The sequence below is a fragment of the Asparagus officinalis genome, chromosome 4 (assembly GCF_001876935.1).
Source record: "Asparagus officinalis chromosome 4, Aspof.V1, whole genome shotgun sequence".
NCBI classification, from domain to species: domain Eukaryota; kingdom Viridiplantae; phylum Streptophyta; class Magnoliopsida; order Asparagales; family Asparagaceae; genus Asparagus; species Asparagus officinalis.
The window spans coordinates 72,137,105-72,209,193 of NC_033797.1; the positions used below are offsets into that span (position 1 = coordinate 72,137,105).

The 72,089-nt window shown below is 36.8% G+C and overlaps 4 protein-coding genes across 11 annotated transcripts in view; 2 read left to right on the plus strand and 2 right to left on the minus strand.

The window, feature by feature from the left end:
• On the minus strand, positions 28,285–38,088 carry LOC109837707 (serpin-ZX-like). Of its 8 annotated transcripts, none has more exons than XM_020406047.1 (9): positions 37,948–38,088; positions 37,077–37,811; positions 35,421–35,628; positions 33,186–33,254; positions 33,012–33,144; positions 32,759–32,805; positions 32,368–32,412; positions 30,391–30,468; positions 28,285–30,297 (listed from the first exon to the last, which is right to left on the minus strand). In XM_020406047.1, the coding sequence occupies exons 1-2, from the start codon at positions 37,984–37,986 to the stop codon at positions 37,083–37,085; spliced, it is 768 nt and encodes a 255-aa protein (XP_020261636.1). In that variant the 5' UTR covers positions 37,987–38,088; the 3' UTR covers positions 28,285–30,297; positions 30,391–30,468; positions 32,368–32,412; positions 32,759–32,805; positions 33,012–33,144; positions 33,186–33,254; positions 35,421–35,628; positions 37,077–37,082. The 8 variants fall into 8 exon arrangements, with proteins under 8 accessions (XP_020261636.1, XP_020261637.1, XP_020261631.1 ...); XM_020406048.1 differs by having other exon boundaries at positions 28,285–30,100; positions 35,421–35,634; XM_020406042.1 differs by having other exon boundaries at positions 35,421–35,634.
• Positions 38,733–40,077, minus strand: LOC109838910. The gene is made up of 2 exons (XM_020407336.1): positions 39,591–40,077; positions 38,733–39,487 (listed from the first exon to the last, which is right to left on the minus strand). The coding sequence occupies exons 1-2, from the start codon at positions 40,075–40,077 to the stop codon at positions 38,733–38,735; spliced, it is 1,242 nt and encodes a 413-aa protein (XP_020262925.1).
• LOC109838911 lies at positions 53,163–54,150 on the plus strand. The gene is made up of 3 exons (XM_020407337.1): positions 53,163–53,255; positions 53,317–53,398; positions 53,915–54,150. Exons 1-3 carry the CDS (start codon positions 53,163–53,165, stop codon positions 54,148–54,150), a joined length of 411 nt encoding a protein of 136 aa, XP_020262926.1.
• LOC109837708 (SKP1-like protein 3) overlaps positions 69,404–72,089 on the plus strand; it is a 4,072-nt gene continuing 1,386 nt past the window's right edge. The window contains exon 1 of the mRNA XM_020406051.1: positions 69,404–69,669. Coding sequence (XP_020261640.1) covers positions 69,409–69,669 — 261 coding nt within the window. The 5' untranslated portion in view covers positions 69,404–69,408. The remainder of the gene's footprint in view (positions 69,670–72,089) is intronic.

Genomic DNA, 72,089 nt, shown 5'->3' on the forward strand with positions numbered 1-72,089 from the left:
AATTTTTTTTGATCAAATTTTTAAAACTTTATTTAAATTTTAAATTATACAAAAAAAGACAAAAACAATTAATAAAAAACAATAATTTTATTAATCACTTAAAGTGATATAAATTACAAATAAAAAATTATAAAAATAAATTATTTATTAATAATTAATAAATCATTTACAAGTTATAAGTATAAATTTATTTTGGAATTCATCGCATCACAATAGATAAGTACATCCCAACTATGTTTTTTTAAATTTCTTTTCTTTTCTTTTTTTTTTTTGATAAAAAATACTAAAAATTAGTTTAATATTATTATATTTTTATATAATTATGTATTAGTATATACTTACAAATTATTATGTAACTATATATTATATACATATATTATATGTAAATATATTGTATATATTTATAAGTTATAACTTGAGAGAGAGAGAATCGCATAAGTAGTCGTTGCTCGTTGAGCCAATGGGGAAGAAGTAGCTGTTATAATATACTATACTTATATATACTTATATACTAAGAGAGAGAGTATACACATACACACACGCACACATATTATACATATATAAGAGAGAGTATACTTATATAAGAGGGAGTATACATATATAAGAGAGTGTATACTTATATATACATATATACTAAGAGAGAGAGTATATTAGTATATATATATATATATACACACACATATATTATACATATATAAGAGAGTGTATACTTATGTAAGAGAGAGTATACATATATAAGAGAGAGTATACTTATATATACATATATACTAAGAGAGAGAGTATATATATACATACATACATACATTATACATATATAAGAGAGAGTATTCTTATATATACTTATATAAGAGAAAGTATACTTATATATACTTATACATATATATACTTATATAAGAGAGAGAGTATACTTATATATACTTATATACTAAGAGAGAGTATATATATACACACATATGACATATTATACATATATAGAAATATGTTATATATACATATATTATATATATACATATATAAAAATATATTATATATACATATATTTGAGGCCGGCCCGAGCGGGCCGACGGACTTTTTGGACACCCCTAAAGAAAACTATTGAGAGGTTGGCTCACTTAGATGTGGGGTAAGAATTTAGTATGTGATTGTGGACACTTATACATAGAGTTAATTATCTTAGTAGTTTTGTGAAAGTACCGTGCCACTGCACAAGAACTCTATAGTTATAGTGAGAATTGATGGTTATAATTTTATATTTTAACGTGCTCTTGCTGGTTGAACATCCTTTTTATCGGTGAAGTTGGATTCACATAGCGCTTTTGCCTTTCTTTTTCTCAAAACTGCTTTTTCTTTTACACATGGTAATCGAACTTGGACTGGCACCAGAGTAACCTTTTTCTTAATTAAATATGTTTTAAATGCATAGGGGTATTTAATCTTGGCTATGATATCATGTCGATGGGCCACGCAATTGTAGCTGCACCAGAATGCTGAAGTTGTAGTGACGGTTGAGAATTATAGTTTTATACTATATTGGTCTTGTAATACACTTCTCTATACATAGGTTTGTTCATGTTCCCCTTTGTTGTTTTATCAATGTGAAGATATTTTAGTGTATTGAAAAAAAATCTCGTAGAGATGTTATTCTTGAGTTTTATGCTGTGAAAAGGAGTAGTAAAACTATTCTGCTCAAACTGTGAAAATAATATGTTGCCATGGAGAAGAATCTACAAAATCATACTTGGTTATGAACTTTAGTGATGAAGAACACACGGCGGACATGCGGACATAACTATGGAGGAGCGGGACAGATACAAGCCCAAACGCAGATCCGGACGAGGAAAATAACTTGCTACAAAGAACTGGTCATATCTTTCAAACCGTAAGTTGGAATTGGACAGATACAAGCCCCTACGTTCTGTTTGTCGTCGTTCGTTTTGCCAATTCCCTCCGGATTGAGAGATATCAGCGTTTTTGTCAATTTTTTACTATTTTTGGTAAAATTTTAAGAGCCTGTTTTGATTAGGAAGCAAATCCGGTTTGATCCTAAATTTGACCAATTTACTTCCCTAATCTTAGGGAGTCTTTTAGGAAGAGTTTTGTTATTTTATTTTTGGTAAAGTTTGAGTCATAGTAGGAGCCTATTTCTATTTTTGGTAAAGTTTGAGTCCTAGTAGAAGTCTTATTTCTTTTCTATTTAAGCAGGGTCTTGTAAAGTCCTAGAAGCATAACTTTTCATCAATAAAATATCGTTTTGTTTCAATATCTTTTTCGTGGATTCAGAGATCGTTCTTTGTGAATTCAGAGGACACCCTTGGTGGATTTCAAGGTTTTGATTTCGCGCTGCGTCATTTAGGAGGAAGCTAAATAATGTACCGTTGCACAGGTTTCTTCTGCTCTCTTGTCTAAAGTTGCACTAATATAGTACGCAATATGGCGCAGTATGATAGGATAAATTTCAAAAGTTTTGAATACTAATACATTTGTTACATGATTACAATAACCTTATACGTGTGTGCATCAATATAACATGATACATCCACAACATGGATTTATAAGATTATATTGATGAAAGAAATACAAAAATTCAGGTTAAAAAAAAGATTTCAGAGTTATATTAAACAATGTTTACAAGAGCAATCAAAATTCTTCTTAGGACCTACTCACCTAAACCATGATATTGTTGTCTGCCTTTCTCGGCAGTATTGACAAGCTAATGCTTGATTCTTTGCAAATAAATCTCTATTTGTTCGAGCTATAGATTAAAATGGTTAATGAACACTTGATATCTTATTCAAACATTTTGTTGCTTACTTTTCATGAGTAGTAGGTTCTGCATTTCTTTTTTAGTTTTATTTTTTATTTAGAAAAAATGTGTCGAGACCCTAAAAACAGAAACTTCATGTGACGAGGCCCCTTATATTTTCCCCCATGTGGATAAGCCCTAAAAAGCAGCGTTTAATATTTCCAGGCCCCTCCACGTCAGCGGTATACAAAAGAGCAATTGTATTTTGTAAAAAACCCGAGTTTGCCCTTCTCTTTCGTCCCCAGACGCTTCGTCACATCCCATTAAATACAAACTGTTGTAAGAAATGGAGGAAAATTTCCCCCCTTTTTCCCTCTATCATGAGCAATAACTATTTAGTTCTCTATTACTCTTTCCTTAGACGGAAATTCTCTCCTTTACTCTCTCTATATTACTCCTTTTTGTCCTATGTTTGATCCATTACTCATACCTCTACTTCATATTGGCTGAAAAGGACATCATCTGCATTATCGCTTCGGAGGATAGAGCAGTATTCATGAAAATTAACTCTTCAACCACCATTCTAGATCTAAAATTTGATGTGTCAAAGAGGTTAGGTCTTCCATATGATTCATTAAGTTTGTCATACAAGGATGAAACAAATGGAAGCTTCAAATTCCCCATTAAGAACGAAGATGATCTGTCGTCTATGGTGGAGCATTGTCATAACAGAGGATTAAAGGAGGTTCACATGCAAGCTTTGAAAGAAACAGAGGATTCTTCAAAAGTCTACAACAACGAGCAAGTTCAACAAGACATGTAGGGGCAAGGATTTTTTTTTTTTGATGCTAGGACCAATATTCACTACGTTAATTGTAAAATCAGTTAATGTTAGTTTATGCTAGTTCCATGTTTGGTGTAATTGGATTTTAGCTCTGATTTGAGCGTATGTTAGCTCTAATTGATTTCATGTCAGTTCTAACCGCTGTGAATTCTACTTACAGCTCTATGCGTATGAAGGAGGTTCATGCTAGTTCTTGTTCTACGTGAATGTATTAAACATGTTAGTTCTAGTAGATTTATTGTTAGCTATAATCTATTAATTGTTAGTTCCAATCGACTTTTTATTGTTAGTTCTAATCGATTTACTATTAGTTCTAGTTTAATTTTTATGTTAGATCCAATATGTTAGTTCTAAATGATTTCATGTTAGTTCTAATTGAAATCTTGTTAGTTCAATTGCATTACATGACAATTCTAACACAAGTAGTTTTTGTTTTTACATTTTCCTTATTTGTGTTATTTGTTGATGTTTTTATTGTTTACTTTATGATTATTTGTTTATGTTCTTTATATTTGCAACGCTTCCAGCAGTATGAACTCAAAAAGTATAGAGTGGCCCGCCATTGTCGACGCCCACATGTGTTTCGTGTTGGCCTTCTTGTTTTGATGATGATTTACAAACAATTTACATCTAATATTGTTTGTCTAGTGTTTGTGTTTTATATTTATTCTAGGCAAACAATATGTTGGAGGTTGGATGGATTGCGCCATAATGATCATATCAAATAGAGGTTGGTGGAATAGTGGTTGAAGCCTTGCAATTCAAGTTAAAGATTCAAGTTCAAGCTTCATCCGCGAGTGTACCAAGATAGAGCTTCGTTGAAGATCACAAGCTTGGGTATATTTAGTTTAGGTTTATATTATGTGTGTTAGTACTTTAAGCTCAATCATATACACACATACACGTTTTGGTTTTGTATATATATAGTTATATATATACATATATGTTTTGGTTTGATAGGCTTCAAGTTTTAATATGAAACAATTGAATACAATTAAAAATACATTTCTTGTTTCATACTTACATGCATATATATGATTTTATCAATATCAATTTTATTCAGTTCAATGAAATCATGTTTTAGTGCATTATATGTGTATTTTGATAAAATACTATATTCATTGTTTATAGACTTCATAACAATAGTTTACATCTTTCTTCAAGTCTATAAAATCATTTTGTAAAGTTTCAAAATATGGTTTAGCCAAAATATCAAAATTCATATGTTTACATTTTCATATTTTGAACTATTTTGTAAAATGATGATTTTTCACAAATGGGAAATGTAATTAATTTGGAAAATTATTTTTGTAATATGTTTATTTACATGTTTATATACATTTCCCATAGTTTCATTATTTTTGGACTTTATTTGTTATTTTTAACATATTTTTAAAAGTCTCAAAAACTATTTACAAAAACCTGTAAAAACCCCATGTATCAGTTCGCGGTCGACCGCCTGTAGTCCAGAAACCCAGCTTGCCTTTTTATGGCTCACGGTCGACCGTGACGATCGACCGTGGCTCGTCCAGAGACTTTCGTGGTCGACCGCCAGCTTTTCAAAACTGTTCTTTTGGATTTTGTGCTTCGCGGTCGACCCCCAGTTTCTCACGGTCGCCCGCCGAACTGATGATTACTTTCCAACGGCTAGTTTCTGAGCTGTTTTCTCTTGAGCTTTTTGGTCTTTTGTTTTGGTCTTTTGGCTGAGTTTTTTGGAGGCTATAAATACTCCATTGATCTCGGTTCTCATGAAAACCTAAGAAATGTTTTAACAAAGTTTTAACAAGGGTTTAAGTATTGTTTAAGTTTGTTTAAGAAGCTTTTAAGCATTTGAGAGTTTGAGTTTGTGAAATCAATTTCACAAGAGCTTAAGGAGATCATCTATTGGTGTTTGAGCATCTAACTCTTCTCCTTCCACTCTTGATCTATTAAAAAGTTTTCTAAACTCAACCTAGCTTTATATTTTATATTGTTTGATTATCATTTTATTAAGCTAGTGTTCATATTGAGTTTAGTTGATTTTATTTTCTCTTTGTTTACACACACACAACCATTGAGCTTATTGTATTTACATTCATAGTATAATTGGGTTGTGGGATTGTGTAACTTAGAAAGTGAGCTTATAATTCGTTCTCATCCTTTGTAGAGAACAAACACTTTGTATTATGCTTAATTGTGAGATTACGTTGTAATACACTTGTACACCGAGAGAAGTGTGTGGCGAGAGTCGGGGATCGTCCCAAGAGGAGTAGCGTCGGTTGACGAACCTAGGGAGATGTTGTATCCGAACACTTAAGGGAGACACGTCTAGTTCAACACTTGAGAGTGTGTAGAGTGGGATTACAAGAGTGTGTTAATTGTAGAGTTTTCGGTAAACTAGAAAACCGTATTGTGTGGTGTAAACGTTATTCGGGTAAACGTAGAAAACCCGATTGTGATAGTGGAGATCTCCTCGAGGTGAGGAGCAGAGACGTAGGTCAAGTGGTTAGACCGAACTCCGTGATCATATCGTTTTGTTCGTAATTGCATTGGCGTTTTTATTCTTGTATTCATATCTTATATCGTCTTTGTGTATTGCTCTTCATATTGCCCTATCTCTCTTGCAGATTGTTTATTTTACCCTTGTGTTAGTTTATATATCATTGCTCATATATTTGTAATATCTCATTGATAGGATATATTCATTTGTTCATATTGCTTATTCTTGCTTGTAACATATTGTATATCTCTCTTGTAAGAATAATTTGTTAATTAGTTTTATTTGGCATAAAATCGGATTAGATTAGCATAAAACCCTAATCACCCCCCTAGGATCTAACATTTCGGATAGGATTCCCAATGACAATCCTTTCGGAGATAATATTCTGATGATTGATGAGATGATTAGCAGATCAAAGAGGATTCCTGCTTGGTGGCACACTGCTTTAACCGGTGAGGGACAACGATTTGAGAGTGCGAAGAAATTAAGATTAGCTTTGCTATAATATTCCATGGCTAAAAAATTCGAGTACTTGTTTGCCAAGAATGAAGCGAAACGTATTCGAGTCGTTTGTTGGTTCAAGGAAGCCCAAAATTGCCAGTGGATGTTGTTTGCCTCTTCAACACAAAATGAGAATAGACTTGAAATCAAAATCTTCGTGGACAACCACACTTGTGGGAATCATGGCAATAATGCAGGTCAATCTAGGGCCTCTCGATAATTCATTGCAACCCAAGTACTACCCACGTTAAAGGTCCAACCGGATTTACAACCTATCGACGTACAAAAGGAGTTTCTAAGTTCGTATGGGCTTAGGATCGATTATAGTAAGATATTGTGGGGTAAAAAAGAGCACAAGAACAACTATATGGTGATGCCTATAAGTCCTACGATCAATTACGATGGTAAAAGAAGATAATGTCTATAATATACACACTAATTTTATTTATGTTACGTTGTATAAATTAATTTGAAAAATGTTGATCCTAACACCTAATCTCCAATGGTCTAGGTATGTAGAAGAGGTTAAGAAGACAAACCCAGGTAGCTACATTCATGTTGAACAACATGATGGGAGGTTTTCAAAGCTATTCATCTGCTATGCTGCCTGCATAAATGGTTTTTTGAACGGTTGTAGACCATTTATATTTTTGGATGGTACATTTCTGAAAGATTGATTCAAATGTATACTCCTCAGCGCCGGGGCATATGTTGGAAATCAGGGGATATTTCCATTAGCCTAGTACATTTGCAATCAGGAAAATACCGTCAACTGGAATTGGTTCTTATAAGGTTAGTTCTAATATGGGTCATGTTAGTTCTATTACAGTTCATACTAGTTCTAACTCATTCATTGTTAACTCTAACTTCAAATATGTTAACTACAAATATTTATAGGTTTATAGTCTATTCTCTATGAAAGTCTAGATCTATGCAACCCTTCACACAAGCTAGTTATAATATTTGATGTGGATAAGGGGATCAGAGAATCAGTTAGAGAATATTTTCCAGATGCTATACACTCTATATGTGTTCTGCATCTAGTTGAGAATTTCAGGACAAAGTTGAGCGATTTGGGTTTCAAGACAACGGATACTCGAATTTTGGGGAATATTTTACAATCTGCTTGTTACTAAAGCAGAATAGAATGACTATGTAGATGACATTAGACTGGCGGACGAACGAACCTACAATATTGTCATGAACTACGCTGCAGAGAACTGGGCTAATGCGTTTTTTCTTGGAATTAGGTAAGTTACAAGCTATTTTATTTCTTATTTCAGTTAAGCTATTTGCCTAACCAAATTAGACATGAATGCCTACACTGGAACTAACTATAACCCAGTTAGAACTAATATAGGCACTATACCCAACACTTGTAATAGAACATCCGTAATGGATGTAGGTAGAGCTAACACGATAACAGTTAGAGCTGATCTCACAACAGCTAGAACTAACAATAACTCTGTAGATCTAACATGGCAATAGAACCAACACTTGCACTATAACTTGTGTTAGCTGGAGTTAGAACTAACACGCTAATATCTAGAACTATCACGGGAATAGCTAGAACTAATAATTACTCAGCTAGAACTAATATGACAATAGAACCAATACTTATACTAGAGTTTCATCTAGCTAGAGGTAGAACTAACATGAGTACACATAGAACTAGCACAACAGCAGCTGGAACTAACAATAACCCATTAAGAACTGACATAACCACTAAAACCAATACTTGCACTATAGCTAACGCTAGCTGGAGCTACAACTAACACGATATCAGCTAGAACTAACTCGGGAGCTGCTAGAACTATAATAACTCATCTAGAACTAACATAGCCATTAAAATCAACACTTACACTAGAACTAACAATAACTTAGTAGTTTTGATGAATTCCCTGTTATTTTTCAGATATGGTCATGTTACATCAAATGTTATAGAGTCATTCAATAAATGGATACATGAGGCTAGGCTTCTACAGATACTTCAACTGGTAGAGCACATACGTAAACAGATTATGGTTTGCATGAATGAGCGACGATTAATGGCTGAAAGTTGGAATGGATTTCTTTGTCCCAAAACTAAACTTGCCCTCAAAGAGAACATGAAAAATGGGCATCCTTTGGATGTGCGTCAGTCCTATACAGGATTATTTAAGGTACAATCCCATAGAACTTGTAAAGCGGATCTTGACAATAAAACATGCACGTGTCGTGCGTGGTGTAAAACCCCAAATTTTTTTAAACTTATGAATGATGAATGGAATTAATATGTGATTAATTATCATAAGTGGATTTTTATTTTGCTAAATATTATTTATTAGTGTATGAGTACACAAACAAGTATTTTGAGTGTAAACAAGTCAGTACATAAGAGAGAAACGGGTTGAAACATGCACAATGGCCAAAGCTCTGTACAGCTGAAAAACTATGCTCCGGTCTACCGCCACTCACCCTGCGGTCGACCGTGGATCGAGAAAAATGTTTTTCCCAGTTTGAGTTGGTTTCGGGTTTTGAGGCCCATATTCGTTTTTCCTGATATATATCATATATTCACGAGTTTTTCAGTATTTTTAAGAACCTTAGCAGCCACCAAACACCCCATAAACCCTATTTTGATTTTTGGAGAGGATTTAAGGCTTTTGAGCCGAAATTCGATTGGTTTTTGGCTTTTGGATCAGGGATCTACATTGGCTTTGCATCTTGCACATTTTTAAACAAGTCTCAGGCGAGTTTTATCTCTGCTAATCTCTCTCCTTATTTTTAAAACATTTTTTAAAAGAGTTTTAATAAGATTTGTAGAGCCTAATTGAGTAATTTGTGTATAAAAATCAAATCTTGTATATTATGTGTATAAAGACTAGGTCTTTTCATGCTAAAGAGGTTAAGAACGAATTTACAGAAGTGTTTTAAGATCCGAAAACGATTTAAAATATTGTTCATCTAAATTTAGATGTTTTGTTCTTCGTTTTGAAGTTTTGTGCATAATTGAGGGTTTAAATATGATTTCTTGTACAAATAATCATGCTTTAAATGTTGATTTTTTTTCCAAGAGATATTAAATTGTTGTTGATATGATTTCGTGCAAGATTCATATTGTTTTAATCAAGTTAAATCACAAAATCATGTCACGAACACTACATGTGCGGAAAACTACACGTTTTGTAGATATCGTGTCTGGTCGACCACCGCTCACCTTGCGGTTGACCGTTCGCCAGTCCGAGGCCTGGGAGGTTTCGGGTTTCTGTTTGGTCGATCGTCGCGTGCTCTGTGGTCGACCGCCATTCTGGCAGTGGCCTGTGCATGTTCTTTTCGGCACTGTTTGGTTTTTAAGAGAATTTCTCGATCTTGTACTGTATTATTTTAATGTTTAAGAGTTGTTTAACACCTGAGATGATGGTAAACACCAGATATGGACACGCACACCGAGATATGTGCACATACACTTAGTTGATGCTATTTTGACTCATATTATTGAGATAGTAGATATAAGTTGAGTTGATGAAGGTGAATTAATGTATGATAAAGTATTTGCTCATCATTATTGAGATAGTAGATATAAGTTGAGTTGATGAAGGTGAATTAATGTATGATAAAGTATTTGCTCATCAGTTATGGATGCTCAGTGTGGGTGTTTATCGTGAATTAATGTATGATAAAGTATTTGCTCATCAGTTATGGATGCTCAGTGTGGGTGTTTATCCCGAAATAAGACTTTGGTTGTACCATACTAGGGGTATTTGATTGTGATTACCGTAACGAGACCTTGGTTGTACCAAATACTCGAAAGTGATCGGTGTATGTATATCCGGTTTGGGTTGATATGCCTATTCACTATTGTACGATCATCTGGAAGCGTATCCAGGAATAGGGAGATAAAACCTATTACCGTTGGACGAATGAGCGAATCTGATAATAGAGAGATAAAAATATATTTGTCATAATGACGATTGAGTAAGGAGGTTGTATCCGATATATGCGTAACATTATGCGAGCCTTACAAAAATATCGTTATTTTGTGTATGTGGAATAGGGACATAAAACCTATTGCCACAGAACGATTTAGTAAGTAGGATAGTATCCGTTGTCCGCATAGTATTGTGTGAGCCTTACAAAAGTATCGCTATTGTACATGAAGATGCAAACACCAAACCTTAGAACTTAATTCTTCGCTTCACAAATCTTAATTTTATTAATCTAAAATCAACTCATGTTCAATTTTTGTTTTGCAGCTAATCTTTAGGTAAAAAGGAAAAGAAAACGAAGAGAGAGGTGGCGTCATGATATTTTAATTGAAAAGAATTTTTCTTAAAGTAAAATATATTTTTCTAGATGGCATCTAGAAAGAAATCTCGAGCGGCATCCTTATTCTCTTAACTTCATTCTGAGGAAGACATTGATAGACCCACACCTCGTGACATTCACATTTATTTACATTTTTATATCCTCATTATCTATTTTATTTAAATAAAAATATCACTAATAACATATTTTATCTTAATTTGCAAGATTAATAAATTAAAAGTCGTCAAATATCTCATCTCTCAATTTATTTCCAGCCCAAAAAGCCAAGGCCACAAATAAAATCAGCAAAGTAAAAAAGCGAGCAAAGCATCGATGCAGGCATCGATGCCCCCATCAATGCCCAGTGCGATTTGTTGTAAAGTTAAATTTATGGGATTTATACAAATTTATTTGTTAGGGCTGATTGTAATGCTCTAGAGGTAGAGAATGAGAGTTTGAGGGGTGGAAAAATTTTGTAAGACTCCATTTGGAGAGGAGAGTTACTCTTTAGTGAGAAGACCTTTTAAATATGTACCTTTGTTGCAATCAATAAATGAATTTTCCATCTCTTCATATATTTTTTTCTTCTCTTTATTGTTGATGAAAATGAGAATGGAGATGAAGAGTTACCTTCAAAAGGCTAGAACCCTCCTGAAATGTAAGTTTTCCTTTTTGTATTTCTTTCTTTTATTTTTATTCTATTTTCTTTTAATAGACTAGAATTATTCTCTTGCATAGTATAGTAGGTTTACTTTTATGTCTTGTATTATTTTCTTACTGCAGATTTACTTTCTTGCATTGTTTAGATTTTTTTATTTTTATAATTAGTTTAGTTTTTATTTTCATGTTCATAATTTAGATTTTTAGTTATTTATTCTTATTTTTCTTTTTGTAGTTAGTTATTATTTTTATGTTCATAGTTAGATCTTTATTTATTTGTTCTTCTTTTATTTTTGTAATTAGTTTTTATTTTTGTTTCTTTCATACTCTCTAGTTTATATTTTATTTTTATTTTTATAATTTGGAACTAAAATCTTATATGAATTATAGAGTTGTATGAAACTAGTTTAGTTTCCTTTATAATTTGTGGATGCTTAAAATAATCATGTTAGGATAACAAACTAGAGAATCAGAAGAAGAATTTAATAGTCTATGCTTTCCTTAAGTGGTTTAGTCAGTTATACTTATGAATTCTAAAATTAATATCTAGTTGATTGCTCTTTTCATGAATATTAATTTTACTTGAATGATAATTTGATAAATTATATTTTTCTTAAGTTGTTTGATAGTTTATGCTTAATAAATCTAAAGAAATATATGAGAAAAAGAGAATAGTTCATAATTCTAAGTGAAATATACTAGTGGATTCAATTTTAGATTTTATATATTTATAAATGAATTTCTCGTCGTTTGCTTTTTTGGTTTTCCTATTTTTTTTGATTTTCCTTTATTTATTTCTTGACTTTATTTTCCTCTAGTTTCTTTATTTTTCTTTCTCCCTCTTAATCCAGCAATGATTTAAATTTTATATAATTATACTTTCTCACATCTCTCCAAGATCACATTTGTTGTCCACTCCTAATTGTCCACATACATTTTAGAAATAAATTTTGATAATCTCCTAAAAACATGTTTCTTATTGGTATCAATATTTTTTGATATTATAACTTGTTAGTTGTGTGCTTACAACTCGTTCCGACCAACACATCTTGCTAGGATTAAGAGTCTTAATGTACATTTTGAGAGAGGTTTTAAAATCAGTGCATTTCAAGCCTATAAATCAACAATTTATATGATGATCGTAGTGGGACTCAGGTGCATGATGGAGAAAACCCTAACTATATCCAACATTTCCTTAGTCCGAGAATTCTATGCTGGATGAGAAATTGATCAAGACAAGGAATTTTCGACTTAACCTTAGAATTAGAGGTGATTGATACAAGGTGATCATTTTTGGATTTGTTGTAGTTGTTATTTGTAGTTATTATTTTTTTCTTTTTCTCCTTCTCCTCGTTTTCTTTTAGGTGTTTTTCTAAAAAAATAATAAATAATTTTTTTTAATAAACTTATTCTTTTTCTCTAATTTTATGTAAAAAATATTTTTAATTATTAACTTGTTCAAAATAAATAAATAAATAAACTTTTTTCTTTCCAAAAAGAATTTGTTTTGATGTATGCAAGCTTAGATTAGAGATAAGTCCAATCATTTAATCCATGTCGAATCATTTGCTGAAAAAATGGCTAAGAACCAGCCCGCTTTTCAAGATAAGTGTTAGTCATCTATTAGTGCCATCCCATCTTGCGTTAAGCTTCCCGATTTTAATGGAACTAATTTTGTACTTACATTGCATTAACATGCTTCCAAAATTCTTAGGAGATGAAACCAAAGACGCTTACATTATTATCTCTGGATTTGAGGAGGTTTGTATCATGACTATGATTATGGAACTATCTGCGGATGCGATCAAACTCAGATTTATTCCTTTCACTCTTAAGGACAAAGCTAAGAAATGACAATATAGCTTACCCATAAATTCTATCACAATATGGGATGAATTTGTGACCGTTTTTCTGAAGAAAATTTTTCCTATCCACAAAATGATTAATTTTGGAAAAGACATTCAGATGTGTAAGATAATTCCAAGAGAGCCATTTTGTAAGTATTTTGATGGGTTCAAAAATCTTCTTATCTAATATCCTTACCACAGTTTCGAAAAATAACAATTATGCCAAATCATCTATGAGGAATTGGATTATTCTTCAAAAACTTTTCTTGAATCAATGTGTCAAGGGGATTTCATGATGAAAAATGCTGATGAAGCCTATGAATTTCTAGAGATGTATTTGAAAGACATGCAGTGGGAACACAATGATGAAAGAGTTTCATCGATTCCCCAATCCAAATCTAGTGGTTTTTTCATAGGATCAAACATCACTTCTGAAGTAAAGATGGCTACCATCCTATTAGTTAGAAGACTTAGAAATCAAAGAAAGAGCTACAATGCAAATCAATCAAGTTTCTGCTTTGAGTTGTCATAACTGTACATCTCCAGCTCGTGTTTCAGAGAAACGTCCTTTCTTAGGAAACACTCAACCACTAGAACAAATAAGCACCGCATTCCAGCATCCCAAAAATGATCTATTTTCTCTAACTTACAATCCTGGTTAGAGAAATCATCCTAATTTTTCATGGAGTGGGGAACTACTCCTGAAATTAAAACTTTACTATAAATTCAGACCAACAATTTTCTAGAAAAAAATACAGTTCTATTCAACTTCCCAAATAATTTTCCACAATCCAATATGCCCTATCCAAACTAGCACCCTCCTCATCATCAAACAGCAAATCCTCTAAGTTCTGATAAACGCCTTAGGACCTTAGAAAAGGATTTAGAGGCTATGATTAAAGCATCTACACAAACCACCAACATGTTGACTCATTCATCTAACACTCTAAATTTCTTCTGTAAAACCCCACAAATTTTAAATGAGTCTATTGAATTACTAGCGAGAAAATAATATTAATCAAATATGTATTTATGCATACATATATAGAAGGTGTATATCAGTGTTTTGAGAACTATATTGGTGTGCATATGTGAGAGGTTTTGATTGGTGTGAGCATCAGGTTCATAATCATCTCTGTTGGCGATTTCTTGTTCTGAGCGGTCGACCGCAGGAGTCATGTCGGTCGACCGCTGATCGGTCTCGCACTCATGAAATTTCTTTCCTGCTGTGCGGTCGACCGCATTGGGCGCGGCGGTCGACCGCCCAGCAGACAGAGAGTTTTCTGGGTTTCGGGTCTTAGCGGGTTTCGGGTCGGGTCTAGGGGTTAGTATATAATCTAATGAACCCGGGAGAGAGCTCTTTTGATCTGAAATCAGAACCCTAGCCCCCTCTCTCCCCTAAAACCCTAGTTTCTCACTCTTTGGTGATTTGGAGGAGCTTTGGGGGGTTTTTCAGCGGATTTTTGGTGGATTCAGCGAGAGGGATCATCTTCCTCCAGATCTAGGGCTTCGTTTTCGTCATAGGCGAGTAACATCTCGCCCAACTTCATCCCTTTTCGTTTTTATGCTTAGATTTGAGTTTTCATCCGGTTTTTATTGAGCCCAAATCGTATTTTGTGTAGATAAAGTAGATCTTATGGCTTGAGGTGCAAGAATCATATTTTTCAGTAATAAAATTTCACTAATAACCAGCAAACAAAGCCATGTCGGAGATTGGAACTTCTGCCTGATAGTGGAAACTTTCAAACGTGGTAAACGCCGGGAAGACATCCTCCTCAACCTCGCAAGTATAATGAGAAGTTGCGTCATTGATACGTTCGGTGATTTCCTCAAGGGTACTGGCCGCTAAGCGAGTCACCTCAGCTTCTTTGTCCCACAGATTGTGGAAAAGATATTCCGCCCATTGTCCTTGTTTCACGCCGCTTGCTCTTTTCCCAGTAATTTGCGCACATATCTGGAAATGGCACATCAATTCCCAGTAAGTGTCGTAGATTTCGGGAGCACCATTTTTCAGGATCTCTAATTCCCTGCTTCCGGGAACAAACTCCTCATAAGGCAATTCCCCAAAAGACAGTCCAGAAATCTCAAACATTTCGTGGAGAGCGAAGCCCAGCTCACCAACTGGAGTGAAAAAGGTGCCGGTGTGAGGGTTGTAGAATTCCAGCATAGCGAAGAGTCCGCTGTAATTCGGAGGAATACCGTATCGAGTGGCTGTTATAGGAACTCTCAAATCCGAAATTCTCAAGGGTTCTTCTAGTTCCTCCAAGACGAAATTTATCATCTGGGCCCACCAGTCCGCATCACTGGAGTGAACCCAAGTAGGGGCCCTAAAATCCCGAGCGGGGAACTCTCCTTTGACAGAAATAAATGTTCTGATAAACACCTCCGCTAACTTAGCAGACTCTCCGACAGGGTGCTCTTTTTGGAATAAACCTGGCTTCAAAGCCATGAAATTATTGAAACCAGCGGGATGAGTACCCCGATGAGTGATGTGCCCCGTAGCAACACCGCCTTGGTCTTGAACAAGTTCCCAATTCATCGACCGCGGAATAGAAGCGCACTGATAATAAGAAATTGGCCACATCCGCTCCAAGTTGGGAAGGAAAAGACGACGGTTGTTAACTACCTTCAGCCATTTGTAATTCCCCTCGGACATCCGCTTGGGGTCCATTTTTACAGAATCCCCGAATAGGAAGGACGGCTTCTTTAAAATCTCACGCTCTGCGGTTTCGAATTTGGCATTTGTAACCAAAGACCTGAGAGTCTCAGGAAAGGCTTGAGTGATGAGCTTCGACCGTTCTTTGTGGGTGTTCTGAAACACTGGATATTCAAAGGCGAAGCTGAAGATTGTATTCTTCTCCGCACCTCCCGCATGACCGAAGTAGTGGTTGAAAGAAAGAGGCTCTTTGGAGTAGCATACTGCAAATAGAAAAATTAGTCATAAGAAGTCTAACTCAAGAATACAAGGTTCAAACCTGCGTTCGGGGTCTTGAACGCAGGGTCTCAACCTGCATCCGAAATTCTAAACGCAAGGTTCAGACCTGCGTTCGGGGTCTTGAACGCAGGGTCTCAACCTGCATCCAAAATTCTAAACACAAGGTTCAGACCTGCGTCCAAAATTTTTTAAACGCAGGGTCTGAACCTACGTTGAAATTTCAGGAACGATGGAGCTAGCCATACGTTTAATTGGTAAACACTGAGAATTATCTTTTGAGTTTAAAGATGGAATACGGATCGCCAATCAAGGGTCGAAAATGAGAGATCTGTCAAATCGACTTCCAATGGGTCAATCTTACCATTGGTTGAAGGAACTAGCGACGAAGGCGTGAGAACTTGATCATCCCCGGAGGCTCTAGCCAAAGGAACATCCGGAGCTTGGGCGGTCTTCGATTTGGAGGCCATTTTCTTCTTGGGTCCCATGGCAACCGTGAAGTGGAAGACGAAGATGGGCGGAATATTCAGGAACGGACCCTTTCTTCCGTTGAAGCGCTGGAGAAGATGAACAGTAGCCCTGTTTAGAAATCAAACAAGAAAGGGAAAAGTCGAATGACTTTTTGATTTGACCTCAGTGGTCCATTTATAAACAGCTGTAGCTGTCAAATCGAAACGAGATTTTAGGTAAAATCTCACCTGAAACGTGATTCTCGCGTTTTCAAATGAAGGGGAGGAGGGGTTTTTCAAACTACCAAACGCACCCTCACGGTCAAACAGTCGAACGCATGATTTAGACATGCGTTCTGATGACTGCACTCACATAAATAACACCTTCAAAGGGGTTAATATTCCAAGCAATAATCAGACTGCTGAGATCATTCTACCCTAGACAAGCTGATCGAGAAGAGTCTTTCGAAGCTGTCCTCCTGACTAAGCTGGGGATGAAAGTCTGTTCATACAAGCTGAAGTCTAAAGCCATTGTTGATGAATCAAACAAGAAGGAGGATGTCGACAAAATTTGCCTAAAACCCTGAGATGCTCTACTCAGTCTACGATGGAATACATTTAATCAGCAAAGTTTTGGGATCCAAAGTATTCCGAAAATTCGTCCCAGTCAACCGCGAACTTTCGAAAACTTTGGAGGGGGTTCTGTAGGCTGTCTAAAAATCACAATGGATAGCTGAGTCTCCATCGAACACTGATGATGGAAGTTACAATCTGACGACTTCCAGAAGGCTACAATTCGAAGATTTTCACATGTCAAAGAGTTAAAGCAAAGATTACAAAACGACAGTCTTTAGCAATACTCTGACAGAAAGGATTACAAATCGACGATCTCTTCAAACCAAGACGTGGAAGTCCTCCCCGCGTACCATCATCAAGACACTACACCGATTCAATCACCTACGCCGCTTCAACAGCTATAAACACGAATGCAGCTTCTTATGTGAGATGATTGATCTTGATGGCTGCGACAACAACATGACTGATATCATGTTAGCAACCATTAGAGGTGCTGATGAGCAGTGTAATGATATTCGACACACTCAGTGGAGATCATGACCTGCAGTTGATAGAGCGTTATTGAGATGCCTCAATTGTCACAAATGGCCTGAATAAGACCTTCTTTACTGGTCTTTGGTGTCATCCATATATAAAGACAGAGAAATCTAAATACTACAACAATCAACAGCTAGAACGCAGCTCCAATCGCTGCCAAGCACAGCTCGAACGCAGCTCCAATCGCTGCCAAGCACAGCTCGAACGCAGCTCCATCGCTGCCCAACGCAGCTTATCAATCGCTGCCCAACGCAGCTCCAATCGCTGCCAAGCACAGCCCCAACGCAGCTTATCAATCGCTGCCGACGCAACTCATCCATCATTGCCCAACGCAGCCCGTCAGTCGCTGCCAAACGCAGCTCAATCACCGCCAGAACGCAGGTCAAGGTTCTGACTCATTCAAACGTGATCGTAACAACTTCGAAGCTGTTCTTCACCCACGATTTGAGGAGTGGCTTTAGTGGGTTGTTACACCCGACTAATGGGGTAACTAAACCCCCATTTAGGCGCGGATTATGGGGGCAGTTACACCCCTAATCCCCCTATAAATAGCAACAAACTCAACAGAGTAAGGGATCTCCTTTTTGGATTGGGGGAGATCGTATTTTTGATAATCAGATCAAGAGAGATTTCTTTTCATTAATCGGAGGGGGATCTTTCGATCAAATCTTCCAGAATCAGAAAAAGGAGGATTGACTCCTTACACAGTCTGGGAAATCAACAAACGGAGGATCTCTAAACCATCGATATTTGGCTTATCAACTGAATTATTTTCGGTTCGAACAACTCTGTCATTAGAGTTTATTACTTGTTCTGAGTCACAAAACTCGACAAGAGTTATCAACCGGCCAAGACAGTTGTTCCAGTGAGTATAGATATTCGGATCGTCAACGAGAAGCAAACTCGACGCAAGCATTCGAGGGAGGCATCTCATCGCTACCAAGAAGAACCCAGAATTAAACAAAGGAGAGAATCTAGATCATTCTCTTCTCTTTTGTAAACGGAAATCCAATTGTAATTGAGAATGGAGAGAGTTGTAAACATTCTTTTTCTAAGCAGTTAGAGAGAATAAAATTCAAATACAGTTCTTTCATTTATTTTCTTATTTGCAAATTTTCCCACAAACAAAAGATGGCGACTCTGCTGGGGACAAGCTTCTGTGACGAAGAAGTGGTGGCGCAATTCGATGTTCATCTCACTGGAACAACCGTCGAAACTCTCGATATCCCGCGCACCCTATCGCATGGTACCAGCTGAGATGAGGGAGCTTCAGACCCAGTTGGATGAGTTGTTAGCTCAGGGTTTTATTCGCCGGAGTCATTCTCCGTATGGCGCGCCGGTCCTCTTCGTGAAGAAGAAGGACGGTAGTATGAGATTATGCATAGATTATAGAGAGTTGAACAAGGTCACTATCCGGAATAGGTACCCACTACCTAGGATTGATGACTTGTTTGACCAGTTGCAGGGTGCGCAGTATTTCTCGAAGATTGATCTTCGTTCTGGCTATCATCAGTTGCGGGTTCGGGAGATGGATATTCCCAAGACCGCCTTTCTTACTCGATATGGTTCTTTCGAGTTCTTGGTCATGCCATTTGGGTTGACCAATGCACCTGCGGTATTCATGGATTTGATGAACCGGGTTTTCCGTCCCTTCTTAGATCAGTTTGTGATCGTTTTCATCGATGATATTCTTATTTACTCGAGGTCGGAGGCGGATCATGAGGAGCATCTACGGATAGCATTGAGGACTCTTCAGGAGCATCAGTTGTATGCTAAGTTCAGCAAGTGCGAGTTTTGGCTTTCAGAAGTCAGATTTCTTGGCCATGTTATCAGTCGAGAGGGTATAGCAGTGGACCCGGCTAAGGTCACGGCAGTCCTTGATTGGGAGCCACCGAAGACGGTGACAGAGATTCGCCGCTTTTTGGGCTTAGATGGATATTATAGGAAGTTCATTCAGGACTTCTCGAAGATTTCGACGCCTATTACACACCTTACGAAGAAGGGTGTACAGTTCATATGGAGCATGGAGTGCCAGAAGGCCTTTGATATTTTGAAGACTAAGTGAGTGGTGGCCTATATCTCACAGCAGTTGAGGGTGCATGAGCAGAACTACCCCACTCATGACTTGGAGTTAGCAGCAGTGGTGTTTGCACTGAAGTCATGGAGGCACTACTTGTATGGAGTGCAGTTTGAACTATTCACAGACCATCAGAGTCTGAAGTACCTCTTTTCTCAGAAGGAACTCAATCAGAGGCAGAGGAGGTGGATTGAGTTTATCAAGGACTACGAGTTCGCGATTCAGTATCATCCAGGGAAGGCGAACGTCGTAGCAGATGCTTTGAGTAGGAAGCGTCGGCATCGGGTTGCGGCTTTGAGGTGTTCCTTGTACAGAGATCTTATCACTCTTAGCCAGTTTGATATTAAACCCGAGATTGGAGGAACTAGTGCATTCTTGGGAGCTATGTCAGTGCAGCCATCTTGGAGTGACAGGGTTGTCAGAGCTCAGTTGGAGGACTCTTGGATTCAAACCCGTAAGGGGGAGATTTCCAAAGAGCCTAAGGATTAGACCCGAGATTGGAGGAACCAGTGCATTCTTGGGAGCTATGTCAGTGCAGCCATCTTGGAGTGACAGGGTTGTCAGAGCTCAGTTGGAGGACTCTTGGATTCAAACCCGTAAGGGGGAGATTTCCAAAGAGCCTAAGGTGGACTGGACCATTGGAACAGATGGAGGATTGCGGATGAAGGGTAGATTGGTCATGCCAGCCAGTGCAGAGTTGAAGAGGGAGTTATTTGACGAGGCGCGCCGTACTCGGTACACAGTACATCCAGGGACTACCAAGATGTACAAGGACCTGAAGAGACATTTCTGGTGGAGTGGTATGCGGAGAGAGATTGCAGACTATGTGGCTAGATGTTTTACCTGTCAGCAGGTGAAGGCAGAGCATCAGAGACCGGCAGGGACACTGCAGCCTTTACCCATTCCAGAGTGGAAGTGGGCAGATATTTCTGGTAGTATGAGATTATGCATAGATTATAGAGAGTTGAACAAGGTCACTATCCGGAATAGGTACCCACTACCTAGGATTGATGACTTGTTTGACCAGTTGCAGGGAGCGTAGTATTTATTGAAGATTGATCTTCGTTCTGGCTATCATCAGTTGCGGGTTCGGGAGATGGATATTCCCAAGACCGCCTTTCTTACTCGATACGGATCTTTCGAGTTCTTGGTTATGCCTTTTGGGTTGACCAATGCACCCGCGGTATTCATGGACTTGATGAACCGGGTTTTTTGTTCCTTCTTAGATCAGTTTGTGATCGTTTTCATCGATGATATTCTTATTTACTCGAGATCGGAGGCGGATCATGAGGAGCATCTACGGATAGCATTGAGGACTCTTCAGGAGCATCAGCTGTACGCTAAGTTCAGCAAGTGTGAGTTTTGGCTTTCAGAAGTCAGATTTCTTGGCCACGTCATCAGTAGAGAGGGTATAGCAGTGGACCCGGCTAAGGTCACGGCAAGCTTTTTGGGTTTAGCTGGATATTGTAGGAAGTTCATTCAGGACTTCTCGAAGATTTCGACGCCTATTACACACCTTACGAAGAAGGGTGTACAGTTCATATGGAGCATGGAGTGCCAGAAGGCCTTTGATATTTTGAAGACTAAGTTGACTACAGCGCCGGTTTTGACTATTCCGAGCAGTGATAGGACATTTGTTGTGTATACAGATGCAGACAGGACATTTGTTGTGTATACAGATGCATCATTGGCAGGCTTAGGAGGCGTATTGATGCAGACTCAGAGAGTGGTGGCCTATATCTCACGGCAGTTGAGGGTGCATGAGCAGAACTACCCCACTCATGACTTGGAGTTAGCAGCAGTGGTGTTTGCACTGAAGTCATGGAGGCACTACTTGTATGGAGTGCAGTTTAAACTATTCACAGACCATCAGAGTCTGAAGTACCTCTTTTCTCAGAAGGAACTCAATCAGAGGCAGAGGAGGTGGATTGAGTTTATCAAGGACTACGAGTTCGCGATTCAGTATCATCCAGGGAAGGCGAACGTCGTAGCAGATGCTTTGAGTAGGAAGCGTCGGCATCGGGTTGCGGCTTTGAGGTGTTCCTTGTACAGAGATCTTATCACTCTTAGCCAGTTTGATATTAGACCCGAGATTGGAGGAACCAGTGCATTCTTGGGAGCTATGTCAGTGCAGCCATCTTGGAGTGACAGGGTTGTCAGAGCTCAGTTGGAGGACTCTTGGATTCAAACCCGTAAGGGGGAGATTTCCAAAGAGCCTAAGGTGGACTGGACCATTGGAGCAGATGGAGGATTACGGATGAAGGGTAGATTGGTCATGCCAGCCAGTGCAGAGTTGAAGAGGGAGTTATTGGATGAGGCGCACCGTACTCGGTACACAGTCATCCAGGGACTACCAAGATGTACAAAGGCCTGAAGAGGCGTTTCTGGTGAAGGGGGAGATTGCAGACTATGTGGCTAGATGTTTTACCTGTCAGCAGGTGAAGTCAGAGCATCAGAGACCGGCAGGGACACTGCAGCCTTTACCCATTCCAGAGTGGAAGTGGGCAGATATTTCCATGGATTTTATTGTAGGGTTGCCGAAGTCGAAGAAGGGGAATGATTCAGTTTGGGTGATAGTGGACCGGTTGACGAAGTCAGCACATTTTATTCCAGTGCATTTTTGGAGGAGTTTCCAGGACTCTTTCGGCAGCACACTATCTTATAGCAGTGTATTTCACCCCCAGACGGATGGCCAGACGGAGAGGGTGAATCAGGTACTGGAGGACATGTTGCGGGCATGTGTCATTGACTTCCAAGGCAGCTGGGAGGATCATATTCCATTGGTAGAATTTGCTTATAACAACAGTTATCAAGCGACGATCGGCATGGCTCCGTATGAGGCATTGTACGGGAGGCCCTGTAGATCACCGATATGCTGGGCAGAGCCGGAGGATAGTTTGATGCTTGGGCCAGAGCTTGTGAGGCAGACTACTGAGAAGGTAGCATTGATCAGAGAGCGGATTCTAGCCGCTCAGAGCCGGCAGAAGAGTTATGCAGATAAGAGGCGAAGACCCCTAGAGTTTCAGATTGGGGATTTGGTTATGCTGAAGGTATCGCCTATGAAAGGCGTGCAGCGATTCGGGAGGCGGGGAAAGCTCGCACCGAGATATATTGGGCCTTTTCAGATTCTAGAGCGCATTGGAGCCGTGTCATACAGACTAGATCTTCCCGCATCGATGTCTAGTATACACAACGTGTTCCATATTTCTATGCTCAAGAAGCACTTGCATGATGAGGAGCAGCAGCGAGTGTTGGATATACCGGAGATTGAGCTTCGGGATGATTTGTCTACTATTGAGATTCCAGTGTCTATTCTTGCTAGAGAAAACAAGAGACTCAGGAACAAGGTGATTCCATTGGTGAAAGTTCAATGGAACCGAAGTGGAGTTGAGGAAGCTTCTTGGGAGCGCGAGGAGGATATGCGACGCGACTACCCACATTTGTTTGATCAGGTAAATAAATTTTATGACAAGTGCCTTATATTATGTTGATATATTTGGTTAGATCTATTTAACACTAGAATGAGAATATCTTCGCCCAATTCTTAATCTTTTGGAACACATGGTATATGTATGGGGGGTTCCTTGTTTGGATTTTTCACCCGATGTACTAGTTCCACTAGATTAAGGCTTGAGCGAGAATGTTATCATTTTGGACGGTTAAGTATAAATATCCATAAACGCTCATCTAGAATCTCATATTTCGAGATGAGTATGATTTTCGAATTTCGAGGACGAAATTCTTTTAAGGGGGGAAGAATGTAGAACCCCGTAAAATTTTATAAGGATATATAGATATTGAATTATTAGTGATGAATAATTCTTTTGTGAAAATTTATCATACATATTATATATATTGAATGTGATGAATCATGTTTGGGAGCCTAACAAGAAATTCTATGTTGGAGAAAACAAGTGGATTCACCAGGATGTCAAACAGACATAGCAGGCAGTTGTCCTGCTGTGCGGTCGACCGCGACATGCGCGGCGGTCGACCGCACAACAGTCGGGCACTCAGGGGACTTTTCTCCTGTTATGCGGTCGACCGCGCTGGGCGCGGCGGTCGACCGTACAGCGGGCAGAGAGTTTTTCTGTGTTGGGTCTTAACGGGTTTCGGGTCGGGTTCGGGTCGGGTTGTGGGGATAGTATATATACTATTATACCCAAGAGAGCCCCATTTTCCATCTGATATCAGAACCCTAGCCCCCTCTCTCCCCTCAAACCCTAGTTTCTCACTCCTTGGTGATTTGGAGGAGCTTTGGAGGGCTTTTCAGCGAATTGTTGGTGGATTCAGCGAGAGGGATCATCTTCCTCCAGATCTAGGGCTTCGTTTTCGTCGTAGGCGAGTAACATCCCGCCCAACTTCATCCCTTTTCCTTTTTATGCTTGGATTTGAGTTTTATTCGGTTTTTATTGAGCCCAAAATCGTATTTTTGTGTAGATAAGTAGATCTTATGGCATGGGATGCAAGAATCATATATTTCAGTCTTAAAAAGTTCACTAATGATGTTTAATTAAATGAGTTTTTGATCTGAAACACTTTTATGAGAGTTAAACTCATTTTTACTATTTAAGAACTTTTAAAATCATGTTGTTTAAGGTTTGGGATTTTTGATAATGAGGTTTTAACCATTTAAACTTGTTGTTTATTGCCATAGTTCTCTATTAAAAGGTTATAGTATAATGGGTATAGAAATCCCCAAGTTTTTGTATGAGTTCGGTAGCTGACAGAACCCAGAATGGGGTTCTGTCCGCCCAGCGGTCGACCGCAGAGGACTCAGCGGTCGACCGTCACGCGTTCCTGCCTGCAGAATCGTTTCTGCCCTTTGGGCGGTCGACCGGCATGACCTCTGCGGTCGACCGCCGCTCAGCTTCTGAGCCCAGTAGTTCTCGGGCCTGCGAGCGGTCGACCGGAGTGGGTTCTGCGGTCGACCGCCGCACAGTTTTCCTGCCCTGTTTATTTTTGCTGTTTAGTACACTCGTTAGAGCGCTTGCCTCGATCACCTAACTTTGATCTTCAGTTGTACTAAGCATCTATGCATGATAGATGGCCTGAAATACTTGCCTAGAATCACACGACGAGTTGAGTGTGAGTTTTGCATAAGTAAACCATGCCTTGTATATCACTAATACTTGCTCAGTTGCACAGTCCTCGTGTTGGACTATAATCCATAGAAGTCCTCGTGTTGGACTATAATCCATTTCAGTCCTCGTGTTGGGCAATTATCCATTTATCTCATGTGTTGGGAAATCTCTATATCTAATTCATGTACTGGACATCTTTATTAACCATGCATGCGACATTTCACATGAGTTATGACATGACACTTATGAAGAATATGACACCACATATATTGAGAGTATGATATGACACTTATGTCAAATACGACATGGTAATTATGTGGGACGTTTCATAATACAATATATATATTTTCGGAGACATGTTGAAATTTCTTTTTGCTTATTTCTGTTTACATGTTAGACTCCGGGTTTGGTACTTAAGGATTTTCAATTTGGGATACAAGGTATATACATGAGGGTTTCCTTGTTTGGATTATTTCGCTCGACGTACCTATGCCCGTGTTGAAACTTCATAAGTACCAAGACCCATTGTTTATTGTTAGGGTAATTGTTTATATATATATATACCTTGTGATAACCGTATTTTCTTATACAACGAGCCCTCTCCATTGGGGTTGGTTGTGATGTTGCTCGCTAGCGCTTTGACGCTCGTTGTCCCTCCCCCTTTCAGGTCACGAGCCAGGAGCCCGGAGAGTCGCAGGTTGATGGCGACACACTTTAGTGTTCGACTGTCTATTCTAGCTATGCTTTATTTTAGAGCTCCACTATAGACTTTGTTTAGACATTTGAGGACTTTATTCTAGATGTTGTAAAGGCTGTGTGCCTTATTTCCTTTATTCAGACTTGTTGTATTTGAGATGTATTAAGAACTCCAGTTTGTTCATTTTAGACATTGACTTTATATTCCTGTGTGTTGGATGATGAAATACTATTTGATCTTTGTCGTTTCATCAGTTATCTCTTGTAGTATCTCTTACTTGCTTTTGTACCTACACCTATTATTGACCCACTAGAGTGATAAAATTGTGATGGTGAAACATGTTGTTGCACGGTGTAGTGCATGGCAGGTTTGACATTCTTGGCTTCACCTCGGACTGCAGCCTTGTGTGAACCCAGGGGCGTCACATCTTCATCCAAACAACCAGTCAAGTCCTCATTCCGAACACTTAAATCGATAATGTTATATTTAAGAACATAGACGCAAGCGCACGACTAATAAGTTATAGTATAAAAAGATATCGATCACATGAGGAGACGTGTTTTATGGAAATTTCATCTAACTCAATTTGCAAAATGCGTGCAGACAATTAGGCGTAGGAAAAATAAATGTAAATGTGTTGGTTTTGGTTTTGGAGATCTGTTGGTGAAAGTGTAATTGTGTGCAAAATAAAATAAAACTTGATTAAGAGGGGGAAAAGAAAAGTAAATAAATTAGAGAAAATAAAAACAAGAAAATAAAAGAAATTCAAGGAAGAAGGAAAATAAAATAGAAAAAATGAGGAGTTCATTTATCGATATGAGAAATCTAAAATTGAATCTACTAGTTTATTTCTCTTAGTAATTATGAACTATTTATCCTTTTTCTTTTATTAAAATTAATTAGATTTACTAAATGTAGACTATCAAACCATTTAAGAAAAGGGTAATCTATCCAATTATCATCCGAGTCAAATTTACATTCATGAAAAGAAAAATCAACTAGAGATTAATTCTAGAATTCATTAGTGTAACCTATCAAACAATTTAAGGAAATGGTAGATTATCAAATTCCTCTTCTACATCTCTTGTTTATTATTCTAACACGAACATTTTAAGTATAAGATAATAATTCACATCTTACGAAGGAAACTAAATTAGTTTCATACAACTTAAAAATTCCCACAAGATTTTAGTTCCACATTGAAAAATAAAAGTGGCATCTAAACTAGAAAAAGATAATAAGACTAATTACAAAAGTAAAAGAAGAACAAATGAACGTAAAATCTAAACTATAAACATAAAAATAAAAATTAATTACAAAAATAAAAATAAGAATAAAGAAACAAAAATCTACATTATGAACCTGAAAATAAAAACTAAATTAATTACAAAATAAAAGAAACTCTAAGTTATTCCACAAAGTAAATCTACCCTAAGTAATACAAGACAAGAAAGTAAATCTTTAAAAGAAAAGAAAGGAAGGGGGAAAAAAGGAAAACTAAAATTCCAAAGGATTATAGCCCCTTGAAGAAAGTAAATTTCTACTAAAAGAAAAATAAAATAAAAAAGAAAAGAAGGAAAGGGAAAAATAAAATAAAAAGAAAAGAAAGAAAGGGAAAAAGGAAAACTTACATTCCATAGGATTATAGCTTCTTGAAGAAAGTAAATTTCTATCTCCATACTCATCTCCGTCAACAATTAAGTGAAAAATAAAAGAAAATTTTGAAGAGATAAAAAAATTTCTTTATTGAAAATTTGAAATGTCTTCTCAATTAAAAATGACCCTATGCTCTAGATAGAGTTACAAATTTTTCCCACCCCTCAAACTCTCATTCACCACCTCTACTTAGGAACTATTACATCCAATTCTAACAAATAAACTAACGAAAGACCCATAAAAAGTAAAAATTACAACAAATCGCACCACCCATCAATGCAGGCGTTGATGCCTTGCTAATTTTTTTGATCTTTCGATGTTCTTTGATTTTTCTGGGCTTCAAATAAATTGAGAGGGGAGATATTCGAGGGCTTTTATTCATTTACCATGTAAATTAAGATAAAACATATTATTATAATATTTTTATTTAAATAATGTAGATAATAGGAGTATAAAAACATAATAAAATATGATCATTATATAGCCAGTTAAAAACCCAATTTGGTCAATTAACCAATGTTGTGAGTAAAAAAGAGAGAAAAAATTCCAAGTCAACTTGTCGGATATTGGATCTAATTCAAACCAAACATCTCAAGTAAATGCAATTCATACGTTGTGCTTTGGGAAATAGATAGATAACCAAGTTAGAATGCCCCTAGATTAGATAACCAAGTTAGAATACCCCTAGATCAAACCTCTGTCTCACATCCAACACAATCCTAATAAAATAATTCCTTCTGACAATCAAGAAGCTAAAACCGAGAGCCACCATACTTTGATTCTTCGTTTAAAAGCAGGGATCTCTCAACCCTGTGATCTCAAACACGATCATCTACACGTTGCTCGAGTTTTACATAAATGAACATGAAAGTAGAGAGAAGGGTCGAATTGGTTACAGAGAACATATATTAAAAATAAGATAATGCCCCATCTAAAATCAAGTGATGTAAAAACTAGCAGCAGTATGCAAATTACTACAAAGTTTCTGTCAGCACAATTTTACAGGCCAGCTGCCTAACCTTTATTACAAAATATTGGTCCATATTCAAAAAAAAAAAAATTTAATATCAATAGTTTGTTTCATATTATACAAAGACATGTATGTACACTCAGCTTGGAGAAATATGAATGAGCACGGTTGACTGTCCTTTGAGGTCGATCTGTATGACTACAGAGGAAGTTCTAAAGTCTTATACTAGGTTAGCCACAATTACAAAAAAATTACAAGAACATCTTATGCCTAGAAGGTAGCAATCGTATTTTAATTATGTCCGCTGGGCCTATCACCAATGAGAGAAACATGTCGAGGGACCCTATGCTGTTGTCAAGAGGTTGGAGAGCGGTTTAAGTTCTTCAAGCGGAGAATATAAAACTGAAAGCGGAGAAAAAAGAGCTGCTTGAGAGACTAATTCCCGCCCAGCGCATGTAGCTTTGCTAATGCAGTGATAGGCTAGGCATTTTTCTTATGGTTTCAACGAAACTAAACATAGTAAAAAGTAGTAGCGTGACACTTTCTCTCGTTTTGTTCTGATCTGTAAGTATTTTGACTTACATGATTGCTGAGGGAAATATTCTATTGTATTACTACATATTATCAGCATCTATTGTGTTGTATTACTGCATTAAATGTAGTAGTGTGACACTTCCTCATTTTTTTCCGATGATCATGTACTTTTGGCTTACATGGTTGCTGAGGGACATCTATTGTATTGTATTACTACATATTATGAGCTTCTATTGTATTGTATTACTACATAAAATGTAGTAGCGTGACACTTCCTCATTTTGTTCTGATTTTTAAGTACTTTGACTTACATAATTGTTAAGGAAAATTATCTATTGTATTGTATTACTACATATTATAAGCTTCTGTTACATTTTATTACTACATAATATAAGCTTCACACTACTACATTTAATGCATTAATACAATACAATACAATAGATGCTGATAATATGTAATAATACAATATAATAGAATATTTTCCTCAACAATTATGTAAGTCAAAGTACTTGCAAATCAGAACAAAATGAGGAAGTATCATGCTACTATATTTTATGTAATAATATAATACAATAGAAGCTCATAGTATGTAGTAATACAATACAATAGATGTCCCTCAGCAACCATGGAAGTCAAAAGTACATGATCATCAGAAGAAAAAAATAAGAAAGTGTCACACTACTACATTTAATGCAGTACTACAACACAATAGACGCTGATAATATGTAATAATACAATACAATAGAAGATTTCCATCAGCAATCATGTAAGTCGAAGTACTTACAGATCAGAACAAAACGAGAAAGCGTCACGCTACTACTTTTTATTATGTCTAGTTTCGTTGAAACCATAAAAAAAATGCTCACCCTGCATTAGCAAAGCTACACGCGCCGGGCGGGAATTAATCTCTCAAGCAGCTCTATTTTCTCCGCTTTCAGTTTTACATTCTCCGCTTGAAGAACTTGAATCGCTCTCTCCAACCTCTTGACAACAGCATAGGGTCCCTCGACATGTCTCTCCCATTGGTGACAGGCCTAGTGGACAGAATCAAAATACGATTGGTTCCTTCCAAGCATAAGATGTTCTTGCAAATTTTCTGCAATTGTAGCTAACATAGTACAAGTCTTTAGAACTTCCCAATCATCTGCAGTCATACAGATCAACCTTCAAGAACAGTCAACCGTACACTCCATCTTTCTCCAAAATGAGTGTAAATCACAGGCCTTCCTACAAGGTGAAACAAACTATTGATATTAATTTCTTTTTTTCTTTTTCTTTTTTTGTTGTGTATGTGTTTTTTTAAGAGGGGGTTCAAAACAATGCATGTATATATATTCCCTTTCCCCTGCTTCTGATGCTGATAGGTGTACTGGTGGTATGACACAAAGATCTTCCTTAAGGACATCAAGGAAAGCAATTGTGTCCTAGTAACAAAATATTGCAAACAAAAGTAAAATATGAGAAATTGGTTTATATACACACACTCGCATGCATGCACACATTTATAGAGATCTTACATTTCATCGTGCTCTAGTGAATCCTGGGAAGTAGCACCAACAGCTTCATTTTCTTCTGAGTTACCATCACCACGATCACTGATAAAGTAGAAAAAGAAATCTTGTATAGGCAATATTTATTTTGAAACTGAGGTACTAAAATAACTACTTCAAGAACACAAACTCTAAGAGTAATTGCTAGACATGGTAAATCTTTTATAATGTAGAAGTCGGATTTTAATATATGACTATTTTACACATAGTCTGAAGCTAGCAGTAACAAGGATAAATATGAAATGCTTCACCAGTTAATAATACTACAAGCACTAGAAAATATAATAAACTACTTTTGAGTTACTTCTCTCAGTACGTCCTAAGAGTATAGAAAACTAGATTTTTGCAAAAACTACTTTTGAGTTACTTCTCTCAATCAACTCCCAACATAAGAAATCAAATTGAAATCAGTTCTAAGAAATATCGTGAAAAAAAAGGAAATTACAGTTTTGTTATTTTATAGAAAACAACCAAACTTCTCTTAATTTATCTAATACTATTCTACACGTAATAATTACAATGTTTATAATTAGAAAAAAATCATATCTCTTCATATTAATTAAAGTGTATGTGCATTGCATAAAGACGCTAATCATGGAGGCTTCTCTAGCCGTTGTATTAAATATTTATCCCTGTTACTGCTAGCATCAGACTATGCGTAAAATAAAGTCATATATTAAAGCTTCATCGTTGTCTTTTATAATGTAGAAGTCGGATTTTAATATACGACTTTATTTTACGTATAGTCTGAAGCTAGCAGTAATAGGGATAAATATGAAATGCTTCACCAGTTATAGCTTATAATACTACAGGCACTAGAAAATATAAAAAACTATCAAGTGTCTCTAAGTACGTCCTAAGAGGGTAGAAAACTAAGAAATTTTTGCAAAAACTACTTTTGAGTTACTTCTCTCAATCAACTCCCAACACAAGAAATCAAGGTGAAAACAGTTCTAAGAAATATCGTGAAAAACAAGGAAATTACAGTTGTTATTTTACAGAAAACAACCAAACATCTCTTAATTTATCTAATATTATTCTACACGTAATAATTACAATGCTTATAATTAGAAAAAAATCATAGCTCTACATATCAATTAAAGTGTATGCGCATTGCATAAAGACGCTAATCATGGAGGCTTCTCTAACCGTTGTCTTAAATATTCCTGATATGGCCAATTAGTGAGCCTAAACATATAATATTTACATTTGATTTCATTAAATGCGTTCAGATCGTATTTTAGTGCATTATACTATAAATGTAAAAGTCACTTGAACTTAGGACACAATTCAAGAGCTTAAACCAAGAGTTTAAAGATGATTCCAGAGCTTAAATATCACCACTTTACGCAATTTGGGGATTAGGTTAACTGATAGCTGTTCGTAGTCATCATTTCTAAAAAAGGCTTTTCACTTATCAGCCCCAAAAATTAGTCTCGCATCTTTAAAATTCCCCATAAACCCCCTCAAGTCCTCAGTCTTGCAAATTGATTCCCAAATGACAAAAAAGCCTTTTCATCTTATGCCCCAAATAACCCACTTGTTCAAAAAAACAAATGACGACGGGAATTTTGGTCACTGAGAGACCAATTTGCAGAATCCCTTGGGATGTAAAAGACTAATGAGCAAATTACAAAAACATGAACTTAAAAACAAGAATAATGTCTGAAAAAATAAATAAATAAATAAAAAGTGTTAAGAGTAACAGATAGAACTTCAACTTAAATCTTCAACCATGATCATGGTATAACACTCTAAAAACCAATGAAAGAATAAAAAATAATATGTAAGCTAAAAAGAACATTAAAAACATGAAGGAATGGTGACAGACTAAATACTTTTAGCCCAAAATATATTAAGACAATAAATTATACTCTGCAGAAAAATTGGATTACATGGCAAGCTATTAAACATGGTCAGAGCAAAAAATTCAACAACATTTACCCATCGATATCGGTGCCATCTCCAGCCTTGTATAGTGTACGTTCCCTAAAAAAATCACAGAAAATTAAATAAAAACCCAAAAAATATAAATAGAAAACCATAAAACTATGGATTCTGTTAGAATGAACAAATTCTAGAAGGGGATTGACTGACAAAACATGTACTGACAACAAACTAAAATTATAAATAAAAAAAGATTGTTTCTTTAAAAACAGGAAACAAAAAAACCAATTTCTTTTAAAAAAAAGGAAACAAAAAACCAATTGAGAAATAACAAAGCAAAGTAAATAAATTATGGGGGCAAATAAGCAAAAGCAAAAGGATAACAACTAACCCACTGTAGAAATACAGTACAAAGCACAATAAAACAAAATAATTTTATAAAACTTACTCACGGAAGGCGGTACTATCTCCATCCTCAAATAGTGCAAGTATTTCCTAGAAAAAAATTCACAGAAAATTAAAGAAAACCCAAGGAAACTTGAATATAAGCAAAACCCATTAATAAGATAAGGAAAATAAAAAATTATGGAAAAAAATCAAAAGCAAGAAAATTGATAGGTTTTTTATTAAAATTCTCTTTAAAAAAGATAGATTTCTCTAAATTAAAATAGCTAGAAGGATTACAATAAAAAAAAGCTCACCTTTTTCGGAGAGGAAGTGAACGGTTGTCCATTGTGTGAAAGTAAATGGAGTAGAAATTTGACAAGATCAACAAGTTTATATTTGGAGGAAAATGGGTGAAACACCCTCCCCTGAAATAAAAAAAACTCTTTACTATAATAAAAAATAAAAATAATACAAATGAGAAAACTAACCTCAATCCCTCGCTCTGAATGTCTCTGCGAGGAGCAGAAGTGGAAGCGGAAGCGGAAGCGGCGGAAACCCTAGCTCCGCCAAGCAGGTCGGTTAGTTTAGGGCGTAGGGGTAACCAATAAATGGGATCTGAAGCCCTTTCTGCATTTTAATAAAAGTGGTGCCCCTAAAACTATTCATTAAGTACAATTAAACTTCAAATACCAGCTCGATCTCTTTTTTTCAACGTGACTAAGCCAATGACAAACCATTTGGACAATTACAATATTCAAATAATATACTTTACCCTCTTAACTATTTTTTTCATATACTTTTTAGATAATATTTTATAAATATATTTATTGAATAATCTATAAGAAGACTAAAAGCAACAATTTATTTACAAAAGTAAAAAAAAATATAATCAACATATACTTGTGTAGTCATTGTTATCGACTCAACCAACCCTTTAAATAAATTGTTTCAAATGGAGATGACATTCAAGATGTCATTGCACAGTTATAATGTGTTCAAACGCTACAAAGATTATTGGCAGTAAAAAAAAGCGACGTACTGATGGAAGTCACAACAAGAAGCCAAATGGCCACGCATTGAATGTGAAACTCACAGTAATAAATGAGATGTCAAAGGAGAATATCATAGAGAACGTATACATGTAATTGCCGAAATCCAACAAATCAAGCAAAAATCCGACGAAATCCCCTAAGAAAGCCAGTGATTCCCCAAAGGCGACAAAAAATCTGACGAAATTCAAGGGAGGAGTCGACGAAATTCGAGGGACGACGAGCTTCGACGCAGGATTCGACGACGAGATTCGAAGCAGGATTCGACGACGAGATTCGAGGGAGGAGTGAGCAACCATCTTCGAGGGAGAACAGTGAAAACCCGAGCTCTAGAATCCACTTGGAGTCACAGATCTGAAGCATGAGAGAGAAAGAGAGAGGAGCCCATCTACTTGGAGTTACATCTGGAGGAGGAGGAGGATAGAGAGAGGAGCCGTGCTCAGATCTGGAGGAGGAGGAGGCTGATAGATACAAGAAGTGGAAACCATAGCAATCCTCTCTTAGCTATTTATAGGACAGCATTTGTAAATAAAATTTTACATAAGTAATATAAACAAATTTTTAAAACCGACTCATTTAGACTTTTATTCCCAAAAAAAGTCCTCATTCAAAAAAATTGCAAAAACCAACCTGGTTTCAGCCTCTGCGCTGAAACCAGGTCAGATTTTGAAAAAGAAATTCCAAAACTTCACGGGAGTTCAACTCCCGTAAAGTTTCGCAGATCTGCTAAACTTCAGGGGAGTTCAACTCCTGTGAAGTTTCGGAAAAAAATTTTAAAAACTCACCTGGTTTCAACGCTGAGGCTGAAACCAGGTTGATTTTTGCAATTTTGTTTGAATGATGTCGTTTTTTAGGATTAAGTTCACAAATGGGTCGGTTTTGAAAATTTGTGCTAAGTAATATTTGCAATAAATTCAATAATAGGACTAAAATGCGGACAATAACAATGAAAGAAAGGAACAATTTTACAAATAACTATTAATAAATTGCATAGGAATTCCAACTTAAAAGAGGATTTGAAAATATAAATACTTACTTTTTTTGTAGACCAACAAGAAAAATAGCAGATGAAAAGAAATAGATAATAGCAAGACCAATTTAAGCTACTTTACTTTTTCAAAACAATCCTCCCTCGAGTTACAAATTAAATTGACCTCTTGAATAGGATTGGCTGTAAAATTTTGCCATTCACAAAATTTTAAAAATGGATATTCGGCTGATTTAGTAATATATTAAAATTTATATTCTTAAACTAGGAAATTTAGAGTTGACCTTATATTCTTTAGAGCAAGAATGTATAAGTATCAAATGACAATATTTTTAAGTGTACAATAATCAAATTAAATGTATTAAAACTTAGAGAAACGCAAATTTAAAATACAATGATAAAAAAAATAAGTTGCCGTGCTTTGCACAGGGTACATACTAGTAGAATTTGAAAGGAGAAAAGCAAGGTATTACCAGAAATGCAATTAGGCTCAAAGAAAAGCACAACTAAGTTACCAACTCTCTTTAACCAATACAAGAATTACTCCATACGTTGTCTTAATAATATCCACTTCATCATAATATCCTTATAAAATCTGACATCAACAAGCAGAGTGACTGCAGACATACAGCTCACAGTAACAATATAAGGGGCATGCAGATCGTTTTAATAGAAAAAAAAAGTACCTGTAAGTTTTGGGTCAGGAAAAACTGTAATCAGTCGATCTTCAGCGAGAACTGTAACCAGACGATCTTCAGCAAGAACTGTAGGCCGTCTTCAGCAAGAACTGAAAGAAAGTAGGTCGTCTTCAGCACAGAAAGAAAGTAGGTCGTCTTCATCAAGAACTGTAACCAGTCGATCTCCACCAAAGTAACCTTCACCACTGGCTTCAAACTTCCACTGCATCACAAACCATGGGTCAACAAAATTATCAACATTTTAACATGACATTGACATTATGTTGCAAGAAGCAAAATTATTATACATATATATGCAGATTAAGAAAAGCATCTAAGATAAAGATTATGTAACTAATTACAGTAGTAGTACGAACACTTACACTAAAAGCAAATGAATCAAAATCAAAGGAAAAAAATGCACCCATTTGGAAGTATAATATGACTTTATTACACATATATGCAGACTAGACCGGGAAAAACAGTAGTGTGAGTGAAATACTTCAAGGGGAACACTTCTAAAAAAGGAGCTACAAGTAGGTAATGTTGCTTACCGATACAACGAACAAAGAAAAAAAACTGTTATGCAAATGAGTCTCAAGATGAGAACCAATGCTAGAAAGAGATTAATAAAGAACATGAAAAGCACAACTTTATCAAATAGACTGCATAATGTGAACAGAAGTAATCTATAGAATAGATTAGATAGAACATAAATAAAATCACTCCATAAAACTTAACTAAGAACATAGAACCAATCTATAGAAAAGATTACACAGAAAACAAGAACCAAAGCATTCATTTCAATCAAAGAATACTTTTAACAGTAACAAATTATTCAAACCACCAATCAGACATTAGTACTAGCAAATCTCCGAAGAATTATATGCATACAAATCAGGAAAATTAACTAGTAGTCCAGTATACAAGAAAGGCTTGACAAAAATTTTGAATTTTAAACATGTTTAAAACCAAGTTGTTAGAGCATTACACAATGGAGCAACACATCAAGTAATTTAAATTTAAAGATGGTTTACACTAAACATCCTTCCTGTATCTATAGCAATAGCAATATATTTAACAAATAGTAAATTCCACGAACCTACCACAAATTATTTTTCAACGGAAAACAAAACTTTTTTATTAGAAAAGAAAAACACCAAAATACCTCCATTTCTCTGAGGGAAGGTGCACATAAGAATATAAGATCACACTTATGTAAGAAAACAATACTACCCTATGATTTATATATGCAAATACAAGTAACGTCCTCCAGGGTGGACACAGGATTTCTAAACCACGATCTTCAGTAATATAGTAAGAACTACTTTCTCTGGCTGTAATATCACAAAATGCAGCAGCTAGTAGTCGGTAATATAGTTTAACTAGAGAAGAGGATACATAAAACTAGAGGCCTTATATCAGTAGCCAAGAGAAGAAGTTATTTGTGATGAAATGTCATTTAATTATACAACCACAATAACTACAGGATGACCAACCAATAGAACAGATAAATTGATATACTTGATGACATATGTAAATGCAGTAAAAAACCATGATAAGTTCTGCACATACTTTGCTAATTCATCTACGGATATACATAAAGATAGCCCTAGTGGCATGAATAAAGAACGACTTGCAAACAAATAGTTGTGCATAACTTACAATGATTCACCATCGCGCAAACGGATCAAGCACATGCGCGGCAGCCATCACAACTCCGCTTACATCATCTCGAATCACACACACGAATGGGTGATCAGCAACAAAGTCAATAGCACCGACCTGCCTTGTAGATTTATCCTGGCTCCCACCTTCACCTCCTCGACTACTTCCCTTTACATCCTCAAGCCTGAGAGAAATCCTCGACAACATATACCCATCACAAGTCCAACGATCTTTATTCCTAATTGGAGGCCAAACTAACCCCATTCCTTTAGTGAAGTCCGTCCCTCCAGTTCCAAAGGGGACCCTGAACTCACCGACATCCACCATCTCCAAAGGAATGTGTCTACCCATGAACCCTGCATCCGAACCCAGCTTCCCCTCCAAATCCCAGAGAGCATCTTGTGCATCTGGCAGGAAAACATACATGGCAAAGATCCTCGGGCCGCATCCTCTCTTGAAAGGAAGCCGGAGGACCTTGAACCCGTCATAGCACCCGATGCACTGTCGAGAATTGGTCGTCATGAAAGACACAGTAAACGGGACGCGGTTGAGTCTATAGAACCCGGAGTGTCTGTTCTTGGCTTTCAAGGGATAGAATTTATCAGCCCGCGACGCCTTGAAAGTGAGAGCATTCAGAACGAGCAGCCGAGTATCTGCTCCGATAGCTGAGTAGGAAGGAAGTAGAGGTAGTCCATCGAACCAGTTGTTGACTTCATCCACCATTTCCCTAGCCTTCAAAAAAAATGAAGAAGCAAGTCCGATTTATTTCACTGACTGTCAAAGTAATGCAATTTAATTGACTGGCTAATGTGGGATTATTAATATGTAAATGAGCAATAAAAACCCTAGGGAAAAAACGGTATAATACCTCGCCGCGATCTTGGAAGCAGGTGAGAAAGACCTCCATCTTGGATCGAGAAGCAGTGATGGCCGTCTCCCCCGAGAAGCTAGGGTTTAGGAGGGACTCGTCGAGCCAGACGCGGGGCCCCACCGAGGGACTCGGATGGCGGCTGACGGTATGGTCGGCGGCCGGAGAAGGCAGGCGGGCGTCGTTGCTCGAACTTGTAGCCCGCGTCTTCGGCTAGATCAAGGAATGAGGAGGTGTGGTCGATGATGGGGGCCACGGCGGAGGATTCTAGGGTTTTGATTTTCGGCGGTGAGAAATTGGGCGAGTTATGGCTCACAGTAAAGAGGTAGGAGGAAGGGGTATAAGGGCATCTCCAACCCTTTGCCTCAAAATGGTGCGAATTTTGCACCAAAATGGTGCAAAAGTCACATCTAACAGTAATTCATCTCCAACCCATTGCACCATTTTTTGCACCAAAAAGGAATATTCTCAGTATCTTTCTTTTTATCTACTTTTATATGATTATTTTTTATTCCCTATATTTTTAACTATTTCAACAATTAACCCCACATATCAAATTTTATTTTTTCACATATTTTCCAAACAAAATGATTTATTATTTAAAAATTAAACTAATAAAACAATAAAATATTATTTTATTAATTAAAATAACTTGATTGCTAAAATATTATATTTTTATTATTGATATTGCCAAAATATTACATTCAAGAACACAACAGGAAATAAAATACAAGGAAATAATTAAACATTAACAACAATGTAAAAATTACAAATTTAGTATGCACTTAACTATCTGAATTAGTGTATTCCTCCCATAGATGATCTATCAATGCATTACGAAGCGCAATATGAGCATCTTTATCCTTGATTTTTCCGTAACGTGTAATAAATTGAGTAAATCTTGTAGTTTCATCTGCTACCATATCAACTTCTGGTGTTGGTGCTTCCCTCACTTCTTGAATTGGTGCATAAAGATCACGTTCATCCTCGATTATCATATTGTGCATAATAATGCATGCAGTCATTATGTCATGTAATACATGTTTTTTCCAAAAACGTGCTGATCCTGCCACGATTGCAAATCGTGATTGGAGAACTCCGAACGCACGTTCTACATCTTTTCTACATGCTTCCTGTTTCATGGCAAAATATTTTTTCTTCCTACCTTGTGGCTGTTGGATTGTTTGTACAATAGTAGCCCATTTCGGATATATACCATCAGCTAAATAATAACCCATATTATACTCTTTTCCTTGAATAACATAGTGAGCGGGAGGAGCAATACCTTGAGCTAGGTTAGAGAAAAGATTAGATGACTCCAGCACATTGATATCATTATTGGTGCCTGGCATACCAAAATATGCGTGCCATATCCAAAGATCATAATCTGCCACAGCTTCGAGGATAATAGTTGGTGACCCACTACGTCCTGTGTATTGCCCAGACCATGCTGTTGGACAATTTTTCCATTTCCAATGCATACAATCAAGACTTCCTAACATTCCTGGAAAACCACGTTTTTTTTCCAATATAGAGTAGCCTAGCAATATCGTTAGCGTTAGGTGTTCGTAGATACCGCTCTGCGAATATTTCCACCATAGCACGACAAAATTTTGTCATACTTTCAATTGCTGTTGACTCACCTATTTTAACGTATTCGTCCGTAGCATCAGCTGGTAGACCGTATGCCAACATGCGAAAAACAGCTGTTACTTTCTGTAACGGTGATAATCCCATTCTACCAAGTCCATCACTTCGTTGTTGGAAGTAATAGTCATGATCTTTCACTGCATCAACAATACGAAGGAACAAACTTCTTGACATCCGATATCGACGACGAAACATATCTTCTCCAAAACGTGGATTATCGGCAAAGTAATCTATGACCAAATTCTGATGCGCATTTTCTCGATCGCGGTTGATCACTGCATGACCGGGAATCGAGCCACCATGGATCGGTTGGTAGTTGTGTTGACGTAAATTGTTAACGAGGATCATGTTGTTGTTGATGTACTCACAAATTACTTCTTCGGTTTCATCAATCTCTGCAATGATATTGGACAGAAAATTATCATCATCCGAAGATGAAGATGATGATAAGTATGATGGACCTCCAACATCGAAATTCATTTTTGAAGTAAGAAAAGAATGACTGAAGTATGCAGAAATGGAGAATAATAATTTTAACACAACAATGAGTAATTGTGTGGATGTACCTAATCTAGTATGCTATTTATAAAACTTTGCTTAGCTGTATACATTGAACAATGTGTAAAGTTGAGCTGATTTTAGGAAATGCTTTCCAGCTGTTATCAATTTGTCACAAAATTCAAATTTGCTTTTAGCTGTATACGTTGGATAATGTGTAAAGCTGACCTGATTTCAAAAATTGATTCCCACTCGTACAAAGCTTTCACACAATTCAAGGAGAGCTGAGCTGTGTATACGTTGGACAATGTGTAAAGCTGACCTGATTTTAAAAATTGATTCCCACTCGTACAAAGCTTTCACACAATTCAAGGAGAGCTGAGCTGTGTATACGTTGGACAATGTGTAAAGCTGATCTGATTTCAAAAATTGATTCCGACTCGTACAAAGCTTTCACACAATTCAAGGAGAGCTGAGCTGTGTATACGTTAGACAATGTATAAAGCTGACCTGATTTCAAAAATTGATTCCCACTCGTACAAAGCTTTCACACAATTCAAGGAGAGCTGAGCTTTGTATACGTTGGACAATGTGTAAAGCTGACCTGATTTCAAAAATTGATTCCCACCGACAACGTTGGATAATGTGTAAAGCTGATCAGTTTGTACAAAATGATTCAATTTCAAATGTTGACCACCGACAAATTCAAACCAACCGCAAATTCAAATTCAAATTCAAATTCAAATTCAAACAAAAAAAACAAATTTGGATTGGCTATAAATAACATTCACGGTTTCTACTTCAAGCCACCCAATTCGAAGTATTTCTTCAAAGTATTTCTGATCTCCAAACCAACCGCTTTTTACAAAAAAATGTCTGTTCGATCAACTGGGTACACGGTTACTGAAGATGTGCTCCTTTGTCAAGTATTCTTGGATATTTCTCAAGACCCTATTATCGGTAGAAACCAGTCTCGAGATGCATTTTGGTCTCGTGTGGAGGACAAATACAATGAACTTCGAGATCAGCATTTTGAGATGCGTACGAGCCGATCAATTCGTTCTCGAATGGAAATTATAAGTAATGAAGTAAGGAAATTGAATGCGTGCTTGAGACAAGTAGAGAATCTGAATCCAAGTGGTGCTTCAGATGAAGATATTGTAAGTATTCTATTAATTATCGTTTGAATTTTATTATTATTGTTGAAATACATAACTTGATGTTCACTATAATTTACAGTTAGTTCGAGCAAAGATGTTATTTATGCAAGAACCGAAGTACAAAAAAGGTTTCAAATTTGATCATGTCTGGAATATGGTTAAAAATTTCGAAAAATTCAAAGATGATGTCCCCACAGCAAGACAAGTTGGTCGAAGACAATCCCAAAGTGTGAAGTTCGACTCGTCACAATCAGATAATCCCACTCCGGAATCTCCTATATCAACATCTCCTGGATTGTCATCATTTACTCCATCTGAACGACCTATTGGGGTAAAAAAAGCTAAATTGAAAAGGAAAAATGATGATCATGAGTCAAGTGTAGTGGACTCCATCGAGACCTCCAACAATCGACTTATAGACAGGTTAGACAAGGCGAGCTTGGACAGGCAAGAAGCATTTGATATCGAACGAGAAAAGATAGCCATGAAAAAAGATAGAGATGAATGGAAAATTATAATGAAAGATTTGAATTCCATTGCTGATCCAAACGTGCGTGAGTACGTTCGAGCTCAACAGATTAAAATAATACAAAAAAGAAATCAACAAGAACAAGGGTCTGCTTCTAATTTTGGCAATTATTTTAATGATATTGGACACTCTGGCCCCGATCTACCAGATTATTGAGAGTTGCTTGTCCATCTTAAGTAACGTCACCATGTTTAGTTTGTATTTTATGTTTTATTTTAATGAAGTTTTATATTATGTGTGTCAGTTTTTATATGTTATGTATTTCAGATATGTAATTTATATTTGAATTATGTATTATGATTGCTCTTTAATGAAGTTTTATATTATGTATGTCTAGATTTTAATATTATAATTAATAATAATGTCTGTTAAATTTTAGCATTTTTTTAATTTAAAAAAACCATAATTTATTTTGTCCACATTATACAATTGGGGTGAAATTATAAAATTTAAATATTATTAGGGTTGTTTTATATATTTAATGAAACAATTGGGGACAAATTGTAAATATATAAAAGTATGAGGTTTAAAAAAAATTGAAAAATAAAAAAATAAAAAAAAACAGTAATGGGGGATGAACAGTGCGACGCCAAATATAGCGTCGCGCTGTTCATCCCCGTCAAAATGCGGCAACAAATGCCGCTCGATTGGAGCTCCCACGCAGCGGCATTTTCCCTTTTCGCCTCAAAATGCCGCTGCGTTGGAGATGGTCTAAGGGGCTGTTTGTTTCATCAAAGGCTAGGAATAGGATCAGTAATCCTATTTAATTTATGGATTCTAGTAATCCTATTTAATTTATGGATTCCAACCTAATCCATAAAAAATTTATGGACAAGTTTTAGTTTTATGGAATCCCATTTTTTTGGCTTTCAATGTTTGTTTCACTCAAAGGATTAGTAATCTCACTTTTATAGAATTGGTCCAATTCCTAATACCATGTTTGGTTCAAGAAGAATATTTTTCTTGGGATCGTTACTGTATCAACGGCTATCTCAATTTACATTTAAAAATCACTGTAGAAACAGATTTTAGCCCCCAAAATCAGATTTCAAGCAGCAAACACTGTAGCAACGGCTCCTTCTTGTCTAAAAAATCAGATTTCAATATTCTTTGGTAAATCACTGTAGCAACGGCTATTTCAGGGGCATGGTGGCTATAAATTCACCTTGAGGCCTCACAAATAATCCCATCATTCTCATTTTTCAGGGGTAAAAAAATTCCCAAGCTCTTCAATTTGCTGGCCCGACATCAAGGATGATATCAGAAGAGTGTTAGCAGAATTATAAAGTTTATTGCGGCTGCAATCTCCGAACACCGATGAAAGTGTGCAAGAATGGTAAAAATAAGGGTAGGTGTTATTGGGGGTGTTTTTCGAATGGGCTGAAGAAAGAGGAGAGTCATCAAGCACCCAAGGAAGCCAATATGTCAAAGAAAATAGGTACGGAGATAAATATATTTTGCAATCAAAGAAGCTGAAGAAAGAATTGAGACTTGTCGAAAATCAACTACTAGCTTGGAAAATTTCTGTAATTTTCTTAGCAATTTTTTGTGTTATTTTAATTATTACAAACTTCATGTCATGTACTTGTAATTGCAAAAACTATTGAGGGTGTAATGAAAACTGTTGTTTGAATTGGGTACAAATTCTAATTGATATTGTATGGCTCAGTAATAGATCAACTTGTCATAATTGATTGCCCCCACATATAACTTACATGTTTATTACAGATTGCATTATAAGGATGAATTGCCTCGCCTAGACATTGTCAATTCAATGTAGGCTGCAATCTCATCCCCTTTTGCCTCATCTGGATATAATAAACGATGTAAGTTAGATTGCATTCTCAGTAAACACTGATCATCATCATTGCCATATATCAAGTGCAAGGAGCTGCACAAGCTCAAAACTAAACAGCAAGTAACCCACAGGCTCGGAAAAACAAAACAGCAACACACCCCAGCAGCAATGAGCTACACAAGCTCTAAACAAAACAGCAGCAAACTCAGCTCCATATAACAGGCACAACCCCAAAGAGCATGAAAGATACACAAGCTCAAACAAAACAACACCAAACCCCAGCTGCAGCAGGAGCTGCACAAGCTCAAAAACAAAACAACAACAACCCCAGCAGTAAGGAGCTACACAAGCTCCAAGAACAAAACAGCAGCAAACCCAGCAGATAGGGGGTAAACAAGCAACAAACCCCAGCTGCAGCAGGAGCTACACAAGCTCTATATAACAGGCACAACCCCAAAGAGCATGAAAGATACACAAGCTCAAACAAAACAGCACCAAACCCTAGCTGCAGCAGGAGCTGCACAAGCTCCAAATAACAGGTATTTTTCAACAAAGATTGGAGCTACACAAGCTCAAAACAACAACAACAACAACAAACCCCAGCTACAGCAGGAGCTGCAAATTTGAGGAAAAACAGGCACAAACCCCAGCTAGCAAGGATCTACACAAGCTCAGAATAAAACAGCAAGAATATTGAAACCGCAAGGAGCTACACAAGCCAAATAACATCCACAAATCCAAACTAAATGAGCTAGACAAGCTCCAAACAACACAACAAAAAACACAAGAGCAATAAGCTACACAAGCTCAGAACGAAACAGCATCAAACCCCAGCTGCAAGGAGCTGCACAAGCTCAAAAACAAAACAACAACAACCCCAGCAGCAAGGAGCTACACAAGCTCCAAGAACAAAACAGCAGCAAACCCAGCAGATAGGGGGTAAACAAGCAACAAACCCAGCTGCAGCAGGAGCTGCACAAGCTCCATATAACAGGCACAACCCCAAAGAGCATGAAAGATACACAAGCTCAAACAAAACAGCACCAAACCCCAGCTGCAGCAGGAGCTGCACAAGCTCCAAATAATATGTATTTTTCAATAAAGATTGGAGCTACACAAGCTCAAAACAAAACAGCAACAAACCCCAGCTGCAGCACGAGCTGCACAACTGAGGAAAAACATGCACAAACCCCATTAGCAAGGAGCTACACAAGCTCAGAATAAAACAGCAACAAACCCAGCTAGCAAGGAGCTATACACAAGCTCAAAAACAAAACAACAACAACCCCATTAGCAAGGAGCTACACAAGCTCCAAATAAAACAGCAACTAACCCAGCTAGCAAGGAGCTACACAAGCTCCAAATAACAGCAACAAACCCAAAGGGATTGAGGAGCTACACAAGCTCCAAACAACACAGCAAAAAACACAAGAGCAAGGAGCTACACAAGCTCCAAAAAACAGTCACAAATCCAAACTCAAGGAGCTACACAAACCCAAGAACAAAACAGCAACAAACCTGATGGCAAAAAAACCCAAAGCCAAAGACTTCCTAAAGCAAAGGAGCAACATTAAGAACTCATTGGTCATGCCTATCCATACTTTTTTTTGGTCAATGAAGATTATTTTTCCATTTACCAAATGAAAAAAATTATGTACATCAAGATGCTCATGATTTTAGAGCAAGACTGTAGAGAAAAAAAACAGCAAAAAGCTACACCAGCTACAAAAAATTTTTGACTTCACAAAGTGAGAAGCCAATCTTTCTCTTCAGCAAGAATGGGACTGTTAAGAGTGATAGATAAGATGTCTATCTTTATCTCTTTAACAATCTGATCAACACTTCTTCTTTTACCTTTGAAGACTCTGTCATTTCGTTCCTTCCACAACATATAAACAGATGTAGACAAGGCCATTCTTTTGATTATGTGCTTCAACCCCTTCCCCCTCAAACTAGAGCTGTACCAAGATATCAATAGGCCCCAATTACAAGTTCTCCAAACAAAGCCAGCACATGACATCATTCCAGATTGCAGCTTAAAATCTACATTCAAAGAATAGGTGATCACGCATCTCCAAGCTTGCATCTTCACATAAACAACATTGTCCAGTTTGAATAATTCCTCTCTTGAGGAGCCTTTCCTTTGTAAGAAGTTTATTTTGAACAGCTAACCAGAGGATAAAACAGTGTTTAGGATAGCTAAAGTTTTCCCAAACTGTACGGAACCAAGGCACTTTTATCGCAGCTGGAGACATAGATGAATACAACTTAGATAGATGCACCTTGGAATTATTGAAGCTTGAACTGATACAGAGCATTAAACTATCAATGCCTCCACATATAGTCACAACTTTATCCCTAACTCTGAGCAACTGCTTCCACAACCAGGAATCATTAACTTTAGGATGAACATGCCAAATGGACTCATTCTTCAAATAAGTGCCATGAATCCATTTTATCCACAGAAGCTCTTTGTTTGTATGAATATACCAGATATTCCTTAGAGCTGAGACAAAGTTCCACCTAGTAGCAGAGTAAATCCCCAGACCTCCATATCTTCTATCCATGCAAACTCTATCCCAGGAAACAAGAGGGGGTTTTAAAGACTGATCAGATTTTCCCCATAAGAAATCCCTACACAATCCATCAATTTTCTGGAGAATTTTAGCTGGAAGGATATAGTTGGAAGACCAGTAGATGTGAACACCTAGGATGACACTTTTGATAACATGAAGTCTCCCTGCATAAGATAAATTTCTGCTCTTCAGCATGGATTGGAACTGGTTAGCAATTTTCATCAAGAGGGGGGGTGCAATCAAGGTAAGTTAGCCTTTTGCATATTAAGGGGAACCCAAGGTATTTAATTGGGAGAGCTCCCTCAGGAATTCCAATTAAGGAGTGGATAGAGCTTTTAACAGAGTCATTAACACCTCCGTAAAAAATAGAACACTTGGACAGGTTTGCTTCCAAACCAGATACAGCTCCAAAATTGCTAAGACAGTAGTGGAGTTTTTGAACTGAGTATAAATCACCTCTACTAAAAAGAAGAAGGTCATCTGCAAATGATAGGTGAGTGATTTTCAGCTTACTACACTTAGGATGGAACTTGAACTTCTTGTCATGCTTTAACAAGCTCAGACTTCTAGAGAGATACTCCATGCCTATAATGAACAGATAAGGGGAAAGAGGATCCCCCTGTCTAAGGCCTCTAGCACTTTTGAAGTAACCATGCAGGGTTCCATTTAGAGAGATGGAAAAATGAGGAGAAGATATACATGTCATTATCCATCCAATGAAGACACTGGGAAATCCAAGACCCTTGAGCATCCTTTCCAGAAAATCCCAGTTAATGGTATCAAATGCTTTCCTTATGTCAATATTCAGCATTGCCCTGGGAGACAAGTTCTTCCTGTTGTAATTTTTTACAAGCTCATGTGCTAAGAGGATATTACTAGTAATCTGCCTTCCTTTTACAAAGGCACTCTGAGCTTCACTGATAATATAACCCATAACAGATTGAATTCTACGTTGTGCCTATCCATACTTACCTGCACCAAAAGTTAAAAAGTACCAATTCATTAATTACATGACGTCATAGCGTTTTCATAACAAGAAGTATTGCAACATTAATAGTTTGCAAATAACAAAATGATATATGCGCAACAACATATACGTGTGCACAACAAAATGCTCCATCAACATGTAATCCAAACCGCACAAATTAGTTAATAGACCAACCTTGGTCATTAATCAGGTTGGTAATGTACCTCTGCTAACCTTCCTTTCCTTTTATGAAAAACCTTCTAGCTTCACGTTCATTGTCATATAAGTGATCTAAAATCCTATCCAGGAATTCCTCAGAGTATTCATTCCTATGTTCCTTCAACGCTGCAGCCAACTGCTCAGTCCAATGAACAATGTGTTGATTTCTCACGGACTGAGACATTGAGTCAACAAAGGCACATAACATTTCCTCTTCACGATTTGATATTTTAGGTTTCTTGTTAGAAGATGAATTCATGTTGTCTTTACTCTTAGACTTACATCTAGTTGGTTGTTGTTGGTTACAAGCATCAGATTGTGGTGTAGTTCCACTCTCCTCTGGAATTTCACTATCATATTCAGGAATAGGTATGGACCTACTAGACCCAATGTTAGCATACACAGGCCTAACAAATTCACCCTTAGCTTGGTCATCACCCATGATAGTTTGTAAATTTTTAGAGTGAGGTAGGGATTTGTTTATGTACGCTTTGAACTTAGATTTGGATTTGTCCTGCAATAACAAATAATCATAAGTTGTGAACCAAATGTATTAATTACTAATGACAATGTAGATGCTGAATGTTATACCTGAGACCACGATTTTAAGGTTTCGTCATCCAGTGTAATCATTTTATTTATTTCATCCCACCAGCTCCACTTATATCAAGGCAAGTATTCATGTCACTGAATTTGTTTCTCAAGCATTTCAAGTGGTTAATGACATGTATATGAGTGAAATCAGTCCTAAATTGCATGTTGATTTTCATCGCAGCCATTTTATAAGCTTCTACCTTGAAGTTCTTGTCTGGCTTTAGCCCATCTAATGCTAATTCTGCAAGATAAGGAATGAGAACGTCATCGTGCTCTGGAAGCCAAAACTTATTAGCCACACCTCTTGAGTTTAACCTTGCCCCCAGGCCCGATTTTTTATGAGCTAATTTTTTCCCTTTTTTTATTAGTGAAGTGTGCTCCTCACCATCAACATCATGAATAACCTTCTCTGCTGAATCACCAGTGTTGGGTGAAAACCGATTAGGTCCACTACTTTGAGAACTGGCTGTGGGAAATAGCAAATCTTGTGGACTGCTTAACATGCTCACGTATGACATTGGTTGCTGTGTCATTCCACCATAATTAACATCATATAATGAGAATGGTGAGAATGTATGATGGGGTGAAGAGAAAGGTTGTGGTTGCACAGGCTTGAAGTACATGTTTATGTTAGCAGCTGGATTTGGCGGAGCATTAGAATGAGAAGGCAGGGGCTGCTTATCTGCCTGATTGTTAACCATACCTAATATATATTGAACAAGTAGACATTATTATTAAAGAAAGCAAAATCAATATATAATATGCATGCATTTAGAAATTTGCGTTAGAAAAGGAATATACGAAACGCCTACATGTATAGAAACAACATGAAAAGGTCGAAGATGATAATCGTAGTAATGTTTAGTACATGCTAAGAAATATTAAAATGGATAGTTGCGAACAGTAAGAAAATAATACAAGTTATTACATCGAGATAGAACAAACATCACATTAAGCTAAACCACTTTTCATTGTGTTACTACCATTATACTTTGCACAATAATCCACCCACATCGCCCAAGCAATTTGATCTCGTAGCTCCTTCCATTCATTTCTTTCATCTTGATCCTCTCTCTGTGTCCTAGTTTGAGTATAATCCACCACACTTGAGTCATCGTCATTTGTCACTTCCCCATTATCTTCATCAATGTCTATATTTTCATTTAACATATCATCATCTGGATCTTCTATAGCAATGAAATTGTGTAACACGGTACACCCTAGTACAATGTCCACTTGAGTGGGAAATGGATAATTTAGCTTCGCCGATAGTATTTTAAACCGGTTCTTTAATATACCAAATGTGCATTCAATTTTTGATCTTAAACTTGAATGCCTTAAATTAAACAACACTTTTCTATTCTTTGGTGTCCTACCGGTGTGCTCTTTTAAATGATATTGTACACCGCGATATGGGGATATGAAGCCTGGCATTGTGGTGTATCCCGCGTCACATAGGTAATATTTACCTACATTACAATTAAACAATATCTTCATATCACACTATTGACAAGTATTTAAATTTTTCTTAATTGTGAACAAGTAAGAATTAATACCATCATAAACTCGAAGCCCGTAAGGTTGTGGTCTCGACAAAGCATCTTGTAATATCCTATAGTCATTTGCTGCTCCCTTCCACCCAGCTAGGACATAGGTGAATAGTTTATTAGGGGTGCATGCTGCTAGGACGTTTTGTGTCACACATTTTCTTCCTCTAAAATGGGCAACTAGGTTACTGGGTAATACTGCGTCAACGTGTGTGCCATCTATCATACCAATGCAATCCTATAAAAAAATATAAGTTATAATATATTCAATAAAATACATATTCACTTTAAAACAGATGTTGAGGTGTATGTATTATTTTTACCTTGAAGTAAGGAAAATAATTTGGGTTGTTTGCAATCTCTGCAGGAACTTCATTTGGAGCTTGCTTCATATAGCGATCGCGTAACCCATTCATTGCTTGTAGGACTTTATTGAAATACCTACTCACTGTTTCTCCCGATCTTATGAACTCAGTCCTTATTATTCTATTTTTAGTTTTATGCCCCACTATACTCAGGAACATAGCGAGATGTTCTTCGACTTGTACATGTCTGGAATCCTCTAATAAACCATTTTCTTTCATTACTGCAGCAAGTTTAAAAAAGGCACTCGGTCTCATTCTAATGTAAGACCGACAACTATCACTATAGCCTTCCAATACACGTTTGAAGTGAGCTTCTCTGCAATAAATTTTTTGGATTTTTTCCTCCTTCGTACAAGATGAAACTCTCTTGCGCTTAGCACGCATTCTCAGAATACATGTTAATATTGTGACCACCGCAGACACAGTTGTATTAGCACACATCCTCTTCACTTGTTCTTCATCTACGTTATCCATCTAAATCCATTGTAAAATTAGCATATATTTACAACTTAACAGTAATATTTTTTGGAAACTAAAGATAATTAAATAACTAATAAAAATATTAAAATCGTAAAACCATATATCTACATATCCACAAATATATATAAAGTTGTGAAACAACTATTTCATATTTTGCACCCTAAGCATGCACGCTGATCAAACAAATATAATTAAGGTTTTCATTCCATGGTTTAGTCATTTGAAGGACTACAACAACAACAAGCCCAGAGAACCAAAGCTCACTAATCAACTATATACCAAAACCCCACTAACAAATAAATGCCAAGCAGTTGCGAATGAAACCCCACTAACAAATAATTCTAATAAAATCAGTAATAAACTATATACCAAATGAAACAACCAGCGAACAATACCCTTGTTTCAATAATTAAACATATACCAAATTCAATAATTCCACTACCAATGTTAATTTAACATATACCAAATTCAATAATTCCACTACCAATGTTAATTTAATCAGAGCAAGCACAATTAAATAATCACATTAAAAGGGTTAAATTGATTTATACCTGCAGATGCCAAGCTGTTGCGAAGGGAATAATTTAGAAATTAATGTCGTTACCAACAAACCCCACCGGACAGAACAACCAGCAAACCGAAGAATCCAACAACAATATCAAAGATCAGCGGGAGAAGAACAACCAGCAAACCCAGAAATTGATGTCGTTACCAACAAACCCCACCAACCAAGAACAATATCGAAGAACAGCGGATTGCGGGAGAAGCCGAGCCCAAAATCTAGGGCAAATCCACAAACCGAAGAACCCAACAATAATATCAAAGATCAGCGGGAGAAGAACAGCCAGCAAACCTGGAAATTGATGTCGTTACCAACAAACCCAACCAACCAAGAACAATATCGAAGAACAGCGGATCGCGGGAGAAACCGAGCCCAAAATCTAGGGCAAATCCAACAAAACCGAAACCCAAATAATATCAAAGAACAACGGAAGAGGAGGCGCGAAGAAACCTGGGAGAGGTGGGAGAAGAAATGCCCAGTTGCGATTCCATAGCTAGGGTTCAAAATCGAGAGGATTAGGAATCAGAAAATTAAAACCCCAGAACGATGTCAGAATTCTCGCCCAAATCCTCCCCCCCGATTTGGGTTTCTTGAAAAAACGCAACCTGTAGTAGCTTTATGGATTTGGTAATCCATAAAATTTTCCCCAGCCAAACTCTAGATTAGGATCCACAAAGATTTTATAAATTACACTTTTGCCACTGTCAGAATCCAAATACTAATCTTTTTATAGAAAAGGATTAGTATTTGAGGTCTGACATTGGCAAAAGTATAATTTATGAAATCTTTGTGGATCCTATTCTAGAGTTTGGCTGGGGGAAAATTTATGGATTGCAAAATTCATAAAGTTGCAACAGTTGGCGTTTTTTCAAGAAACCCAAATCGGAGAGGGGGGAGAGGATTTGGGCGAGAATTCTGACATCGTTCTGGGGTTTTCGTTTTCTGATTCCTAATCCTCTCGATTTCGAACCCTAGCTCTGGAATCGCAACTCCCCATTTCTTCTCCAGCCTCTCCCCAAGCTTCTTCACGCCTCCTCTTCTGTTGTTCTTCGATATTATTTGGGTTTCGGTTTGTGGATTTGCCCTAGATTTTGGGCTCGGCTTCCCCCGCGACCCGCTGTTCTTCGATATTGTTCTTGGCTGGGGGGGGTTGTTGGTAACGACATTAATTTCTGGGTTTGCTGGTTGTTCTTCTCCCGCTGATCTTTGGTATTGTTATTAGGTTCTTGGGTTTGCTGGTTGTTCCGTCCGGTAGGGTTTATTGGTAACAACATCAATTTCTGAATTATTCCATTCGAAACAGCTTGGCATCTGCAGGTATAAATCAATTTAACCATTTTAATGTGATTATTTAATTGTGCTTGCTCTGATAAAATTAACATTGGTAGTGGAATTATTGATTTTGGTATATGTTTAATTATTGAAATAAGGGTATTGTTCGGTGGTTGTTTCATTTGATATATAGTTTATTACTGATTTTATTAGAATTATTTGTCAGTGGGGTTTCATTCGCAACTGCTTGGCATCTACATGTCTAATCTCTCATGAATCAAGGGTTTTGGTGTATAGTTGATTATTGAGCTTTGGTTCTCTGGGATTGTTGTTGTTGTAGTCCTTCAAAGGACTAAACCATGGAATGAAAACCTTAATTATATTTGTTTGATCAGCGCACATGCTTAGGGTGCAAAATATGAAATAGTTGTTTCACTACTTGATATATATTTGTGGATATGTAGATATATGGTTTTACGATTTTAATATTTTTATTAGTTATTTAATTATCTTTAGTTTCCAAACATTATTACTGTTAAGTTGTAAATATATGCTAATTTTACAATGGATTTAGATGGATAACGTAGATGAAGAACAATTGAAGAGGATGTGTGCTAATACAGCTGTGTCTGCGGTGGTCACAGTAATAACATGTATTCTAAGAATGCTTGCTAAGCGCAAGAGAATTTCATCTTGTACGAAGGAGGAAAAAAATCCAAAAAATTTATTACAGAGAAGCTCACTTCAAACGTGTATTGGAAGGCTATAATGATAGTTGTCGGTCTTACATTAGAATGAGACCGAGTGCCTTTTTTAAACTTGCTACAGTAATGAAAGAAAATTGTTTATTAAAGGATTCCAGACATGTACAAGTCGAAGAAGAGCTCGCTATGTTCCTGAGTATAGTGGGGCATAAAACTAAAAATAGAATAATAAGGACTGAGTTTATAAGATCGGGAGAAACAGTGAGTAGGTATTTCAATAAAGTCCTACAAGCAATGAATGGGTTATGTGATCGCTATATGAAGCAAGCTCCAAATGAAGTTCCTGCAGAGATTGCAAACAACCCAAATTATTTTTCTTACTTCAAGGTAAAAATAATACATACACCTCAACATCTGTTTTAAAGTGAATCTTATATTTTTTTTATAGGATTGCATTGGTATGATAGATGGCACACACGTTGACGCGGTATTACCCAGTAACCTAGTTGCCCATTTTAGAGGGAGAAAAGGTGTGACACAAAACGTCCTAGCAACATGCACCCCTAATAAACTATTCACCTATGTCCTAGCTGGGTGGGAGGGAGCAGCAAATGACTATAGGATATTATAAGATGCTTTGTCGAGACCACAACCTTTTGGGCTTCGAGTTTATGATGGTATTAATTCTTACTTGTTCATAATTAAGAAATAATTAAATACTTGTTAATAGTGTGATATGAAGATATTATTTAATTGTAATGTAGGTAAATATTACCTATGTGACGCTGGATACACCACAATGCCAGGCTTCATATCCCCATATCGCGGTGTACGATATCATTTAAAAGAGCACACCGGTAGGACACCAAAGAATAGAAAAGAGTTGTTTAATTTAAGGCATTCAAGTTTAAGATCAAAAATTGAATGCACATTTGGTATATTGAAGAACCGGTTTAAAATACTATCGGCGAAGCCAAATTATCCACTTCCCTCTCAAGTGGACATTGTACTAGCGTGTACTGTGTTACACAATTTCATTGCTATAGAAGATCCAAATGATGATATTTTAAATGAAAATATAGACATTGATGAAGATAATGGGGAAGTGACAAATGAAGATGACTCAAGTGTGGTGGATTATACTCAAACTAGGACACAGAGAGAGGATCGAGATGAAAGAAATGAATGGAAGGAGCTACGAGATCAAATTGCTTGGGCGATGTGGGTGGATTATTGTGCAAAGTATAATGGTAGTAACACAATGAAAAGTGGTTTAGCTTAATGTGATGTTTGTTCTATCTCGATGTAATAACTTGTATTATTTTCTTACTGTTCGCAACTATCCATTATAATATTTCTTAGCATGTACTAAACATTACTACGATTATCATCTTCGACCTTTTCATGTTGTTTCTATACATGTAGGCGTTTCGTATATTCCTTTTCTAACGCAAATTGCTAAATGCATGCATATTATATATTGATTTTGCTTTCTTTAATAATAATGTCTACTTGTTCAATATATATTAGGTATGGTTATTAATCAGGCAGATAAGCAACCCCTGCCTTCTCATTCTAATGCTCCGCCAAATCCAGCTGCTAACATAAACATGAACTTCAAGCCTGTGCAACCACAACCTTTCTCTTCACCCATCATACATTCTCACCATTCTCATTATATGATGTTAATTATAGTGGAATGGCACAACAACCAATGTCATACGTGAGCATGTTAAGAAGTCCACAAGATTTGCTATTTCCCACAGCCAGTTCTCAAAGTAGTGGACCTAATCAGTTTTCACCAAACACTGGTGATTCAGCAGAGAAGGTTATTCATGATGTTGATGGTGAGGAGCACACTTCACTAATGGAAAAAGGGAAAAAAATTAGCTCATATGAAATCGGGCCTGGGGGCATGGTTGAACTCAAGAGGTGTGGCTAATAAGTTTTGGCTTCCAGAGCACGATGACGTTCTCATTCCTTATCTTGCAGAATTAGAATTAGATGGGCTAAAGCCAGATAAGAACTTCAAGGCAGAAGCTTATAAAATGGCAGCGATAAAAATCAATTTAGGACTGATTTCACTCATATACATGTCATTAACCACTTGAAATGCTTGAGAAACAAATTCAATGACATGAAGACTTGCCTTGATATAAGTGGAGCTGGGTGGGATGAAATAAATAAAATGATTACACTGGATGACGAAACCTTGAAATCGTGGTCTCAGGTATAACATTCAGCATCCACATTGTCATTAGTAATTAATACATTTGGTTCACAACTTATGATTATTTGTTATTGCAGGACAAATCCAAATCTAAGTTCAAAGCGTACATAAACAAACCCCTACCTCACTTCAAAAATTTACAAACTATCATGGGTGATGACCAAGCTAAGGGTGAATTTGTTAGGTCTGTGTATGCTAACATTGGGTCTAGTAGGTCCATACCTATTCCTAAAGATGATAGTGAAATTCCAGAGGAGAGTGAAACTACACCACAATCTGATGCTTGTAACCAACAACAACCAACTAGATGTAAGTCTAAGAGTAAAGACAACATGAATTCATCTTCTAACAAGAAACCTAAAATATCAAATCGTGAAGAGGAAATGTTATGTGCCTTTGTTGACTCAATGTCTCAGTCCGTGAGAAATCAACACATTGTTCATTGGACTGAGCAGTTGGCTGCAGCGTTGAAGGAACATAGAAATGAATACTCTGAAGAATTCCTGGATAGGATTTTAGATCACTTATATGACAATGAACGTGAAGCTAGAAGGTTTTTCATAAAAGGAAAGGAAGGTTAGCAGAGGTACATTACCAACCTGATTAATGACCAAGGTTGGTCTATTAACTAATTTGTGCGGTTTGGATTACATGTTGATGGAGCATTTTGTTGTGCACACGTATATGTTGTTGCGCATATATCATTTTGTTATTTGCAAACTATTAATGTTGCAATACTTCTTGTTATGAAAACGCTATGACGTCATGTAATTAATGAATTGGTACTTTTTAACTTTTGGTGCAGGTAAGTATGGATAGGCATGACCAATGAGTTCTTAATGTTGCTCCTTTGCTTTAGGAAGTCTTTGGCTTTGGGTTTTTTTGCCATCAGGTTTGTTGCTGTTTTGTTCTTGGGTTTGTGTAGCTCCTTGAGTTTGGATTTGTGACTGTTTTTTGGAGCTTGTGTAGCTCCTTGCTCTTGTGTTTTTTGCTGTGTTGTTTGGAGCTTGTGTAGCTCCTCAATCCCTTTGGGTTTGTTGCTATTATTTGGAGCTTGTGTATCTCCTTGCTAGCTGAGTTAGTTGCTGTTTTATTTGGAGCTTGTGTAGCTCCTTGCTAATGGGGTTGTTGTTGTTTTGTTTTTGAGCTTGTGTAGCTCCTTGTGTGTAGCTCCTTGCTAATGGGGTTGTTGTTGTTTTGTTTTTGAGCTTGTGTAGCTCCTTGCTAGCTGGGTTTGTTGCTGTTTTATTCTGAGCTTGTGTACTCCTTGCTAGCTGGGTTTGTTGCTGTTTTATTCTGAGCTTGTGTAGCTCCTTGCTAATGGGGTTTGTGCTTGTTTTTCCTCAGTTGTGCAGCTGCTGTTTTGTTTTGAGCTTGTGTAGCTCCAATCTTTATTGAAAAATACATATTATTTGGAGCTTGTGCAGCTCCTGCTGTAGCTGGGGTTTGGTGTTGTTTTGTTTGAGCTTGTGTATCTTTCATGCTCTTTGGGGTTGTGCCTGTTATATGGAGCTTGTGCAGCTCCTGCTGCAGCTGGGTTTGTTGCTTGTTTACCCCCTATCTGCTGGGTTTGCTGCTGTTTTGTTCTTGGATCTTGTGTAGCTCCTTGCTGCTGGGGTTGTTGTTGTTTTGTTTTTGAGCTTGTGCAGCTCCTTGCAGCTGGGGTTTGATGCTGTTTCGTTCTGAGCTTGTGTAGCTTATTGCTCTTGTGTTTTTTGCTGTGTTGTTTGGAGCTTGTCTAGCTCATTTAGTTTGGATTTGTGGCTGTTATTTGGGGCTTGTGTAGCTCCTTGCGGTTTCAATATTCTTGCTGTTTTATTCTGAGCTTGTGTAGATCCTTGCTAGCTGGGTTTGTGCCTGTTTTTCCTTAATTTTGCAGCTCCTGCTGTAGCTGGGGTTTGTTGCTGTTTTGTTTTGAGCTTGTGTAGCTCCAATCTTTGTTGAAAAATACCTGTTATTTGGAGCTTGTGCAGCTCCTGCTGCAGCTGGGGTTTGTTGCTTGTTTACCCCCTATCCGTTGGGTTTGCTGCTGTTTTGTTCTTGGAGCTTGTGTAGATCCTTGCTGCTAGGGTTGTTGTTGTTTTGTTTTTGAGCTTGTGCAGCTCCTGCTGCAGCTGGGGTTTGGTGTTGTTTTATTTGAGCTTGTGTATCTTTCATGCTTTTTGGGGTTGTGCCTGTTATATGGAGCTGGGTTTGCTGCTGTTTTGTTTAGAGCTTGTGTAGCTCATTGCTGCTAGGGTATGTTGTTGTTTTGTTTTTCCGAGCCTGTGGGTTACTTGCTGTTTAATTTTGAGCTTGTGCAGCTCCTTGCACTTGATATATGGCAATGATGATGATCAGCGTTTACTGAGAATGCAATCTAACTTACATCGTTTATTATATCCAGATGAGGCAAAAGGGGATGGGATTGCAGCCTATATTGAATTGACAATGTCTAGGCGAGGCAATTCATCCTTATAATGCAATCTGTAATAAACATGTAAGTTATAGGTGGGGCAATCAATTATGACAAGTTGATCTATTACTGAGCCATACAATATCAATTAGAATTTGCACCCAATTCAAACAACAGTTTTCATTACATCCTCAATAGTTTTTGCAATTACAAGTACATGACATGAAGTTTGTAATAATTAAAATAACACAAAAAATTGCTAAGAAAATTATAGAAATTTTCCAAGCTAGTAGTTGATTTTCGACAAGTCTCAATTCTTTCTTCAGCTTCTTTGATTGCAAAATATATTTATCTCCGTACCTATTTTCTTTGACATATTGGCTTCCTTGGGTGCTTGATGACTCTCCTCTTTCTTCAGCCCATTTGAAAAAATTGCATTCTTTATTTGAGAATTTTGCACACCCCCAATAACACCTACCCTTATTTTTACCATTCTTGCACACTTTCATCGGTGTTCGGAGATTGCAGTCGCAATAAACTTCATAATTTTGCTAACACTCTTCTGATATCATCCTTGATGTCGGGCCAGCAAATTGAAGAGCTTGGGAATTTTATTATTGCTGAAAAATAAGAATGATGGGATTATTTTGAGGCCTCAAGGTGAATTTATTGCCACCATGCCCCTGACATAGCCGTTGCTACGGTGATTTGCCTAAGAATATTGAAATCTGAATTTTTAGACCTGGAAATAGCCGTTGCTATAGTGTTTATTGCTTGAAATTTGAATTTGTTGGCTTAAATCCGTTGCTACAGTGATTTTTAAATGTAAATTGAGCTAGTCGTTGCTACAGTAACGATCCCAAGAAAAATATTCTTCTTGAACCAAACATAGTATTAGGAATTGGACCAATTCTATAAAAGTGAGATTACTAATCCTTTGGGTGAAACAAACATTGAAAGCCAAAAAAAAGTGGAATTCCATAAAACTAAAAATTGTCCATAATTTTTTTATGGATTAGGTTAGAATCCATAAATTAAATAGGATTCCTAATCCTATTCCTAGCCTTTGGTGAAACAAACAGCCCCTAAGAGGCAACTATCGGGCCTTGGGATTTGGGCTCGCAAAAGTTGCTCAATAATTTAAAATATGAGATTTGTAAGGCTGATGCCATAGCCCAGGCCCAAGCTTCGTAATTTTCCCCTTAACAATTTGGGGCTTGGTTTGAGAGGAACTCGGTCTGTGTCTTTTCCAGAAATAAGAAAACACTGTATATGTTTTTATGCGAGCAAAAAACGGAAAAATGAAGGAACGTATTTTTTACGTGAGACGAGAGGGGTTTACATAGATAGGGAAGCATGGGGATGGACGATAGTGTGATAGTAAGTAATTCAGTTAAGACAGGAAGGTTAATAAGAGGCAGGACGAGCTTCTAGGATTTGTGCTTCTGTGAGTGGATTTCTCAGGGGAGTGTTCGAGGGCTAGTCGCAAAGTTTCTTCTTTCTTTTTAGGGGCTATTTGTTTACCTAAAAAAAGTGGGAAATCAAAGAATAAGAAATCTTGTATTATGGTTATTTGGTTGGCTAAGATGTTGTTTGTTTTAAATCTTATATTTTTAGGATATGAATTTCACCATGGAATTTAAAATCCATAGGTAATTTGTTATGGGTTGGGATTCCTAAAACTTTATTTGTTTCAATAATATTTTGGGATTTGGAATACTATAATTTGTAATTTTTTTTTTGTTTCAAACTTTTTGTAATTTAAAATTCATAATTTGTATAAAGCTTTTGAAATCCACCCCACATCCAACATGAAAAAGATGATTTTACAAATCCTTAAACATATTACTTTTTATTATTGGGGATTTAATATCCTTAAACTTATTTTAACACAAACAATTTTTATGGGATTCTAAAACCCAAAAAAACCTCTTTTTACATCCAAAAACTTTAAATCTACACCATATCCAAAAAAAATGAAACAAACACCCCCTAAAAAAGAAGAAAATAAAAGAATAGGAGATGAGATGAGATAAGTTGTCACCATATTATTGGATGATGTAAGTGATTTTTTAAGAAAACTTGTTTTGAGGTTGTTTGGTTGGTTAAAAAAATAAGGAAATGTATTATAAGAAACTTATCTCTTATAATAGGTTCTTTTCTTGTGTTTGGTTCATTCTTAAAAATAAGAAAATAGATGAGATGAGATGAGTTGTCATTATATTATTGGATGATGTGACCCACACTTAAAGAAATCAATTTTCTTGTTTTTTTAGGAAATGAGTGGAAATGAAATGCTAATGGGATGAGATGAGTTGTCACCATATTATTAGATGATATGAGTGATTTTTAAAGATGAGATGAGATGAGTTTGATGATGTAACGCATTTCTTGTATTTGATTTATTTTTAAAAGTAAGAAAGGAGATGAGATGTGATGAGTTGGTGGATAAAAATTATTTTTTATTGATAAAAGTGTATATATTTCCTTTTCTTGGAATGAGTATTAGGGATGAAAATGGATAAAAAAACATTTTAATAAAAAAGTACAAAGATTTCCTTTTCTAGGTTTTTAGGAAACCAACCAAACAGCCCCTTAACGTAAGAACCCCCTTTAGCTTCTAATCCGCTCACTTCTGAAATCACTTTTTTAACTCACAATACTTAACCCCGTTATTTTCCAAGCCATTTTGTAATTTAGTAGTTTGATACGCGGTGTTAATTAAGTTGTATTATGTTATAGCTTTGATATATTTTTGTTCTAAGTGGTTAGCCATACAAATGTATTTTTAAACTATTATTCTTTTAACTTTTTTTATACTGATGCTGCTGCACTGCACGCCCGTGTCAATTTCGCTTGTTAATTCTAAGTGCTTAGGTATCTTAATCGAAACTTGAGATCTGAAAAAACTATAAAGCCATGATTAATTCGAAGAGATTAACAAGAATCAAAAGTGCGAAAGCTTATACCTGAATTCATAGATGAACCTTGAGATGGGTTTTGGATCTTCTAACCTTAGGGTTTCTCTATAGCCGAATTCTCTCTGTTTTGGATCTTCTAACCTTAGGGTTTCTCTATAGCCGAATTCTCTCTAGATGGGGGTGAAGAGAATTAGAGAATGTAACCCTAGATTAGGGACCATAACCCCTTATTTATAGATGTTATACATTTACAATTTGGCCCCTCAACAAATCATAATTACAACCTGATATCTGCACATATAACCTCATGACTTATTTAAATACCCAATTAACCCAAATTAATTGATCACTTTAGTGGGTTATCCTGAAAGATAGCAATATACATTGATTAATCATATGTGCCCACAATTAGATTTATTAGATTAAATCCAACAATCTCCCACTTGGGCACCATATGATTCCTTAAATTGTGTATAACCTTATGAGCTCAAAAATTGATATCACTGAAAAGGTATTTCCGAACAATCTCGTCCATTGACTATATCAATATAGGAGCAAAGCGGCATTCGTCACATTTATCGTGACTCGACCCATCAATGGTTACATATACCAATACAATCAAATGACATAGATCAATCATGGATGTACATCATGAAAATTACATGCAATGTGATCAGTACATGTCTATTTTCAACTGGTCCTACTTTAGTGAGGTCAAAAAACCAAACATAATGTAACAGAGTGTCTTAACTGAATACTTTATTCTGATAAGACAATACAACTAAACACAGAGCACCACAATTACAAACTCCCACTAAAACATAATATCCTCAAATAATCAGACAATACAACTAAACACAGAGCACCACAATTACAAACTCCCACTAAAACATAATATCCTCAAATAATACCACACCCATATGAGCAGTATGCTCATGAAAGACCTTGGGTGGTAATCCCTTAGTAAGAGGATCAACTATCATGGAGTTTGTCCCAATGTGCTCTATGGATATCTGTCCACTCTGTACCATTTCTTTCACAACCAGAAACTTAATGTCAATATGTTTTGACTTAGTTGAGCTCCTGTTGTTATTGGAATACATTACTGCAGATTTATTGTCACAATATAACTTTAGTGGTCTTTCAACATTTTCCAAAATGCGCAGTCCCGTGACAAAATTTCGCAGCCATATTCCCTGATTGGATGCCTCATAGCAAGCTACAAATTATGCTGCCATAGTGAAGGAAGCTACTAGTGTTTGTTTGACACTTTTCCATGATATAGCTCCTCCTGCTAACATATAAATGTAGCCTGATGTAGACTTCCTGCTATCTTGACATCCAGCAAAATCAGAATTAGAGTACCCAATAACCTCCAGCTGTTCTAATTTTCTGTATGTGAGCATGTAATCTTTTGTTTTCTAAAGATACCTCATAACCCTTTTGACTGCTATCCAATGATCCATACCAGGGTTACTTAAGTATCTGCCTAACATCCCAACAATGTACGTAATATCCGGACGCGTACATACCTGAGCATACATTAGACTTCCTACAGCCGAAACATAAGGAATCTTCTGTATTTCTTGAATTTTAAGGTTACCTTTAGGGCACTGATTGAGACTAAATTTGTCTCCTTTAGCAACAGGGGTATCTCCTGGTCTGTAATCTTGCATGCCAAACCTTTTAAGTACCTTATCGATATAGCTCTTTTGTGATAATCCAAGAATACCCCGAGAGTGATCTCGATGTATCTGGATCCCTAATATAAAAGAGGCGTCCCCAAGATCTTTCATCTTAAAATTCTTTGATAGAAATCTCTTGGTTTCGTGCAGCATGCCTATATCATTAGTGGCAAGCAATATGTCATCGACATACAGAACCAGAAAGATATACTTACTCCCACTAAACTTGTGATATACACAGTCATCAACAATGTTCATCTCAAAACCGAACGAGATAATTATTTGTTGAAACTTATGATACCATTGATGAGGAGCTTGCTTGAGTCTATAGATGGATTTCCTTAATTTGCAAACCATATTCTTTGGGTCTCCTGACACAAAGTTTTCTAGTTACACCATATAGATCATCTCATCAATGTCCCCATTGAGAAATGCAGTCTTAACATCCATCTGATATAACTCGAGATCATAATGAGCAACAAGTGCCATGATTGTTCTGAAAGAGTCTTTCGATAAAACCGGAGAGAAAGTCTCTCTATAATCAATGTCTTCCTTTTGAGTATAGCATTTAGCCACAAGACGTGCCTTATACCTCTCTACATTACCATTTGCATCCCGATTGGTTTTAAAAATCCATTTACAACCAATTGGTTTTGCACCTTCTGGTAACGGGACAAGTTCCCAAACCTTATTGTCTTGCATAGACTTGTACTCTTCATTCATGGTATCAATCCACTGTTGAGAGTTAGAACTTTTCATGGCCTGAAGGAAGTTGATTGGATCATCTTCCAACATTCCACTACTTTCCTCATGTTCTTGGAGAAATACAATATAATCATCCGGAATAGCATTTCTCCTTTCTCTCGTGGATCTCCTTAATGGCACTGGTTCTTGAGGTTGTTGAGTTTGTTCTTCTGGAACAGGGAGTTGTTCAACATTATCATCTTGAGGTTCCGGATTTACTTCTTGAGCAACAACAGGTATAGGAACCTGAATATTGTCAAAAGTAACTGTATGGATTGGATCTGAAGCCAATTCCTCCTCAAAACTAATGTCTCTAACCTTATTTCTCCCCCCAAACTCAACATCCTCAAAGAATGTTGCTGTTCCCGTCTCAAAAATATTCCTTATAGTGGGATCATAAAACTTATAGCCCCTAGAGCGTTCAGAGTATCCAATAAAGTAGCTGCTAACTGTTTTGGAGTCCAATTTCTTTTCATTTGGCCTATAAGGCCTTGCCTCAGCTGGACATCCCCAAATATGTAAATGCTTTAAACTGGGCTTTCGACCAGTCCAAAGCTCATAAGGTGTTTTAGCAACTGCTTTACTTGGTACTCTATTCAGAATGTAAGCTGCTGTCTTAAGTGCTTCTCCCCAGAGAGACTCTGGTAAAGAAGAATGAGCAATCATACTTCTTACCATATCCTTAAGAGTCCTGTATCGACTTTCAGCTACACTATTCATGCTAGGTGAACCTGGCATAGTGTACTGTGGGACGATACCGTATTCCTCTAGGTATCTAGCAAATGGTCCTGGACGTTATTCACCTGAACCATTATGTCTACCGTAGTACTCACCACTACGATCAGATCTAACAGTTTTAATTCTTCTGTTGAGTTGATTCTCAACTTTAACTTTATAGGTTTTGAACATGTCCAGAGACTCGGATTTTTAATGAATAAAATATAGGTGCCCATAACGTGAGTAATCATCTATGAATGATATAAACTATTGTTGACTATTCCAGGATTTCATAGGGAATGGCCCACAAATATCCGTATGTATCAATTCTAAGACATCCGAAGATCTGTTGGTACCTAATCTCTTAACTTTGGTCTGTTTTCCCTTAATACATTCAACACATACGTCGAAGTCCGAAAAATCAAGGGAATCCAAAATGCCATCAGACGCAAGACGCTTAACTCTACCTTTTGAGATATGACCCCAGCGCTTATGCCATAATGTCACTGAATTTTCCTTATTTAATTTATGCTTAGTACCACGTGATTCCACATGTAAGGATTCATTATAAGAAGCAATTGTATCAAGCAAATATAGGTTGTCATAAGTACTCAAGTAACCGGTTCCCACAACATTTGAATTAAAAGATAAACTGAATTGACTGTTTCTAAATGAATAAAAATAACCTGATTTGTCCAATATAGAAACAGAAATTAAATTCCGTCTAAAAGACGGTACTACAAAAGTATCTTTCAAATTCAAATATGAACAAGTTCCTAACAACAACCTAAAGTGCCCAATTGCTTCCACATCTACCGATTATCCGTCGCCCAAAAAGATGTGTCTTTCAACATCACTTGGCTTTCAGTAGCTCAGGCAACCCTGCATAGAAACACTTATGTGAGTAGTAGCACCAGAGTTTAACCACCAAGTGTTTTTAGGTACTGAAGCTAAATTAACCTCAGAACAGACCAAAGTAAGGAACATACCCTTATTAGCACGCCAGGCGTGATATTTTGTACAATTCTTCTTTACGTGTCCAGGTTTGTTACAGAAGAAACAACCCTGATTATCTTTATGTTGTTTCTTCTGAACTGGACCCTTAGTAGCTTCATTATCATTCTTCCTTTTCTTATACTTTTCCTTAGAGGCATAGGCCAAATGAGCACTTTCTGTCTTATCTTGCTTCAACCTGTCTTCTTCTTGCACACAGTATGAAATGAGCTCATTTAGAGTTCATTTCTCCTTTTGGTAGTTATAACTGACCTTAAACTGATTGAATTGTGCAGGAAGAGATAACAAAACCAGATGTACCAATAACTCATCACAAATATCGAGTTTAAGTGCCTTAAGCTTTGAAGCAATATAAGATATTTCCATAATGTACTCCCTGATATTTCATTTGCCCTTATACTTCATTGAAATCAAGTGAGCTAATAGCGTGCTTATTTCTACCTTATCGTTTTTCGCAAAACGCTTCTCAATTTCGGCAAAGAAATCTTTAGCCTTAGTAATTCCTTCGGATTCTATACCCCTGAAGGCTTCTGGAACGCCGCACTTAATGATCATAAGACTCATGCGATTTGAACGCTCCCACTTCTCATACTCTTTCTTTGCATCAGGAGTGCTATCCGCATTGAGAGGTTGGGGTTGTTCAGTTCTTAAGCATAGTCAAGATCCATGCAACCAAGAATAATTAATATGTTCTCTTTCCAAACCTTGAAATTTGTCCCATTTAGCATGGGAATTGAGTTGTTCTCTTTCCAAACCTTGAAATTTGTCCCATTTAGCATGGGAATTGAGTTGATGTTAGCAGAAATTGTTGTAGCAGATGTATTAGCTGAAATAAAACAAAAATGCTCACATCAATAACCATAATTAGTAATCAATAAAATTCAAAAATCCCCATCCAAGATACCGGCACAACATTAATATCAAGTCTTTGGACAGTAATATTAACTTGTAAGTGATACCTTGTTGCAATGATCAAACATTGACAATAACTCATGTCAAATAATGAAACTATCTTTGGATCGATTCATTATTCACATGTAAACCTTATAATTGTCACACGCTTATCATCGCAGATGTGTATACAGTCTAAATAAATATTAACCTTCCTTTGGGCCGATTAAATATTTACACGAAAGCATACACACAAACATCTCACATTCCTCATGAACAATCTACACAAGAGAGGTTACTTTGGCAACTTCTTGTTTCAATTAATCAATTGGAGTGAGAGACAACCTTAATACCTTAGTGTCATAATATTTGAATTAAATAATTGATTAAAAAACCAAATTAGATTTAAATTTAATTTAAATCAACTGAATTTCCAAAAAAAACTTAATTGGGGTCTCACAGCTTAATTAGGGCCCATAACTTAATTGACTAAATTAAGTATACCAAAGTGGACCCATGAAAAGCCAAGGCTTAACCATAGTGAACATGAAGTTCGCTTGACTTCGAACGCCAGGTTCGACTGTATTGAGTACGAGACTCACTTAAGTACGAACGCGAGGTTCGTCTGAGAACGAACGCGAGGTTCGTTTGAAAAAGAACGCAAGGTTCAACTTGAGAACGAACGCGAGGTTCGTTTGAAAAAAGGAACGCGAGGTTCGACTGAAATACGAACACGAGGTTCGACTGAAAAGGAACGCGAGGTTCGACTGAAATACGAACGCGAGGTTTGACTGAAATACGAACGCGAGGTTCGACTGAAAACAAACGTGAGGTTCGACTGAAATACGAACGCGAGGTTCGACTAAAATACGAACGCGAGGTTCGACTTGAATTAAGCGCAAGGCTCACCTTAGAACTGAGCGTGAGGCTCACATTAGAACGAATGTGAAGTTCGTTTAAATTGAGCGCAAGGCTCACCTTAGAACAAACACGAGGTTCGTTTGATTTGAGCGCAATGCTCACTTGAGAACTGAACGCGAAGTTCGGTTAAATTTGAGCGTGAAGCTCACCTGAGAACGAACGCGAAGTTCGTTTGAGGTAACCACCTCCCTTGACGCTCACCTGAGTTGAACGCGAGGTTCACCTTAGAACGAACGCGAGGTTCGTTGAGCGCGAAGCTCGGTTAAAATAGAACGAACGCGAAGTTCGTTTGAGGTAACCACCTCCTTAATTTTCGCCACGAACCCTTAGGGTTCCAAACTAAAACCGCCGCCGACCAAACCCAAGAAAAAATTCCTCGATTTTTATTTTCAAAACCAGATCCAAAATTGGAAAAAATTTCGTGATCCAGATCCAAGGAAAAATCGAAGAAAAAACAAAAAATTCTAAAAAGTTACTGTTTACCAGCGATTTTTTAGATACTGTTCACCCCAAAAAATTTTCAACAGCTGTTACTGTTCATCCGGAACATTATTGTTCATCCGAGAACAAAACTGAATCCAAACCAAAGATTTTAAGATAAAAAAACCCAATTTTAATCTTAATCTCTTAGAACAAATCAAGGAGGCTCTGATACCACTTGTTAGATCTCTTAATCAAAACTTGAGATCTAAAAAAACCATAAAGCCATGATTAATTCAAAGAGATTAACAAGAATCAAAAGAGCGGAAGCTTATACCTAAATCCATAGATGAACCTTGAGATGAGTTTTGAATCTTCTAACCTTAGGGTTTCTCTATAGTCAAATTCTCTCTAGATGGGGGTGAAGAGAATTAGAGAATGTAACCCTAGATTAGGGATCATAACCCCTTATTTATAGATGTTGTACATTTACAATTTGGCCCCTCAACAAATCATAATTACAACCTGGTATCTGCACATATAACCCCATGGCTTATTTAAATACCCAATTAACCTAAATTAATGGATCACTTTAGTGGGTTATCCTGAAAGATAGCAATACACATTGATTAATCATATGTGCCCACAATTAGATTTATTAGATTAAATCCAACACCGATCGTGCTCGTCTGTTCTAGCAAAGAACTAATAGAGTTTGTGTGATTGTATTGTTATTAGTTAGATGCAACATGATTTTAAATATTGAACCTCATGTAACTATCTTATAACAAATTCAAACGGTAAATACAAAATCTCTATTTAGATTGTAACACGATTTAAAATGTGAAGCTCATGTAGCTCGATCACCCATTCTTTCAATCGAGTTTATGTTTATTTAAACTTAGAAGAAAGCCTACATCTATTGTTATATTACAGAAATAGCTAAGTGTTAATCCTCTCCTAGAAATTGATACATGTCCATGCTGACTAAACATCAAATGGGCCTTGCCCTACATAGGATGACTCGAGCAATGTCTGCACTCGACCCTTCCAAGAGGGGCTAAGTCGAAAGACGTCATTAATCGAAACTCAATGTTAGGGGCGGCCCTACTCCTCTTTATTCTACAAGGTCGGGTTGAGAACTTTCGAATTGAAGACGCTCAAATAAAAAATGCATCATTTTTCGGCCCGTTCGCAAAAGCCGTGATGAAAGGCTGTTTGTCCTCACATTCCACACCAACAATCGTTCACCATCATATTGAATGCATGATCAGAATCATCATTGTTCCAGCCGCAAAAGTTTTTATAACTCATCGGACCTCGCCAACATCATGCTTCCATTGTCACCCTCACATTAATCGCGTAGGTGACTCATGCCCTTTGCAGCTGACACTTGTAAAGTATTTGCCAACTCAGCTAGCTATTTAGACTTGGCTAGAGTTACTTCAATACTCTGTGGATCTGCTATAAATAAGGGAACTATCTTTCGCTTGAGTTAAGCAATTTCTTGCTAATAAACACACTATCACATTACTTCTTCTCCACTCCAACTTACTACTGACTTAATCGTCGGAGAAACTATCAGAGATCCTAACTCCTACTCTCTCATGTATTTTTTGTGTGCAGGACTAAATTATCTACTCAAGAACTAACTATCTAAAGAAGATTGAGGAATCCTAATACACTAAGAAATCTACACTAAGTCCCTCTTTTTTGGTAACTAACATTGACATGCATGAATATACAATTCATGCACGACCATATAAAGTATTGCATCTCTGGGCCTTTAGGGTTTGCTTGTTTCCTCTTTTTTAAGAGGGAAAGATGGGAAAAGCCTACCAAAAGCTGCACTTTTGACAAGCTTTCCCCATCTTTCCCTCTCAAAAAAAAAAAGGAAACAAACAGCCCCTTAACTGTTTGACGGATTAACTAATCATCAAGCCATCTATTAATCAGTTAAACTTCTCTTTAGAATCAAACGGATTAATTAGTCATTAATTCATCCATTAATCAGTTAAACTTCACTTTAGAATCAAGAATTCTAGAAGCATCCGTAGCCCGTGAATCTATAAATATCCCCAATTTTCTCTCACCAAGAAAGAATCCCCAAAATTTCCCGCCCTTTTGCTCGGCTCTCATCGATAGGGCTCCACTGCCACTCTCTCTTCAAATCAAATGGCGTCCTCATCTCCGCCGCCTTCCGGCGAAAACGATACCACCTCCCGGCATTAGAGGCAACGACGCCGGGTACGCACAGCACCAAGCGGCGACACAACACCGGACGGACAGGCACCAGCGGCGACGACAACCGACACAGCACCAGCGTGGACATCACCGGCGGAGACAACGGACGAGCAGCCACGCACGCCATGAACACACCGCCGCGACTTACGACGACGAAAGCACCAGCATGCGACATCACGTAGCGCAACGACGACCGACAGCAGCCAGCGTGGACATCACCGGAATGAAAGCACCGGACACACGACGTCGGTGAGAAGTAACCAGCGAGACAACATCGGCGGGCGACAAGCATCATCGAACAACATGGCGGAGACGACAGCAACGGCGACCAACAGCGTCAGCAGCAGAGAAGACGGTGATGCTGAGGACCAAGGACAACAAGCTCGTCGAGATGGAGGAGGGGGCGGCCAAGCTGTCGGGGGTCCTCCGCCGTCAGATCGAGGAGGGATTCGTCGGTGTTGCCATTCCTGTCGATGTCAAGAAAAAAACCCTGAAAAGAGTCAGGGTATACTGCGACGTGCACTCTCCTTGGGCGGCTTGGTGTGAAGAGGTGAAAAAGGGATTTGATGATGAGCTGGCCGAAACCTTCAGTTTTGATATACGTTTCTTTATGTTTCAGGTGAGTTCCCTTCGCTTTCCTTTTCCTTGTGAATCTGGATCTTGAAAATATTCATATGTTTTGCTTTAGATTTTCGAGGAATTCTTGGATCTTAAGGGAGCATCTAAGTAAAAGGGTGAAGATCCTGAGATCACTATCAAGAACTGAGAGTTATATGTTCATTAAGGATGTAGTTAGCTCTTATGTTATTAGGACAGATTTATTAGAAGGTACATTGTTACTAAAGGGTAGATCTGAGTCACCGAGTGTCTCTACAATCTGAGAAACGATTTGATTGCTGATTTATTAGAAGGTATATAAAAGTTTGTAGGATGTATATAATGTGGGAAGTATTGAATTTTCCTGTTGCATGTTTAAAATTGACTAGGACATTTTTTTTCCACAAGAAAAAAAATGATTAGGATTTGTGGTCATTTTAATGAGAGTTTGACTTTTTCATGTTGTAAAGAAATATATGTATGTTGAAAATCAGATTCTGGATAGGTTGAAAATTTGGACTAATATTAGGGAATTCTTGGACCTCAAGGAGAAATTTTGAATATGAGAGCATTATCAAGAACTAAAGGTTTATTGTTTGTTAAAGGAATATTCAAGTCTAACATCTTTAATTATTGTCAATAGCAAACACTTAACATCTTTAAATATGGAATTATGGGAAACAATTTGGTTGCTGTCTATTCCTGGTTACTAAAAGTTTATAGTATATATATGTAAATTAATGAATTTTCCTAGTGACATGTTTAAAATTGATTGGGATTAAGTATGAGATTTTGGCCTTTCTACTTTAAAAAAATAAAATAAAAATAAAAATAATATGTATGTATGCATGTTGAATTCTGCTCAATATCAGAGAATTCTTGGGCCTCAAGAAGAAATTCAAATATAGGAGCATTATGAAGAACTAAAAGTTATATTGTCTATTAAAGTAACATTCGAGTCTTACAACTTTAGTCATTATCAATATTAGACACTTTACATCTTGAAATACGGAATAATGAGAAAGTAGAGTGTCACCAGAGGTCAGATCGAGTACCTATATGAATTGTTAGCTGTGATCTGAAAAGCAATTTGATTACTGATATATGTATGTTCAAAGAAATAAATGTATGTTCAAATCCGGACTCTTGATTGATTGGTTGAAATTTGGACAAATATCAGGGGGTTCTTGGACCTTGCGGAGAAAATTCGAATATGATAGTATTATCGGTAACTATATTGTTAATTAAAATAATATTTGAGCCTTAGATCTTTATTATAAATAGCAAACACTTCACATCTTTAAATATAGAATTATGAGAAGATGCATTGTCCGTAAAGGTCAGATCGAGTATCTGTATGATCTATTTTGGAGAAACAATATGATTGCTGATTAATCTTGATATATAAAACTTTATAGCATATATATGGGAAGTAATACATTTTTCTATTACATGTTTAAAATTGATTGGTGTTAAAAGTCACTTCAGGATAAATCTTAGATTTTAACCCTTTTCACTTTGCAAAGAGATATACATACTTCTCCTTAGGATGATCTAAAAATTGATTATACCAATGGTAAGTTTCTTGGGTAGTTGGACAAAGCGAGAATGAGTGGGAGGGAGAGTGTTCTTGGGCTCCAAAGGATTGCACCTATTCTATAGGAAAAGTTGAATGAAGCGTGTGGAATGAGTTGAGTACAAAAGTAGACAAAATTTACATCTTACTTATAATAACCAGCTGTGCATTTTCACTGCAAGTTTTATCATTAATGATTTATTAATACAGCCGAATAGGACTTGCAGACATTTTAATGATGGTTTAATACCTTTCTTCCTATCCATCTATTTAACTTTGTACCATTTAAAAATATAAATCTTATTTTGACATTTCACGTGTCCAAACACAAAGTACTGAAATTTGGTGAAAAACTTTATCATTCACTTTGGATCTTCTATTATCATGATTTAAGTTGTTTTTCTTGATTTTTGGGTGAAGATAATGTCTTTTTATAATTCATACTCATATATTACCACAAATTCCACGTAATAACTCAAAAAATAAAAAAATTAATAATTCTATCAATATTTCAACAAAAGAATTAAACGTTTCTCCCAAATATAATCTAATGCAATTTAGGACTTGTACTTCAGGGATTAGAAGAAAATTAGGAAGAAAACCCTGTGTCACAATTCACAAATAAAATATCAAACAATTAACAAGAAAATAGACATTAATGCAAAATTTCCCATCTAAAACCACGGGAACTGACTCATGGCAACTTGGTCTTGATTCCTTTCCATTGGTGTCATCTTTTGCTCGCTTGCTGACCTCAATTTTATTATTCATTGCCTGCACATTGCTGGCTGCAGGGGCACCATTAGCCTCCTATCTGCAGTCGAGCTCCAGACATTTTCCTCAGCAGTCGAGTCATAGTTAAGTTA

Excerpts from the sequence above, each read along its gene's own strand:
- LOC109837707 (XM_020406047.1), bottom strand. The coding sequence starts at position 37,986 with ATGGAGGTCTTTCTCACCTGCTTCCAAGATCGCGGCGAG. Across the intron at positions 37,812-37,947 it reads GCTTCCAAGATCGCGGCGAG|GCTAGGGAAATGGTGGATGA; the intron begins GTATTATACCGT and ends TTTTTTTTGAAG.
- LOC109838910 (XM_020407336.1), bottom strand. The coding sequence starts at position 40,077 with ATGAATTTCGATGTTGGAGGTCCATCATACTTATCATCATCTTCATCT. Across the intron at positions 39,488-39,590 it reads GGACGAATACGTTAAAATAG|GCTACTCTATATTGGAAAAA; the intron begins GTGAGTCAACAG and ends CGATATTGCTAG.
- LOC109838911 (XM_020407337.1), top strand. The coding sequence starts at position 53,163 with ATGAATGGGTTATGTGATCGCTATATGAAGCAAGCTCCAAATGAAGTT. Across the intron at positions 53,256-53,316 it reads ATTATTTTTCTTACTTCAAG|GATTGCATTGGTATGATAGA; the intron begins GTAAAAATAATA and ends TTTTTTTTATAG. Across the intron at positions 53,399-53,914 it reads CCATTTTAGAGGGAGAAAAG|AAGATCCAAATGATGATATT; the intron begins GTGTGACACAAA and ends TCATTGCTATAG.